Source organism: Crassostrea angulata, unplaced genomic scaffold (genome assembly GCF_025612915.1).
Source record: "Crassostrea angulata isolate pt1a10 unplaced genomic scaffold, ASM2561291v2 HiC_scaffold_279, whole genome shotgun sequence".
NCBI lineage: Eukaryota > Metazoa > Mollusca > Bivalvia > Ostreida > Ostreidae > Magallana > Magallana angulata.
The window spans coordinates 60,956-133,044 of record NW_026441832.1 but is presented as its reverse complement, the minus strand read 5'-3'; the positions used below and the strand labels follow the sequence as shown (position 1 = coordinate 133,044).

Below are 72,089 nucleotides of genomic sequence, written 5' to 3'. Positions count from 1 at the left end.
ACATGGCTAAACAAAAAGCTAGAGCTCATTACGGAGTCAACAGAAACATCTTCTGGACGTGTTCTAGCGTCCAACCTCATGCGCCTTTTGTTTTCGTTTTTTTTTTTTTTTTTTTGATCGCTATTGAATATATAATGGAATCACATTTGAAATAGTTTGATGGCAACAGTTATTGTGAAAACACCGCCTTACCTGTTAACAACCTTATTACAAATAACGATTTAGATAAAGCTTAAAGAGACTACTGCGGCCCTCACAATTGAATTGAAATTAACTATAACAAGGTCGACAACATACAATCTTGGAGTAATAGTGTGTCGAAAATGAAGCCTGATCTAGCTCTTACCTTTGCGCAATTTCATCCTTTATGTGTTGCACATTTTATTCTAATTGGCGAATTTTCATGAAGGTGTATCCTTTATGTTCTACTTTGTATGAGGTTTGTGTGCTTGTGTTATTTCGATAACGAAATAGTGACAACAAAATAAACAGCCTGCAAGTACGTGAATGTTTCTACTTCAGATGCCTGCAAGACAGTGAAAAATCACACTTGATAACATACTATTCAAAAGTGTTAAAATCGTATCGAATCAACGTTGCCCGACTCTCAGCTAACATTTTGTTCCCATTGTGTTCACAATGTTTGGTACAATGCATACTTTTCACGTCTAATCTCGACCAGTAAAAGGAATTTTAGCGACACAAATGTAACAACAGTTTGCGCTACATTGAAACTGCGCATGTCTCCAGACTTTTCAGTTTACATTCATCTAACTGCAAAATCGATTGATTTATATCAGTGTCCGCTAGAGGGATTCGAACTCCAAGACATGGCTAAACATAAAGCTAGCGCTCATTATGGAGTCAACAGAAACATCTTCTTGACGTGTTTTTTGTGTCCAACTTCATGCAACGTCTGTTTCTATTTTTTTTTTTAGCTTTTTTTTATCGCTATTGAATATATAATGGAATCATATTTGAAATAGTTTGACGGCAACAGTTATCGAGAAAACACCGTCTCTCCTGTGAACAACTTTATTACAAATAACTATCACTCTGGATAAAGCTTAAAGAGACTACTACGACCCTCACACTTGAATTGAAATTTTCTATTATAAGGTCGACAACATACATTCTTGGAGTAAAAGTGTGTCGAAAATGAAGCCTGATCTAGTTCTTACCTTTGCGCAATTTCATCCTTTATGTGTTGCACGTTTTATTGTAATTGGCGAATTTTCATGAAGGTGTATCCTTTATGTTCTACTTTGTATGAGGTTTGTGTGCGTGTGTTATTTCGATAACGAAATAGTGACAACAAAATAAACAGCCTGCAAGTCCGTGAATGTTTCTACTTCAGATGCCTGCAAGACAGTGAAAAATCACACTTAATAACATACTATTCATAAGTGTTAAAATCGTATCGAATCAACGTTGCCCGACTCTCAGCTAACATTTTGTTCCCATAGTGTTCACAATTTGTGGTACATGTACATACTTTTCACGTCTAATCTCGACCAGTAAAAGAGATTTTTAGCGACACAAATATAACAACAGTTTGTGCTACATTGAAACTGCGCATGGCTCCAGACTTTTCAGTTTACATTCATCTAACTGCAAAATCGATTGATTTATATCAGTGTCCGCTAGAGGGATTCGAACTCCAAGACATGGCTAAACATAAAGTTAGCGCTCGGTATGGAGTCAACAGTAACATCTTCTGGACGTGTTTTTAGTGTCCAACCTCTTCTTCCTTTTGTTTCTGTTTTTATTACCATTAAATATATATGGCAACATTTATCGAGTAAACACCGTCTTACCTGTTAACAACTTTATTTCAAATAACTATCGCTCTAGATAAAGCTTTAAAGTGTTGCACATTTTTATCTAATTGGATAATATTTATAAAGACGTATCCTTTATGTTCTAGTGTGTATGAGGTTTGTGTGCGGGTGGTATTTTGATAAGGAAATAGTGACAACAAAATAAACAGCCTGCAAGTCCGTGAATGTTTCTACTTCAGATGCCTGCAAGACAGTGAAAAATCACACTTCATAACATACTATTCAGAAGTGATAAACTCGTATAGAATCAACGTTGCCCGACTCTTAGCTAACATTTTGTTCCCATTGTGTTCACAGTTTGTGGTACAAGTACATACTTTTCACGTCTAATCTCGACCAGTAAAAGAGATTTTTAGCGTGTATGAGGTTTCGATTGATTTATATCAGTTTCTGCAAGCGGGATACGAACTCAAAGACATGGCTAAACAAAAAGCTAGAGCTCATTACGGAGTCAACAGAAACATCTTCTGGACGTGTTTTAGCGTCCAACCTCATGCGCCTTTTGTTTTCGTTTTTTTTTTTTTTTTGATCGCTATTGAATATATAATGGAATCACATTTGAAATAGTTTGATGGCAACAGTTATTGTGAAAACACCGCCTTACCTGTTAACAACCTTATTACAAATAACGATTTAGATAAAGCTTAAAGAGACTACTGCGGCCCTCACAATTGAATTGAAATTAACTATAACAAGGTCGACAACATACAATCTTGGAGTAATAGTGTGTCGAAAATGAAGCCTGATCTAGCTCTTACCTTTGCGCAATTTCATCCTTTATGTGTTGCACGTTTTATTCTATTTTGCGAATTTTCATGAAGGTGTATCCTTTATGTTCTACTTTGTATGAGGTTTGTGTGCGTGTGTTATTTTGATAACGAAATAGTGACAACAAAATAAACAGCCTGCAAGTCCGTGAATGTTTCTACTTCAGATGCCTGCAAGACAGTGAAAAATCACACTTAATAACATACTATTCATAAGTGTTAAAATCGTGTCGAATCAACGTTGCCCGACTCTCAGCTAACATTTTGTTCCCATAGTGTTCACAATTTGTGGTACATGTACATACTTTTCACGTCTAATCTCGACCAGTAAAAGAGATTTTTAGCGACGCAAATGTAACAACAGTTTGTGCTACATTGAAACTGCGCATGGCTCCAGACTTTTCAGTTTACATTCATCTAACTGCAAAATCGATTGATTTATATCAGTGTCCGCTAGAGGGATTCGAACTCCAAGACATGGCTAAACATAAAGTTAGCGCTCGGTATGGAGTCAACAGTAACATCTTCTGGACGTGTTTTTAGTGTCCAACCTCTTCTTCCTTTTATTTCTGTTTTTATTACCATTAAATATATATGGCAACAGTTATCGAGTAAACACCGTCTTACATGTGAACAACTTTATTTCAAATAACTATCGCTCTAGATAAAGCTTTAAAGTGTTGCACATTTTTATCTAATTGGATAATTTTTATAAAGACGTATCCTTTATGTTCTAGTGTGTATGAGGTTTGTGTGCGGGTGGTATTTTGATAAGGAAATAGTGACAACAAAATAAACAGCCTGCAAGTCCGTGAATGTTTCTACTTCAGATGCCTGCAAGACAGTGAAAAATCACACTTCATAACATACTATTCAGAAGTGATAAACTCGTATAGAATCAACGTTGCCCGACTCTTAGCTAACATTTTGTTCCCATTGTGTTCACAGTTTGTGGTACAAGTACATACTTTTCACGTCTAATCTCGACCAGTAAAAGAGATTTTTAGCGTGTATGAGGTTTCGATTGATTTATATCAGTTTCTGCAAGCGGGATACGAACTCAAAGACATGGCTAAACAAAAAGCTAGAGCTCATTACGGAGTCAACAGAAACATCTTCTGGACGTGTTCTAGCGTCCAACCTCATGCGCCTTTTGTTTTCGTTTTTTTTTTTTTTTTTGATCGCTATTGAATATATAATGGAATCACATTTGAAATAGTTTGATGGCAACAGTTATTGTGAAAACACCGCCTTACCTGTTAACAACCTTATTACAAATAACGATTTAGATAAAGCTTAAAGAGACTACTGCGGCCCTCACAATTGAATTGAAATTAACTATAACAAGGTCGACAACATACAATCTTGGAGTAATAGTGTGTCGAAAATGAAGCCTGATCTAGCTCTTACCTTTGCGCAATTTCATCCTTTATGTGTTGCACATTTTATTCTAATTGGCGAATTTTCATGAAGGTGTATCCTTTATGTTCTACTTTGTATGAGGTTCGTGTGCTTGTGTTATTTCGATAACAAAATAGTGACAACAAAATAAACAGCCTGCAAGTACGTGAATGTTTCTACTTCAGATGCCTGCAAGACAGTGAAAAATCACACTTGATAACATACTATTCAAAAGTGTTAAAATCGTATCGAATCAACGTTGCCCGACTCTCAGCTAACATTTTGTTCCCATTGTGTTCACAATGTTTGGTACAATGCATACTTTTCACGTCTAATCTCGACCAGTAAAAGGAATTTTAGCGACACAAATGTAACAACAGTTTGCGCTACATTGAAACTGCGCATGTCTCCAGACTTTTCAGTTTACATTCATCTAACTGCAAAATCGATTGATTTATATCAGTGTCCGCTAGAGGGATTCGAACTCCAAGACATGGCTAAACATAAAGCTAGCGCTCATTATGGAGTCAACAGAAACATCTTCTTGACGTGTTTTTTGTGTCCAACTTCATGCAACGTCTGTTTCAATTTTTTTTTTTTAGCTTTTTTTTATCGCTATTGAATATATAATGGAATCATATTTGAAATAGTTTGACGGCAACAGTTATCGAGAAAACACCGTTTCTCCTGTGAACAACTTTATTACAAATAACTATCACTCTGGATAAAGCTTAAAGAGACTACTACGGCCCTCACACTTGAATTGAAATTTTCTATAATAAGGTCGACAACATACATTCTTGGAGTAAAAGTGTGTCGAAAATGAAGCCTGATCTAGTTCTTACCTTTGCGCAATTTCATCCTTTATGTGTTGCACGTTTTATTGTAATTGGCGAATTTTCATGAAGGTGTATCCTTTATGTTCTACTTTGTATGAGGTTTGTGTGATTGTGTTATTTCGATAACGAAATAGTGATAACCAAATAAACAGCCTACAAGTCCGTGAATGTTTCTACTTCAGATGCCTGAGAAAACAGTGAAAAATCACACTTGATAACATATTATTCAAAAGTGTTAAAATCGTATCGAATCAACGTTGCCCGACTCTCAGCTAACATTTTGTTCCCATTGTGTTCACAATGTTTGGTACAAGTACATACTTTTCACGTCTAATCTCGACCAGTAAAAGAGATTTTTAGCGTGTATGGGGTTTCGATTGATTTATATCAGTGTCCGCAAGAGGGATACAAACTCGAAGACATGGCTAAACAAAAAGCTAGTGCTCGTTACTGAGTCAACAGAAACTTCTTCTGGACGTGTTTTAGTGTCCAACCTCATGCGCCTTTTTTTTTTTTTTTATCGCTATTGAATATATAATGGAATCATATTTGAAATAGTTTGATGGCAACAGTTATTGTGAAAACACTGTCTTACCTGTTAACAACCTTATTACAAATAACGATCTAGATAAAGCTTAAAGAGACTACTGGGGCCCTCACACTTGAATTGAAATTTTCTATAATAAGGTCGACAATATACAATCTTGGAGTAATAGTGTGTCGAAAATGAAGCCTGATCTAGTTCTTACCTTTGCGCAATTTCATCCTTTATGTGTTGCACATTTTATTCTAATTGGCGAATTTTCATGAAGGTGTATCCTTTATGTTCTACTGTGTATGAGGTTTGTGTGCTTGTGTTATTTCGATAACAAAATAGTGACAACCAAATAAACAGCCTGCAAGTCCGTGAATGTTTCTACTTCAGATGCCTGCAAAACAGTGAAAAATCACACTTGATAAAATACTATTCAAAAAAGTTAAAATCGTATCGAATCAACGTTGCCCGACTCACAGCTAACATTTTGTTCCCATTGTGTTCACAATTTTTGGTACAATACATACTTTTCACGTCTAATCTCGACCAGTAAAAGAAAGTTTTAGCGACACAAATTAAACAACAGTTTGGGCTACATTAAAACTGCTTATGGCTTCAGACTTTTCAGTTTTCATTCATCGAACGGCAAAATCGATTGATTTATATCAGTGTCTGTTAGAAGGATTCGAACTCCAAGACATGGCTAAAAATTAAGGTAGCACTCGTTATGGAGTCAACAGTAACATCTTCTGGGCGTGTTTTTAGTGTCCAACCTCTTGCACTTTTTGATTTTTTATCGTTATTGAATATATAACGGAATCATATTTGAAATATTTTGATGGCAACAGTTATCGAGTAAACACCGTCTTACATGTGAACAACTTTATTTCAAATAACTATCGCTCTAGATAAAGCTTTAAAGTGTTGCAAATTTTTATCTAATTGGATAATTTTTATAAAGGTGTATCCTTTATGATCTACTGTGCATGAGGTTTGTGTGCGTGTGTTATTTTGATAACGAAATAGTGACAACAAAATAAACAGCCTGCAAGTCCGTGAATGTTTCTACTTTAGATGCCTGCAAGACAGTGAAAAATCACACTTGATAACATACTATTCAAAAGTGTTAAAATCGTATCGAATCAACGTTGCCCGACTCTCAGCTAACATTTTGTTCCCATTGTGTTCACAATGTTTGGTACAATACATACTTTTCACGTCTAATCTCGACCAGTAAAAGGAATTTTAGCGACACAAATGTAACAACAGTTTGCGCTACATTGAAACTGCGCATGGCTCCAGACTTTTCAGTTTACATTCATCTAACTGCAAAATCGATTGATTTATATCAGTGTCCGCTAGAGGGATTCGAACTCCAAGACATGGCTAAACATAAAGCTAGCGCTCATTATGGAGTCAACAGAAACATCTTCTTGACGTGTTTTTGGCGTCCAACCTCTTCTTCCTTTTGTTTTCATAGCTATTGAATATATAACGGATTCATTTTTGAAATACTTTGATGGTAAACACCATCAAACATGTACCTGTTAACAACCTTATTTCAAATAACTATCACTCTGGGTAAAGCTTAAGGTGACTCCACTTGCCCTCACACTTAAATTGAAATTAACTATAATAATGTCGACGAATACATTCTTGGAATAATAGATTGTCGAAAATGAAGCCTGATCTATGTCTTACCTTTCCAAAATTTCATGCTTTAAGTGTTGCACTTTTAATTCTAATTGTAGAATTTTCATAAAGGTGTATCCTTTATGTTGTACTGTGTATGAGGTTTGTGTGCTTGTGGTATTTTGATAACAAAATAGTCACAAGAAAGTAAACAGCCTCAAAGTCCGTGAATGTTTCTACTTCAGATGCTTGCAAGACAATGAAAAATCACACTTGATAACATACTATTCAAAAGTGTTAAAATTGTATCGAATCAACGTTGCCCGACTCTCAGCTAACATTTCGTTCCGATTGTGTTAACAGTTTTTAGTACGAGTATACAAGTATAAAAGCCTATTTTCAAACAGAAAAGCTCTTAGCGACACAGTTGAAACAACAATTTGCGACACAATGAAACTGCGCACAGCTTCAAACTATTTAGTTTTCATTTATCTAACTGCAATATCGATTGATTTATATCAGTGTCCGCAACAGGGATCCGAGTCCAACACATGGTAAAGCATATAGCTAGCGCTGGTTATTCAGTGAACAGCTATATCTATGGAACGTGTTTTTAGTGTCCAACTTCTTGCGGCTTTTGCTTTTGTTTTTTATCGCTATTGAATATATAACGGAATCATATTCAAAATAATTCGATCAAATTTGAAATATTTTGATGACAACAGTTATTGAGTAAACACCATCTTACCTGTAAACAAGTTAACTATCACCTGAGAACAGGCTTTCACTAACTATCTTTGACCTCAAGGTTAAATTGAAATTAACTATAAGGTCGGCGAATGTCTGTGTGCTTGTGGTATCATAAGTTCCACTGTAGGTAGCTAACACAGTTTCATATAAAATCCAGGGGGTGGGGGTGGGGGGGTTTCTGGGAAAAAGCAATACTGCTATTTTTATGCGGTATACATGATATTTAATTTGTTTTTCAATTGCATGCTATAGAGGTTTTTCTTTCGAATACCTGTAGAAAAGTATGTAGAAAAATAAAGGGAGAACCCACTCCAAAAACATCCAAATTTAACGAGTGCAGAATTTCATGAATTTTTAGCAGATAATATAGCTCTTTAAAAAGCTGGTAAATGTACACTGAAAATACTATAAACGATGCCTACAGACTTGCTCTTGAAAATGCACAGACAACTAAAATGGCCGATTTATTTCAATTCTGCTGTTAGGGGAGCCTAAAATGAGTGAGTGTACTGCATTTAGAGGCATCCTTTTGACTACTTTCCTCATGCTTTGAGTGCCAAATAAATTCTAGCATTAACTTACATGTTGAAAAAAATTCATAATTTTATCTTTCTATTGATATATACTAGTAGATATATATGTAACATGTTTTACAATCAAATTTTATACGGGTCAGTTTTGCTTGTGTCTCATCTTAAAACGTCCTTATATCGTTACATATAAAACATATAAAACTGTGTATTTGCACTCTTATAAAGAAGTGCAAGGGACAGGCGATTTTGCTTCGTTGTAAGGGTAATTCGTTATATCTCTTGAGTTTACAACATGTTATAAAGTAATGAGGAATGAAAATCAGTTCATGGTAAGTGTCAATTCAGTATAAGCGTGTTCGCTATAACCATGTTTTACTGTATTTTGATAACAAAATAGTCACAACAATTGATAAAATTGAGTAAATAATCATAATTAACAATACAAGGGAGTATATTCTGGTCTAATGATGATGCATGTCCTCTGCTAGTAGTAAACAAACAAAATGGATGAGATTTCAAGCAAGGATACAATTTTGAGCAACACTTGGAAAATAAGGGTCCACCTGAAAATGATAGAGAGATTCTTGAATCTCATTTTGTAGATGAAATGACTGTAGAGGAGGTTACACAGGTAGGTCTGCAAGATGCACGTGTATCTGTCTTCCAGAAAAGCTGATAGATGCAGCAATCTTTTGCAAGAGAAAGGGATGAGAGTTTCTGTGCTCCAAAACTTAAAATGTTTGGATTAGTTTCTGATGAAGAATAAAGGGGAGAAAACATGTTCTACTACAAAGTGGAAAGTGGAGACTTTAATTTGGACTTCATTTTAACAGTTTTGAAAATTATGAAAATGTAAACTAAAAAAGCATCATTTTTTAATGTCTGAAAAAATCAACTCAACATAAATGATAGACCCCAATCAGGAATTGCACCTGAATCCCTCATACGTAAGTATGAGTGCTTTACTGATTAAGCTATTGAGGTATTCAAACAGAATATCACTATTGATTGTTGAGTTTTCATCCCCCTGAAACCTTTTTCCTAAACCACTGATTTTTTTTTTACACAATGGTCCCTGGAAACCTATGAGGAAATGCTAGACTTTGATAACATTAATTCTGAGGAACTTGTTCTAAAGCTTGGCAAATTCTATACTGAGGCAACCCCAAATCTTGACCAAAAACGTTTTAAAACACGAAGCGAATGGGCCAAATCGCTCACCTGAGCAAGAATAGACATAACTAGACAACATTGAGATGGCAACCATCTCAAAGGGCCCTGCTTAAATAATGGACTACAGGTGAAAAACATTTCAGAGAAGTTTACTTTGACCTTGTCCTACAACTTAGAAATTTTCCAGCTGGCATAAAACTTTTAATTTAATCTCATTACGCCTTACAAACATACATTTTTTTTTAACCTGAGCAAGATCAAGCTAATGGGAAATAATCTACGGTCTTAAACTGATTATAAAAAGATTCGTTATGACCTTCACATTGACTTTGTTCAAATTATTAAGTCGTTGCACACCATTAACCCAAAAGTCCTGTTAATGTGAAGAAGAAGGCAAATATGGCCAAGTGGAGAGTGTTATTAAAGTATGAGCCAGATCGGACCAAGGGAGAAAAGATATGCTCCAGGCAATGATTTTTCATATCATTCTGCTATGACCTTCATATTTGACCTTAAAATTTGGTTCTTGGCCAGTTGCACACCCTTTACTCAGAAGCTCTGTTGATGTGCAGTATGAGCCAAATAAGGTTAAGTGAATGACCTTGAACCTTGACCTGCAAACTGAACTTAAAGAACTGTTTATACAGTTTATGAATTATAAACATGATAAACCTACATTAAACTTTGAACCCTTTGTGAGGCCCAAGAATTGTCTGAAGGGCCAGAGTCTAAACAATTCTAAAAGAACCAAAAATATGTCAACATGCTTGAATAAAGTAAAACTGAATATAATAACATCTAAGTTTTTGTAAATAATTTAAATTGTTTTCCTTTGTAAAATTGGACCCCCCCCCCCCCATTGTGGCCCCTTCCTTCCCCTTGGGATCATGATTTGAACAAACTTAAAGGTTCCCTACCTGAGGATGCTTCAACACAAGTTTCAGCTTTTCTGGCTGATCTGTTTCATAGAAGAAGGTTACTGAAAAGATTTTTAAAGATTATTCTCTATATATTCTTATGTAAAAATTTGATTCTCCACTATGGCCCCACCCTATCCCTGGGGATCATGATTTTAATAAACTTGAATCTACTGTAACTGAGGATGCTTTTACACCAGCTTCAGCTTTTCTGGCTGATTGGTTTCTGAGAAGATATTTAAAGATTTTTCTTTATATATTCCTATGTAAAAGTTTGACCCCCCCCCCCCCCCCCATTGTTTTCTTTTGTAAAATTGGACCCCCCCCCCCCCCCATTGTGGTCCCACCCTACCCCTGGGGATAATGATTTAAACAAATTTGAATCAACCCCACCTGAGAATGCTTTCACACAAGTAACAGCTTTTCTGGCTACTCAGTTTCAGAAAAGAGGATTTTAAAACATTTACTCTATATATTACTATGTAAAAGTTCGACCGACCCCCCCCCCCCCCCCCCCAAAATTGTGGCTGCACCCTACCCCTGGGGATCATGATTTGAACAAACTTGAATCTACACTACCTACACAGTAGTTGAAATCAGATTGGGAATAAGTGTGTAAAAGGTTATCACCACAGTGTCATCTTAATTTAGCAATGACGTCATGAAAATTGTCTTATTTTGATGAATTGATGTTTTGTAGCAAAATATCATAATGGGTGTTTTCAGATGGTTTTTCGACTGGGAAACATTGAGTGCAGGCTTGCTCAAGTACCACTTTTTAGTATGATGTGTATAGTTATAGGAAGAAAGACATTCGTTAAAATCGTACTTGAGCAGACCTGCGCTCTATACTTCCGAGTGCAAAAAATAAAGAAAAAAAAAAGATAACATTTTCATTTTTTTGCAAAAATGCTGAAATTTGGTCATTTACATGTAGGTGACGTCATAGATAATATCTATATATATATTTGCATATTATGCAACGAATGAGTAACAATGACAAAAATCAAGATAAAAGTGATAGACATCCTCTGTACACTGATTTATGGAGATTTGATTTTTTGCAACACTATTTAAACAAGAATAGAATTCCAGGGTCCCCCGCCGGTCAAGCAGTATACTAGTATACTGTATATTGGAATATTTCAAACATTCAGGGCTGTTCCAGAATTAAATGTGTGGGGAGGTTGGAAGGAACATTTTTTTACCCCCACCACCCATTTTTTTTTCTATTTTTCCTGTCGCAAATATATCCAAAATACTACAATCTAAAAGAACTTGACCAAAGTATTAGCGGTATAAACATTTGGTATAAATTTAATAAAAATCCGTCAAAAATTTATAGGCATGAGAGCGCTTATAAGGTCACAAAGTCCCATACCTCCAACAAAAAGTATCGACCAATGCTAATTTTCGAACTTGACCAAGATAATAGTGGTATAAACATTTGGTATAAATTTAATGAAAATCCGTCAAAATTTGTAGGTATGAGAGCGCTTACAAGGTCAATTTTTTTTATAAAACGGAGTCGTTATTGTGGTCAAAGTCCCATAACTCCAACAAAAAGTATCGACCAATGCTGATTTTCGAACTTGACCAAGGTAATAGTAGTATAAACATTTGGTATAAATTTAATGAAAATCCGTCAAAATTTGTAGGTATGAGAGCGCTTACAAGGTCAAATTTTGGATAAAACAGAGACATTATTGTGATCAAAGTCCTATAACTTCAACAAAAAGTATCGACCAATGCTGATTTTCGAACTTGACCAAAGTATTAGTGGTATAAACATTTGGTATAAATTTAATGAAAATTGGTCAAAATTTGTAGGCATGACAGCGCTTACAAAAAAGTGTGACGGACGGACGCCCGGCATTTCTATGTCCCCGCACCGCGTTGCGGCGGGGGACAAAAATTGTTAAAATTGGGGGCAGATATTAAACCATACCAAATATAGTCCTTTTAAATTTCTTTGTACAAAAAATTATTTTTGTTGCATTTTTCCTAGCTACACCTTTGTCCATATCTGAGCCTTTTTTACAGAAGGAAAAAAAGGAGTATCAGGATAAAATTTCGAACAGAAAAATATAATCAGTTTATAACTTTGTACTCAATATTACTAATCACTTCGACAGCAGGCTTACATTTCTTTCAAATAAAATAAATGAATACTTGCTTTGATATCAGGTGGGATGAGTGTTCTGATGAAGTAAGTTAGGCCAGCATCTTTCTACGTTTAGGTTTACGAACAACAAAATAATAAAATTCCGTAGGAGGAGGAAATAAAATTCACTTATGACCAGAATTTTTTTTTTTTAGGTTTACAAACTACAAAATTGTAAAGTTCTGTGGGAGGAAAAAACATGTTTTTGACATCATCTTTATTGTAATAATATGAATGGCAACTTCATGATAGTGGTGTGTAACTGCATGAAATGTAGCATGGAGTGTAGCATGTAAAAAGTACCATATGTAATCTGTGAAATGTATCACTGAAATAGTGCAATAGAATATATATGACAAACATCTTTGATATCACAAGTAGCAATGTTCGTTTGTCATTTTATAGGGATCGAGTCATTACCATTATTTACCATTACCATTATAAGAAACTTTAGTTACAGTTTTTATCTAGGTACAAAAGTATTTCAATTTAATCTTCGTTTATACCAATGAAACAAAATTTCATATAAAATGGTTGAAATAAGGAATGCTATATATAAATGTATACTGTCAGAAAACCAAGGACATCATCATTAGACAATGTTGCTTTAGGATGTGTTAGCTTTCTTTAAATGAATTAGAATTTTATTCTATTCTGCGTTTTGGATGCTCGAGTGACTGGTTCCTTTCAACTTGCAACACATCAACATGTATTAATTACGTGTCGGTCTGACAAAACAGTTTGATCTTTTTAAGTTGTTGATCTCGGCATTTTCCACCCACGCAAACAAATTTCAAACTAAACCAGGCCATAAACATGAACCTCAGTTCAATGTAAACATGTTCTCGCACCATATTAGACAGGAAGTTGTTGCCTTTGATAGGACACAGACCACAATTATTTTTCCCTCTTATTCCTTTTTAAAACAAAAATTCATATAAAAAATTCCACCACCTAAAATCTATTTAAATTTGGCATAATAATAGACAATCATTAGTCCAACAACATTTCCAAAGTACAGGAAAATCAATCAAGAGGGGGCTGAGATATGGCCCCTACAGTAACCTCTACCCTGCAATATCCACTTTCACTTTGGAATATTTGTAAACATTGGCCTCTTTACACCCTTCCTTTTGCGCCTTAAAAGATCGATTTTCCCAATTATTTTTAGCTAGTATTTTTTTTTCAAACCTTCTTCTTTCCATCCATGCCCTAAAAGGCACAAAATTCGCCCATTTAGCACCCCTGGGAATTTTTGTAAAAAAAACATACATTTTTAGAATAGAACTACTTGTGTGGTCAATGAGCACGGGCAAAAAGTAGTGGTATGTGACCTAATAATTTCACATACCTTTATTGATTTTGATGAAACTTGATAGGTTGGCACCTGTGGGTATTTCCAATGTCTCCCAGAAGTTTTGGTGAAATCCTTCTCCTTACACCAGAGTAATGGGCTCCTGGAAAAAGGTACAAGAACAGCTGAAATTGCATGCCAACACTAGCATCTCACACAAAATTCACTTCACTAAAATAATCATAATGACCTTACTTTATAATCAATTTCCTTCAAACTTTAATATGTCATATTTCAACTCTTTGCCCACACACATCTAACATTTTTTCTCATCAAAATTAATATTATGCAATTTTATTATTGTTTTTGAAATAATACGCCAAATAAGGCTATAAATCCCCAGAAAAGCCCCTGGCCAAAATAAAATATTTAGACACAGATATTTCAGTAGAAAAAAATATGTTAAATTTTGAAATTTCTACATTTAATATACTATAGAAATCAGACATGCTAGTAAATAAACAGCCAGTAATCCCTTTGTTGTAAGCATATAATCAAACATGGCCACTGCAATCAACTTGATGAAGTGGCACTTACAGGTCAAAATGGATTAGCTCTGTGTACAGTAGAGATGACATGGATAGGTATAACATGCCATTTGAAGTACTGTCAAACATAGAAGACTATAAATATGATGGAAATAAAGAATCCATCACACCATCTTTGATACAGCAAGCAGGAAGTACTTACAGAAGTTGTCAAAATGTTTCAGAGGAACCAAAGGCCATGAAACAAAGGGAGGAAACTCCATCAAAGTAAGCTGCCCAGCAGCAGGTTTTTTTATCAAGGTAATACTAACAGATCCAAGGCTTCAGCAGAGGACCAACAGACAACTCGTAAACGCTCCTTTGTCCAGCTATCTGTTGGGGACCATGCCCTTGTAACACGACCAAGTTTAGACTGCCAATACTACATAACTCCTGACTGAGATGGGGAGAGTGGATCCTCGTGTATTCTTCGGCCACAGTCAGAAAGCTGCAGATACCTACAAAATACCAACAGCAATGAATATGAAGGGGGACAATGTGTACTGGCACTGTACCAGTTATCGGCTAAAATTTAACGTTTTCTTTTCGTAATTCCTTATTTCTAGATATTTTTGGATAAAACTTGACATACTTTAAAAAGTGAACTCCTTATTTATCAATCTGTTAGTTTATATCATTATTTAGAACCCAAAACATCTTGTTTTGTGCTTTTAACCACGCCTCGAATTTGCCGAGTTTTTACGATTTACTGTACCAGTTATCGGCTTCGTGATAATAACATAGTATAAATCCGTGTTCATGTTGATTTTATACTCTGCTAAATGTAGTTTGAATTATGCCCCTTGTGAGGTCAGACTAAAGTATTCAGGGTCATGATACATTATAAACAAAACTCATAAAATAATTCGTTTATTATCATACTGCAAAACACCAAATCGTATACTATTCAATACATAATTGTGCAATCAGGCGTTCAATTGCACTACGAATCTCTGGGAAATTCGTGAATTCCTTTTCTTTATACATGTTAAATGTATTGATTTTATATGTCAAATCAAAGAAGGGATATAATAACGTATCACAAAGAGGTAATATTCTATTTTTAACTTATGAAGTCCCTTCCCCCACTGCCGAAAGTGCAAAAATGTAAAATCAGCGGTAAACAATGATCGTTCAAGCTCATGTATAAAGCATATTCAAGAAAGTTTTCAAGCAAACTTACTTTTCTTTATTCGAAAAAGACGACTGAATTAAAAAATCTTGGATTGTTGCATGCTATAAACCCGAACTCTCATTTTAGCAGATAACTGGTCTTAGCCGATAACTGGTACAGTACCAGTAGTGAGTGAAGAAAAATTGATTGATATGATGACCAGCACAGCCCATCTTCATCAGACTACTTCAAGCACCTGCCCAATGCCAAATTTTGCTGTACTCGAGGCAAGAAAGTTAGGCATCTCCTGGAAGTACAAGATAAAATGCGCAAATTGTCTGTTTACCTTTCCGACATTCAACGTGTATCATGAGATTCATCAAGAGGGACCAGGCCATAATCCATCAGCAACCAACATCACTCTCACATATGCCATTCAAGACACTGCCATCAGGGCCGAGAAGATGATTGAACTCCTCACCTGTCTGGACATACCTGCTCCCAGCAAATTATTCATGGAGACACTCCTGTGCAAAACAAGCAGAAAAATGACAGAACTGAACAAACTGGACATGAATGACAAGATACAAAAAGTCAAAGAGGTTAATGTTACTCGAGGACACCCTGAAAATATCATCAACATTTCAACAGATGCAAGGTACAACAGCAGCGTCATGTTTAGTCGGAAGACCCTAGGCCAGAATGCCAGTCAAGCATTTTCTCTGGCAGTAGAAACAAATACAGATAGAAAGTACATATTTGCCTGTGCTGTACAGAACAAACTCTGCTGGACTGGTGCATGGCTGCGTGGCAAAGGAATGGAAGTGGACTGTCCTGGCGGTCATGCTGAATGTACTGCAAACCTGTCTCCGGCTGCTCTGTTCTCGGAATACGAGATGGCGAAGGATATCGGCATTCAGCTAGGCCTGCAAGATGTTCTAGTTCGGTACGTTACCGAAGACAACGTTGCCCAAGGTGCTAAAGGAGTGGACGATGCCATGCGGGCTCTTCATCCCTTGTGGAAGGTAGAGCGCCTAGCAGACGCTGTCCATCTTGGGCAATCACAGTTCCATGCCAGCAACCGAGCAGTATACAGCGATGAAATGTTCCATTCTAAGACAAAAGAAGAAAAGAAAGAGTTACAAATGGTGTTTGGCAATGATTTAAAATCCAGATGTTCCATGATAGTGAAAAAGATATTCACCAAGTATGACAGAGACCTGGAGAAAATGAGCAGTTTCTTACCCAAAGTCCTGGAGGCAACTGTTGCATGTTATGACGGACACTGTTTTATGTGTGCCGTCTATTCCTTGGTCTGTGACAGGGGAGTGGTCTCCAACTGGTGAAACTATAGCCGCAACTTGGCCATCTATAGTATCACCGCCCTGCAAATAAATGACAACGACCTAAGAATTGTGGCAGAAGTTCTGAAAATGAAGTTGAGCCTGGAAGCTATCTCAGCCATGAAACTTCTGACTGACACCAATGCCAAGGAGTCCTACCATAGATCTGCAACTGCTAACATGCCCAAGAATGTGAAATTCTCAAGAACAATGGAAGGCCGTCTGCAATCCATGATTCACAGGAGGAATAACTTACCAGGAACCTCAAACAGACTCAAGTGTGAATCTGCCGGTGTCCAATACTCAGACTACGGCAAGCGACGACTAGCCAGGATTGATCAGCAGTTCCTCTACAGACAAGAATACCATAAAAAGGAAAAGATTAAGACCAGAAGAAACAAACAGCACGGTAGGAAAATGGACGGACACCATCTATATCGTCACGAACATCAAACAAAGTCTGACTACCGGAAGGGACAATTGGATATGAACCTACCTGCAGCACGTGATCATCCCTACCACAGGAGAGGAGCATGCCAATATCATCTGAGGCCTCGCCCAGGATGTGACTGAATGACACTATACCCATTTCATAAATGATACTGACTATTACTAACCTTAAAGCTTGAACTGAATCCATCAGCATGTACCATCAGGCATATACTAAAACCATTACTGTGAGGAGATATGCATGACTCTCCAATGTTTAGCGGTGTAACATTCTAATAAATATGATAAACTTACCTATTCCTTGTTTTCTCAATTCATGTCAATAGTAAGGTCAAGTCTGCAAGGCAGGTAGGGAAAGTGACCCAGGCAGGTACCCCTAGCTCGGCAGGTCTGTCGCTGGTTGTTTATACCATTTGGTTAAAGAGTGATGTGCTCCGAAACAACACACAGTGTGTTGTGGCACAAGTGTGATGCAACAATGGATGCAACCAACTCATGATAACCATGATGTACGGTACCCACAACGTTATTCTTTACAATCCAATCCTATCATATCGTGTATCAACCCTATTGTAATGTGCTTGTATACTGTTCTATCATGCATTAATCCTATCCTATCATGCGTTAATCCTATCAGGATTATCGTTTAATTTTAACAGTTTTTCCGTTTATCCTATCGTGTTAATCGTTTTATGCCTTTTTATAAGCAAGTACTGACATTTATTTCAGAGTTACGAGTCAATCAATGTGCCGTATACAGACATTTATCAAACAAAAAATGTAAATTCCTATCCAGCATTCTATCCTGATACTAAATTCTCAATTCTTTAGATCAAATTAACCAGTAGTACATGTAAATCATATCTGTAAGCAGTGGAAGTGAAAAATGATTGTAAACTATCCAAGTTCTAAGGAACATGGTAACATGTTTACCTGTATATCGAATATATTAAATCATACGCGGACTGTATACATTAACTTGTATGTAATATAATTCGTTTTGCATGCATCATTATTTATAGGAACAACAGTAATTATTATATAATTAATATTTACTTAAAACAAAAGTATTATTTTAATTGAACCCACTATATTTTCCATGTGATATTTGATCTCGGGCTAAAATGTTCCCGGCGATCGGCTTGGGTGTGCGGTAATAAAAACAATGTCAACAAATCGTACGCGGAATGTGCATCTGTGTTAATATTTTTTAACGTGTGTGCAATATAATTTATTTTAATGATTTTTTTATTTAGAAATAAATGTATTTATGATAGATTTTATATTTATTTAGAGCAAAAGTTGTATTTTCATTGAGTCCGTGTTATTTGCTCTCAGGCTGAAATGTTCGCGGCGATCTGCTGGGTTATTGAAAACAATGTTAACAATAAAAATAATTGATCATTTCAGCTCATAATATTTGTTAAGAAAATTTAACTGGTCATTTTAATACATTATAATATTGATGCAGCGATTACAACAACTGGGCATTTGCTAATAACAAGAATTGCATGTATATCTTGATTTGTACGTGTTCTTTCTCAAATTCTGCCATATTCAGGTTTATCGTGAAGATCGTTTAACGCGGTTATACATTTATCATGAAAATCGTTTATCCTTTCCTATCGTGTATCAATCTTATCATATCGTGCGTGTATACTGAGTGTTCTATCGTGCGTGAATCCTATCCTATCATGCATGAATCCTATCCTATCGTTTATCTTGTAAAAATTAACATTGCAGGTACTGTAGCATGACATTGATTCTATGTACATGCACGGTAACCCACTTGTTCTGTACTGGATGCTTGTAGCATACAACACCATATTTGTTGTTGCTGCTTCTAGCACCAGTCCAGATGTACGTGACACTTACCATTCAAACCAGGAGCAGAGCCCGAGCGCACTTTTTTTCTGTATTTTGCATGAAATTCGTCCATAGCCACGAAATATAAGTTGCAGATGACAGAAATAGTGCCAACGCATGATTACATAGAAATACGACTTACCTCATTTGCATATGCGGGTCATACTAATCACCCAACAAAAAAAAATAAATCCACCCCCCACCCCCAATTTTTCCTCTATTTTGATGAAATGAAAGTTTCATAATTGAACAAAAAGCCCAATTTCTCCATAAATTACCTTAAACAATTGATATTTATTAAAAAATGGGAGATAGAACCCCAAATAAGCAATTTCACTTTTGACCTGATAGGACACAGACCACAATTATTTTTCCCTCTTATTCCTTTTTAAAACAAAAATTCATATAAAAAATTCCACCAGCTCAAATCTTTTCAAATTTGGCATAATAACAGACAAACATTAGTCCAACAACATTTCTGAAGTACAGGAAAATCAATCAAGAGGGGGCTGAGATATGGCCCCTACAGTAACCTCTACCCTGCAATATCCACTTTCACTTCGGAATATTTGTAAACATTGGCCTCTTTACACCCTTCCTTTTGCGCCTTTAAAGATCAACTTTCCCAATTATTTTTAGCAAGTATTTTTTTTCAAACCTTCTTGTTTCCATCCATGCCCTAAAGGCACCAAATTCGCCCATTTAGCACCCCTGGGAATTTTTGTAAAAAAAACATACATTTTTAGAATAGAACTACTTGTGTGGTCAATGAGCACGTGGTAAAAATAGTGGTATGTAACCTAATAATATAGAACCAGATGAAATCTTGATCCCGAACCAAAAATTAGCTATCTGGGAAAAAAAAGATTACCTCTTTCATAATTCAATTTTTTTTTTACTAAAAACAAAAAAAACCGAGCGGCTGGTTTGTAAACCTAAAAATAAATATGCTGTCCTTATTATCATTTTTAAATTGCGGTTACCAAGCATTTATATATACTGTCTATTGGATTAGATTCTATGACAAATGCAACATGTATCATATCATTCAATTGAATTACTACCTGGTTCATTTTCAGATAGATCTGATATTTCACAATTGTCTGTGTCCAAAGACGCTAGATCTACATGTACATTCAAATATCATTAACATACAATCCTTAAAGCGCCTTTCACAATTGGCGCATGTGCAGAAGCGACTGAATATTCGTTCGACTGATAAAATTAGATATGAATCAAAAACTGTTGCCGAAATAATCGCATTTGAAAACATAGGTAATCACAGATTACAAAGCTCACCGAGACGAGACATCACCTTTATGAGACTTCACCTTTATGAGACCACCTTTATCATATAAAATGAAAATCATACTTTATGATCTTGGATATTCATGGATTCTGTTTTGACACAATATCGTATATCATCTGTTAAAAAATTGTATAATAATCATGTGTTCATCTGTTAATCAATACAATAATATAAAATTAAATATTGCATCCTATCATATTTACAACATATATCATATAATACAATAAAATACCATCATAAACAATAATGAGATATGATAATGTAACGTATGGTATGACATTGTATTGTGTTTTAAGTTATTGTATCTGATCACATAATACAATATCATAATATATAAAACAATATAGTATTACATAACAATATCATATTAAATAATACATCATAACATTAAAACATATGATATTATTTTGTATAATATAGTATGATATTGTATGATACTGTATCATTTTTGAAACATAATATGAAATTGTATCATATGATACAATATAATTTAATACAACATTATATAAATAGTGCCTGTTTGGGAGGGTAACAGTTGAAATTGACACCTCGAGAAAACCATTGTCAACCGACGCAAAGCGGAGGTTGACAATGGTTTTCGAGGGGTGTCAATTTCAACTGTTATCCTCCCAAACAGGCACTATTTATTTTGTTATACTGAATGTCTTAATTTTTAAGAAAATTTTACTGCTTTTATATAGGAATAACGTGAATTCTACAGCGAACCGTACGCGCATAATTTTCGCGCATGTAACATTTTTTAATGTTACCCGTTGCTAAGTGCGTTGCTAACGCTGAGGGTAATAGAAAATATTATTAACTGCGTCTTAACCATATAATATGATATTAGTTTCTGTAATATAGAATTATATCACATGAAATTGTATAATATGATACTGTAAAATTTTATATTGTTATACTTTCATGTTAAATACTTATTAAATCTGATTGGTTTGCTTTGCGTCGGTTGACAATGGTTTTCTCGAGGTGTCAATTTCAACTGTTACCCTCCCAAACAGGCACTATTTATATAATATCGTATGATACAATATTATAGAATATACAATATTGTATCATAGGATACAACATTATATATTGCAATAACTTATGTAATAGTATGTGATAAAATAATAAATTAATAATACAATATAATATTATACAATATTGTATCCTAATATACAATACTATACATAACAATATCATGTTACAATATCATAACATAAAATATAAAAAAAATTGATTCAATATCATGTTGAATCATATCACTTTTTATAATATTACATATGATATTATATTGTAATATATTAAACAATATTGTTTTATACCATACAATACTATATCATAGGAATCATGTTATATCATTTAACAATAAACACGTCTATCTATCGAGCAGGTTTGAGTGAGGTGGGAGATTTCTTTAGCATTCTTGATAATGGAGATCAGGCTCTGCATCTGAAGCAACCTCTGCGTTTCATTTATAATATAGTTAAATCAACTATGCAAGCTATCACCTATAAAACATGTGACCTGTTCCAAAAAAACTAAACCTCATCCAGCATCCAAAACCTTTGGCTCAGATTCAGCATTCAAGTCTGTCAGGTGCATCAGTATACATAAGACGCATCTCCATGCAAGTTTGGTGAAGTTCAGACCAGTAATAACTAAGATATTTTCATCAGAGGGCACTAGCAATTAAAACCTTAACCTGCTCCAGCATCCGCAACCTAATATGGCTAAGATTCAAAATCCATGCCTGTCAGGTGCATCTGTATCATAAGACACACCATCCATTCAAGTTTGGTGAAGTTAGGACCTGTATTAACTAAGATATATTTTTTAGCATCCTTGATAATGGAGATCAAGCTCTGTATCTGAAGCTTCCTCTGTGATTCATTCATATTACAGTTTAATCAACTATGCAAGTTTGAAATAGTACTATTATCTATTACACGTGACCTGTTCCAAAAAACTTAACCATATCCAGCGTCTGAGACCTATGGCTCAGACTCAGCATTCAAGCCCGTCAGGTGCATCAGTATAATAAAACACACCATCCATGGAAGTCTGGTGTAGTTAGGACAAGTAATAACTAAGATATGATCATCAGAGGGCACCTGTTTCAAAAACTTTAACCAGCTCTAAAAACCTTAACCTCCCCAGCATCCGAAACCTATGGGTCAGATTCAGCATTCAAGCCTGTCTGGTGCATCAGTATCATAAGATGCACCATCCATGGAAGTCTGGTGAAGTTAGGACAATTAGTTACTAAGATATAATCATCAGAGGGCACCTGCAACAAAAACTTTAACCAGCTCTAAAAACCTTAACCTCCTTCAGCATCTGTAACCTATAGCTCAGATTCAGCACCCAAGCCTGTCTGGTGCATCAGTATCATAAGACACACCATCAATGCAAGTTTGGTGAAGTACAGACTAGCAGTAACTTAGATATTGCTATCAAAGGGCACCTGCAACAAAAACTTTGGACGCCGACGCCCAAGGGTATAGCATAAGCTCCCCCTGACATCGTCTCAGTGAGCTAAAAAGTATTTGTATGAAATTCGCACAATCTAAGCAAGCGAAAGAAAAATGAGAGTAACAGAGGAAATAAAACAATTTTTAGAAATCAACGTATTTTGTATAATCATACCTTGTTCATTATTGCATTAATGTTCAGGGAATATGAAGACTTATTCCCCAAGAAAAACAAATTTCCTGCGGCAGTGCCCTGGAAAAAATATGATTTTTCTTGGACAAATAAATCTTCATATTTCACTCACCATCATGCAATAAATGTAAACTATAGTCTTTCCCAAGTTATTGATTCCATCACCTTTTGATGATTTTTAAGAAAAATACTTATACCTGTGAAAAAAATACAGTTGAAATCGATAAAAGGGAATATATCCAAAATATCTTCATTGAACAATTATCATTTTTCACTCATAAAAGTTCACAGGAATGAAAACAAATTTCTTACGGAGATTTATAATGGGAAAAGTTTACATCTTTTCTCCATTCGGAAGTACTCGGGATAACTCGCGCAATTTTTCAACATTATCATGCCGGCTTCTTAATGGCTGAAACAATGCAAAATTCTAATAGACTTTCAAATTTTGGATGTGTATTGAAACCTAAAGCGGTAGAGGGGGCGTTTCAAAACAGATAATTTGGACATTTTTCATATTAGTGGATGAAAGTAGTTTGAGCACAAAGGTATTTATGATTATCCAAATATCAAGCAAAAAGTGCTGGAAGCAAAAACTCTGGACAGAGTATAGCTGTTGAATTGTGGTCTGAAACAGAGATGCTTATACAGGGTATAAATACTAGTGGCAAAGCATGGCATATTACTGATAAGTCGAGCAATGATAGTAAAACGTTGCAAGATAACATGAGACATGCTAAGCAACAGACTCATGGTCACACAATACGCGCATTAACAACTGCGATTCATCTTACGATGGTTACCAAGTGATTACCAAGTTTGGTTGAAATCGGCCCAGTGATTATGGAGAAAAAGATGAAAATGTGAAAAGTTTTCAATGACGACGCCAACAGACAAATTTTAAGCAGAAAATCTCACTTGAGCTTTCAGCTCAGGTGAGCTAAAAACTAATATTTTTAGAACGAAATGAGAATTGTTACATACCTGAATTCAGCCATTCACATAATGCCTACCCATTCATTTCTTATTACAATGTTTCTCTTCAAGTCTTGGTGTCTGGAATCAATAAAATAGTCTGTTTACTACTTGTTTCTGAGTATTAGTATCATGTAAATGATAATGAGTCAAAAATTATATTGATTTCCTTATAAGGGTAGATTCTACCCGGGTTTTAAGAAAACCTCCTAAAATTGATGAAATACTAGTAAATTAATTAAAATATACATGCTTTGTACTGACAAATTTGTAAAAAATGTTCATGTCATAAACATTTATTCATTATTGATTCTGATAAGCCAAACAAGATATCTGTGAGCCAATGCTCAAAAATCTGTTTACAATACTTAAAAAATTTGCTCCACACACAACATCATATTCTTAGAAAATGTCTACAAGTGTACAGTTCAATATAAATCATGGCAAAGAAAGGACCAAATGGCTAATTCGACATCTACAAAAAAGGAAACATTCCTCACAACAAGGGCCAGAAGAGTACAGGGACCACCAGTCCAGTCAAGTGTCTATGTCTTATCAGTAGGCTGAGTAAAGAAGAGTTCAGGACATTGTACAGAAGCAGAAGGATGGAATATTTCATACAGTTAGCGATGCTGATCACAGAAACAGTCAATTAAATGAAGATTTTGCGACCCGGGTCAAGTGAAGTGAAGTCGGGAGACTCGTACATGGATGCAGAGTCACCGAACCCCAATGCCAAACTTTACAAAGTACTCCATCATGAAACAAGAGAAAAGCTGTCAATGTGACAGCAAACCAGGTTTTCTTTTGTGTGAACATTACATGTATCTATAATCCATTTGTCAACCCTGAATTGATGAACATTACCTATCCAGGGAAATGGGGTGCCCTATATGCATAATTTTGTTTCAACAGCTCATACTGTTTTCATAAATTGTCAGAAATCAAAATCCTAGCAAAATGCACACCTCTGATATATATGTCCAATTGATCTGACTAAGTTCAACAGCTGGTATTTTTTCATAAATAATCAAAAATCAAAACACTCAAAATATGCACACCTCTAATATATGTCCAATTGATCTGCAAAAGAACAAATTCCTATCTTGAAAACTATAGGAGGAGTTAACTGTACAATAGGGGTACCCTACATGCAATGTTTTGCCGAAAAATGACCAAGTTTAACAGCTTGTATTTTTTTCATAAATTATCATAAATCAAAATCCTAGCAATATGCACACCTCTGATATATGTCCAAATAATCTGCAAAAGAACAATTTCCTATCTTGAAAACTGTAGGAGGAATTTTCTGTACAATAAGGGTAACATTTTGGCAACTGCCCGCCTGTCATTATCACCATATCAATAACCAGATTTTTCCTTTAGAAAACCCAGTTAAAAACTGCAAGCTATGGAACAATCCTTTTAAAGAGCACTCACAGAAATTCCTGAACTGTGACGAATCAATGGACTGGAACCAGCATGGGGAGGAAAAGCAATGTCTGGCATGGATCCTTTCCATTTGATGTAAGAAGTGCCATTACACCAGTCACCATGAAAAGCTTTACGAGGAAGTCAGTCAATCAGGAAAGGGACGGAGAGCCGCACAGCTTAATGTTGCCATGGCTGTTGGCCACTTGGCTACCAGCCTTACAACAAAGGATATGCATGGTATACTTCTAGGCACAAACATTGACCCAGCATCAGCCACCAACATTCATCAGACCTGCAACACAGTAGGCCAAATCATCACTGATTTGAACAAAAACAGCATAAAGAAAATAAATCAGGACATTTAAGAGCTTAATGAGATATGTGGATTTGCCAATACACCTATAAGAGCGGATGAAGATGCCTCGTTTTACAATGCCACCTTCAGTGCGATCGGGAAACTGCCACACAAGTGACATACACTTTAAGGTCAGACAACATGTTCCTCGAGAATCTTTTTTGTATCTCCTCGTTATAAAGAGTTCCAATAAAAAATATTAATTTTATAATTACTTTAAAAATGATCACAATTTACTTAGATGTGGTTATATGTCTAGATGGTCGAGTGGTTAGAACCGTGGCAGCTCACTGTCAGAAGCGTTTATAGGTTATAGAGGTCGTGAGTTCAAAGCCCCGCCCCGGCAGAGATGTAGTTCTAATATAGTGAATATCGCTGTGGTGTAGATGAATTTATTTTTATATCAGCAATTCAAGTGTATTTTCAAGAAGATTATATAGGAAATTGCATACTCTAGTATTTTGAAGAAATGCTTGGGAAGGTACCCTAATTTTTTGCAAGAAGGCTTGTCAAAGTAGTAGTAAACCATTAACAATTTCCTGGAAAAAGTTATCTAAAATTGAGGAACGTGTCGTCTGACCTTAAGTGAAAATGTTACCAAGAAGAATGGTGTGGCTGTGTTTTGTGGCAATAAACTATGCAAGAAAGGCACCTATTTTAGAACCAAGGAAAAGGAAGTTACATGCCTAGGACATGAAGACTGCATTGCAACCATTCCTCCTGAGAACACCATAGAAGATGAAAAGAGATGGGCTGCGGAATGCATCGTTGAGCTGCAAAGTGATGACCGTCCACTTGTCATTTCCCATTTCACCAGTGATGGAGATAGTGCTGCTGCTTCTGGTGCATCTGAAAAGCAAGGGCATATGATTGAAAAACTCAAAGACCTGCGCCACTTCTTTGACTCTCAAAGAAAACAGACTGCTAAGTCTCCATTCAGGAGTGACATGTTTCCTGGAAGAACAAAAGCTATGAGAGAATCCATGCAGAGAAGTTTTGTTCTGGACCTAAAGCTTAGATGCAGGACGGAGTACGAAAACTCTAAAATCACTACTCCGGAGACTTACCTTTGAAGAAACAGGCCATGTCAACTGCTGTCAGTTCCATCATCAGCTGCTACCAAAGACAGTGCGGAAATTCCTGCCAACTTTATTCCTTTTCCTGTCGCGGACTGAAAAACAACAAGTGGTACCCTTCAGTGTTGCCTCATGACTTTGAATTGAGCATGACAGAAGAAGACAGATGCTTGTTAAATATCACACTTGCACACAAAAATCAGAATCTCTAAACAGGGCATACGTATAATTAAAATCAAATCCAAAATGTATTCCTAGTAGTAGAAATTTTGAAAGTAGAATGCATAAAGTTGTGCACTCACTCAACCAGGGTCATGGACATTCAACATTGGAACTTTGTGAATCTGTAGGGGCACCTGTTGTCAAAAGAAGTAGAGTGGTCCATCATCTAAAACAACAGAAAATTGGGCAAAATTACTTTAAATGAAACAAAACTATAATTAAAATATAAATTCTACAGATCTAAAAGATATCAGCTCTACAATAAAAAGTCTAAAGACACTTAACGTAAATCCCCAACAGATCCAAAATTAAACAGGAAGTAGCAAAGTGTGGAAAGGGGGGGAAGATCATCATGGGTAGGTGGGTAGGGGGTGTATGTACAAGGGTTTTTCGGAAATTATTGAGACAGCTGGAATATTTCCCCTTCTAAATGATGAATTTTGGTGAAAATTGGCATAAACATTGAAGAACCCTCAACAAGTAATATTAAAAGAATATTTAATAGTTTGTTTAGTTAAACAAGTCAGTGGTCGGGGTATCCGGCGCAGTATGAACTTGGAGATTAAAAAAACCTGAACATCTTCTTTCTAAGTTTCCGCAGACTTACAGCTAATGATAAAAGAAGTCAAATTAAATAAGTTCATTTTGCTATTTTCTGCAACTATTTTTTGATCGTTTCACTTAATATGTTTGGGTTGAAATACAGATATACAGTGGGGCCTCAGATATCCGGATGCCAGATAACCGGACGCTTCAGTTTACGGACGATTTTATTTGGGAACAGATTTTTTATATGTTATTTTGTCTCATTTATCCAGAATTCCGCGTTCCGGATCTGGACGGTCTGTTTTTACCACAAAACATCGTTTTACTACTAATCTTGCTTCATTTAACTGGACAGTAAAATTTGATGATACCATACTCAGTACAAAAGATTTCCCCTGTCAATTAAGTTTCACACCTTTTTTACGTGCAAGACCCTCATGAGTAGCTTGTATAAACACACTGACTTCCCAAATCACTTTCAAAATTTGGAAAATTGCGAACAACAGTGTATCTTACACATATCACACTTGGACACAAATAATTTAGCTAGATTCGGTTATCATTAATGTCCGGTTAATATTTCATGACAAAATAATAAAATAAAGCAGAGTTCTTTATATCTATAAAAACGTTCATATCAACAGACAACTCTAGCATGTGTTGCTATATGGTATGAAAGGCAAAAAAAACTAGTATCAACACTGGGAGCCATTGTACATACAAATACATTATCATTCAAGACAACAATAGACACATTTCAGATATCCGGACGCTTCACTTATCTGGACGATTGGACTTGAGAACGAAAGTGTCCGGATAACTGAGGCTCCGTTGTATTACAAATAATTTAGAGAACAATAGAAATTTAACAACGACTTTACCTTAAATTTTGACGTCAAAACGACGCAGCGAATATACATCAAACTCGTGGAAATCTCAGAAGAAGACCTTTTAAGGCCACGTAATTGCTCAGACAAAAACTAAACAATGACAAGAGATGAAGAGCTTCAGTTCAACATAATATTTTCACTGATTGCCTGTCTAGAATTAAGAAAAAGGAACTATATATTATCAAAACAACTTTGGTTGGATTTTTCTATAGCGTCACAATCATTTCTGTCAGCAATGTCATGCATGAATAATTATAGACGCCGCCGTTGTGAAAACTTTATGATTGGTCAATTCCTTTTCTAAGGCGGAGTTATCAGTACATGCTTATGCAATGCCATAGCTGAAGGATTTCTCAGAACAGTTCATTTTCCCCCAATATGGAGTCATTATCGACTATCCCCTATGTTTAAATTCTGTGCAAAACTCTCTCTCTCTGTAAACGGGCCTTAAACCATAGCCTCAAGCTACAGTCCAGAGTACGGCGTTATTTTTTATAATATTTAAAAATTGCATGTGCTAAGCGTTCATTTCATGTAAATACCATTAATGTATAATGCACATGTATTACCTACTAACTTGCCAGTCGAATTGAAGTGATAGATCGATTCCTACACTTTTCGATCGGCAATCGACAGTCAATAAAAGAATTGAACGATGGTGTGACAGAACGAGAAGGAAGTGGAGAGTGCAAGGGGGTTTGTATATGTGCGTCTTCATTAGGCAAGTGTCCGATTCGTTTCTCTTCTGTTGCCCTATCACTTTCGGTGTAAATATATATACTAAAATATCCCCAAACAATTTACTACAGATTTCTTTATTTTACCTGTCTTTGAACCACCGGTCACCAGCTCCATACATGTACACTGGTTTGTTTACTTACATAAAAAATAAAGCTCTTGATCCGCTTTCCAAGTTAAAGGTTGTTTAATCATTAATGGGAGAAAGTTTGGGCCAAGTAAAGTTACAATTATCAACAGTTGTAAACTAAATGATTTAAATGGATTATTTGCACAAAATGTGGTATGGTATGATGTAAATCTTTTTTTAAAAAGCGTATTTTTTATGCTCAGTAAATTGCCGTAAAGTTTTTTGTACATGTAAGTATTGTATGCACTATAGCTTTATATTTACTAACCCAAAATTTTTACACAGAGCTACAGCTATATATGTATGTACCGTATGTATGTTTTATCACAAGTGTACACATACAAAAAATAGCCCAATTTCGACAGTCACGAGTACCCATGTAAATTTTTCATTCTCTGATATGTTGTTGTTCTGTCCGTGCATAATTTAGTCTGAGTTAACCAGCAACCAATCAGCGGTAAGCTGAATCCACCAATTAAAAAAATTGTTTATGTATGATGTAGTTGATAGAATTAAACATGACGCATCGGAAAAGTCCAACCAAATCGGTTATAGTAATGACAAGTACTTTTTACACACTAACTGTTGTGATCAGTTCTAATATACTTCCAAACTGACTACAGTAGACATTCCCAGTAAATTGACTTTCGGGTAGAAATAACTCAAATTTTTTTCCACAAAAAATCAAGAATTAGAGAAAATGTATATTAATGTAAATGACAACATTTTAAAATAAAAACAAAAGATGAGAAATAAAGAATTCTTATTTCTGTTTGTTTGTAATGCTTTTAAACACAAGAGCAATGAGAAGCGTTAAAATGATGTTGCCAAGAGTTTGCGATTGCGCCAAGTCACAGGACTAGGGCATGTTGATCCACTTACCAGGAATGATCTAATTATGCCATGAACAAGAAACTTTTCACATTGATATACCAGGGATGCGTTTTACAAAAGAACTTACAACTTATGACCAACTAAATAAATGATAATTAATCACGAACTAATCAATATTTTATTCTAATGGCTGTAAAATATGATTAAAATCAAAATAGTTGTAAATAAATGGTTTTATATAAAAAATTTTCATTAAATTGAATCCATGAAACTGAAAATATTTACGACTTTGTCATTAGTTGTTTTGTAAAATGCATTCCTGATTAACGTTTTGATGAAGTTTCAAGGATTTTTTGTTTTCCCCAAAAGAATAAGAGAAAATGTCTCAATAATTTCTAAACAAACCTCGTAGTTAACATGTATGAAATGTTCGTTATACCTATCATGTGAATTTTGTATTACATTTAATGATTGCTATGTTTTAATAATGTGCACTGAATGTATGGTAATGTGTGAATGATGAGTGTGTGTAAAATGTGACATGTCCTTTCATGAGGTACTCTCACATGTAAATGCTATATTTTTTATTGTTCATCTTATTAAAATGATTTCAAACAATTATCTTGATTTTCTTACCTGTCTGATGTACACAACAAAGAAGACTGAGACAATTGGTAGAAATACGGGTATACAGGTGTCAAATTTCACTGTTGTTGACAAGACAGCATCCCACATTGTTTATCCGCCATTGTTGAACTTTATCAAGGGAGACTTCTCCTGAAATTAGAAACATAGGTAATCACAGATTACAAAGCTCACCGCGACGAGACATCACCCTTATGAGACATCACCTTTATGAGACCACCTTTATCATATTAAATGAAAATCATACTTTATGATCTTGGATATTCATGGATTCTGTTTTGACACAAAATCATATATCATCTGTTAAAAAATTATATGATAATCATATGTTCATATGTTAGTCAATATAAGAATATAAAATTAAATATTGCATCCTATCATACAATATATATCATATAATACTATACAAATATAGCCCTTTCATGAGGTAGATCCATAGATATATCGACTTCACAGAAAAGCATATCGACCGAGCACGAAGTGCGAGGTCGATATGCTTTTCTGTGAATGCGATATATCTATGGATCGACCGAGCGAAAGGGCTACATTCGTTATATTATTTTCGAAGTCTTTTTTTACATATCTCCATCCTTCGTTCTAGCGTCCATGTAAAATTTAGCTAGCTTTTCGCACTCGAAATTTACGAAGTCTCGGCTCTCGCCTTTCGATTCGAGATATTCCCGAAAAAGCTTAACAGCTGTTGAAGTTACCCTGTATTAGTGTTCCCGGCATAAACATTTTCCATTATAACTTTCATTTCCGCGTCATTAATTTTCGCAAAACGACCTTTCACTTTAACGTCTGCAACTTCCATCTTTGTTGTTTGTTAACGCGGAGAGAATTTTGATTGGTTGGGGTGAATCACGCCAGCCAATCAAATTCATTTTAACATTAGAGCAAAATTTCCCTTATCTATATTTAGAAAGTACAGGTCAATCCGAGTTTTTAAAGCTTATTTTTAGAATGTACAGGTCAATCCGCATTTTTATACTTCGAGACGTGATATCAAAATAACCAATGATAAAATTCGTTATAATGCATGAATATAATATAATAAAATACTGTAATAAACAAAGATGATATTGTAAGTATGAAATGACGTTGTATTGTGTTAAACCTTATTGTATTTGATCACATAATACAACATCATTATATAAAATACAATATTGGACTATAAGATACAATATCATATTACATAATACATCATAACATTGAAACATATGGTATTATATTGTATAATATAGTATGATATTGTATTGTATGATATTGTATAATATTTGATACATAATATGATATTGTATCATATGAAACAATATAATTTGATACAACATTGTATCTTGTTATACTTTTATGTTAAATACTGAAATCTGATTGGCTAAGACGCAGTTCATAATCCGTTCTATTACCCTCAGCGTTAGCAACGCACTAAGCAATGGGCAACATTAAAAAATGTTACATGCGCGAATATTTTGCGCGTACAGTTCGCTGTAGAATTCACGTTATTCCTATATAAAAGCAGTAAAATTTTCTTAAAAATTTAGACAGTCAGTTCGCGTTGGTTGACAATGGTTTTCTCGGGGTGTCAATTTCAACTGTTACCCTCCCAAACAGGCACTATTTATATAATATCAAATTATACAATCATGTGATAATTTAAAAGTAAAATATTATATAATACAATATTATATTATACATATTGTATCATATGATACAATACTATACAGAACAATATCATGATACAATATCATATCATAAAATATCAAAAAAATTGATACAATATTTTATCGTATCATATAACTATTTACAATATAACATATGATATTATATTGTATCATATTAAACAATAGTGTTTTATATCATACAATACTTTATCATAGGAATAATGTTATATCATTTAACAACCACATCTATCTATCAAGCAGGTTTAAGTGAGGTAGGAGATTTCTGTAGCATCCTTGATAATGGAGACCAGGCTCTGCATCTGAAGCAACCTTTGCGTTTCATTTATAATATAGTTAAATCAACTTTGTAAGCTATCACCTATAAAACATGTGACCTTTTTCAAAAAACTAAACCTCATACAGCATCCATAACCTATGGCTCAGATTCAGCATTCAAGCCTGTCAGGTGCATCAGTATCATAAGACGCATCACCCATGCAAGTTTAGTGAAGTTAGGATCAGTAATAACTAAGATATCATCATCAGAGGGCACCACCAATTAAAACCTTAACCACCTCCAGCATCCGCAACCTATGGCTCAGATTCAGCATCCATGCCTATCTTGTGCATCTGTATCATAAGACACACCATCCATTCAAGTTTGGTGAAGTTAGGACCTGTATTAACTAAGATATATTTTTTAGCATCCTTGATAATGGAGATCAAGCTCTGCATCTGAAGCTACCTTTGCGATTCAAATATATTACAGTTTAATCAACTATGCAAGTTTGAAATAGTACAATTATCTATGTAACATGTGACCTGTTAAAAAAAACTTAACCTTATCTAGCATCCGAAACCTATGGCTTAGACTCAGCATTCAAGCCTGTCAGGTGCATCAATATCATAAACGCACCATCTGGTGAAGTTAGGACAAGTAATAACTAAGATATCATCATCAGAGGGCATCTGTTTCAAAAACTTTAACCAGTTCTTTAAACCTTAACCTCCTCCAGCATCCGAAACCTATGGCTCAGATTCAGCATTCAAGCTGTTCAGGTGCATCAGTATAATAAGACACACCATCCACACATGTTTGATGAAGTTTGGACCAGGAGTAGCTAAGATATAATCATTAGAGGGCACCTGCTCAAAAAACTTAAACCAGCTCCAAAAACCTTAACCTCCTCCAGCATCCGAAACCTATGGCTCAGATTCAACATTCAAGCCTGTCAGGTGCATCTGTATCATAAGGCGCAACAACCATACAAGTTTGGTGAAGTAGGGACGAGTAGTAAATAAGATATTATCATCAGAGGGCACCTGCAACAAAAACTTTAACCAGCACTTAAAACCTTAACCACCTCCAGCATCCGAAACATATAGCTCAGATTCAGCATTCAAGCCTGTCTGGTGCATCAGTATCATAAGACACACCGTCCATGCAAGTTTGGTGAAGTACTGACCAGCAGTAACTTAGATATTGCTATCAAAGGGCACCTGCAACAAATACTTTAACCTGCTCCAAATACCTTAACCTCCTTCAGCATCTGAAATTTAGGACCCAGATTCAGCATCCAAGTCTTTCAAGTCCACAAGTAGGTCCAGATGCATCATCCATGCACGTTTGGTGAATATAGGACAAGTATTAGCTTAGATACAGGACCTGCAACAAAAGCTTTAACCAGGTCCGGACGCCAACGCCGAGGGTATAGCATAAGCTCCCCCCGACTTCGTCTCGGTGAGGTAAAAAATGCAGTTTAAATAAAAGTTACATGTTTTTTTCATCAATCATATTGAAACAAAAATGTTTTAAGGTCTCACACAAGGAATTAATTTCACTTTATGTTACTATATAGCTTTAATTAAGTTAATTGATTAACTATACTATCAGCATATAATTCATGAAAGAGAAATTATAGTTAAATGCTTCAAGAAAAATTTTAGATAAAAAAAAAATACCTTATGTGGCTTCTAAGAGAGATAATTGATAGTAAACATACCTACCCTCAAGTACACATGGGTTCCACATGTTGACAAACAGGTTCAGCACCATTCAGGAAGTAGCATCATGTGCATCTAAAAAATAGTTCCATTGAAATTGGTGTAACAACTCCACCAAAGTAATAATTCTCCTAGCCACCGAGTCCAAAATCAAAATTCAACATTTCCTTAACATATATGTCACAGGTGGTGAAAAGTCTAGTCTCAACCGGGACTCGAACCCAGGGCCTCTGGCGTACCCTGCCAGTGGTCTAACCACTGAGCTATTGAGACCCGATATATTGACTGACAGTCACACACCTGTGAACCAGGTGACATATACATATTACAGTCAAACTTGTATTAAGCAGTCACCTGCGGGAGGCACCCAAAGTGACCTCTTAACAGAGGTAACCTTTGAATAGAGACTTGTGAATTTGCCAACATCAAATTCCTTTTTAGAACAATTATTCAATTTTATTTTAATCATATACTTGATATTTAGCATAATGTATCAAAATGATAGATAAAGTAATTGATTTGATGATTTTATAGTATCTATTATATTTACAAATAAGTAGAAATACATTACAATGCATTGTGCATGCAATTTTTATATTTCTTTAAATTATTGATACTAATACTCTGTACTATTTTCATGGGTACCGTATATATAGAAAACAAAACTTTTCATACAAATCAACAATTACGTTTTTCACCGACCGTATCTGAACTCAAAATCATATTACTAAATCAAGCAATTTTCTCTTGCATCGCCGCGGACATTTTTGACACCTGTACTTCATTCATGTTTATAAAACAAACATATTGTTATACTTGTTTAAACAATTCACTTGATTCCCATTCGTATCTGATCTGCCAATTATGTATTATAAATACATCGATTAATTTGGTTTCTCTCGCCTCAAGCGTATAATAATTGCTTACATTTATTACCCGACATTCAGAAGCCATGTTTAAAATCCCCAGGTGTAAATCATGTGACCGGCCAAAATGGCCGCCTAATGCATGTGGACTGTACAGTTTCAGATCAAAATACGATGACCGCTGACCACGTTAGACAGGTGACCGCTCTTTTGAGGGCAATTATATAGGATTTTTCATCAGGAGGAAATAAAATGACCGCATACGAAAGGTGACTGCTTAATAGGGGTGACCGCTACGGCAGTTTTGACTGTACATTTAAAAAAGTCTTGCTGGTTACTTCAAGATTCTAAGACAATAGCAATAAAATTGCTACAGTTTTAAAAATTTTGTAAACATTTTGTCCTCTAAACAGAAGCAGATTAACGTACAATTGAATAAAACCAGGACAAAACTCACTTTTTTTCCAAATTTTGTGTAAGCGATTTCTCAATAAACTACTTGACTCAGATTTATTCATATATTTCAATCTCAAAACCACTTGATACTGGTATAAAGAGACTATAAAATACATTAACATTTAAGATTTTCTAATTCAATAACAAAAACATACATGAAAATACATGTATAAAGAAAAGTAGCCTCGTGTTTTAATAAATGTGAAGTACAGCAACTACTGGGGGAGCATATTTGTTATTTTCTAATAAATGAACATGATTTTTTTTAAAAGCAGTTCTTAAAAAGATATATATTGTGGTGGTTCTGGCGATAGCGGGTAGAAATTGCCTGGCTACCGCCTGAACTTGCTGACACGACGATGATGTAATTACCCTTTGCCTGTCTTCCAAGAGACAAGACGTGCTTAATTGCTCTGTGTATTGTACCATTCGTTTACTTTTCTCTATGTGTTAGTAATCACCAAATAAAGATCATATTACATACCCATAGTGTCTTCTCTCTGTGGCATCACCAGCGACCTAAAGTAACGGTTAGGGAGATACGCTATATTGGTGCTGCTAGCTGAGGATATTTTGCCTCGCAGGCACATGGAGACGCCATTTTGGATTTTTATAAAATTATATATATGTTCGAAAATATAACTTTTAAGGTTAGCTTTTTTTGTTTTCTTGCGTGTGCTGCTGTGAATTTGATCCATCGTGTGGTGGATTACGCGCTACATGTCAGTTGTGAGTATATATAGTTGGGAGAAAATGGTCTGAGGGACCAGGAATGAAATTCAAATTTGGACGAGCCAGTTCTGGGAATCCACAGCCTGGTAGAGTTAGTTTTACTATAGGTGTTTGTGGTACACCTATGTTGGGAGAGTGCCCGGTATAATGTCACTTGGAGTGGGGAGGAGGAGATTTCACTGACTCAGGGAGCTTTAAGGGACCAGCCGAATGATGCACCATGGTTTGAGCAATTCTATGCCCTGATCCGGGAGAGAAAAGGTCAGGACGTTGGGGTTCTGCAGGAAGATATAAGCACACTTGAGTCTAGTGTAACCTTCCAGCTAAGCTCCATTGACAGAAATATGGGTACTATTATTTTTATTATTTATTACCCAAATGTTAGCAGGCATGTTGGGTGTGATAAGCCTCAGCCTGTTGTTACTCAGCCGCCAGAAGTCGGGGTAACTGGTAATCAGCCAGCGGTGGTCGGGAGCCAGTGCGGAACCTTGGTCTCCCTGGGGATTGACCGGTGTCTCAAAATAGTTTCCATTCCTCATCAGTCGGTTTAAATGCCTCAAGGACAGTCTCAGCTGTAATCGCTTATATACAGAGGTACCACCTAGTACTATTTGCTCAGACTCTATTTGGTCCGGCAGAAGTACAGTTTATCTCAAAGCAACGGGCCGAGGCTTGGGAATTCCATCATTCAATGTCAGCAGCATTGAGACTGTCGTGCTGTCACCGAAACTGCTAAGGTCCATTGTCAGCAGCATTGACACCTTGCTAGTCCCTATAGCCTTCGGGTCTGCACCTAGTGCAGAAGGCAGCCAGGATTCCGGCTGTCATCATTATGGTGTATTTGTGAGTCAAGCTGCAGCATCTGTTGGAGGACAGTCATCAATCTTTAGTGGAGGTGGAATGCCTATGTCTCAGAAGCTGATGTCGACCACTGCATATAGGTCACAGCTGCCAAGTTTGATTCCTCCTGGCAGCAGAAGCAGTGTTAGATTATCCCTGCTGAAGTCAAGGTTGCAGGCCTCTCACACTCATTTTTGGTACGAAGGTACCAAAAAGGTACAAAGGTAAGGGAGGCTACCTCCACTGTTGACTGTTATGCAGCAGTTGGGGGAGAGGACAACTACAGTACCGATCAGACCCAACCTAACACCAGAGTAAACCCCAACTAAACCCCGGGTTTACTTTCTGGGTTTACTTGGAGTTTACTCTGGGTTTACTTTTTGAAAAATTGGGTCCACTCGGGGTTTACTTTGGGTTTACATGGGGTTTACTTTGGGTTTACTTTGAAATTGCTTTTAAGGTCATCTGTATGCACTGAAGTGTGAAGCAGACTAGTATTTTATCTTACCATCCTACTTCCTGTTATTCCTACCCTTTGTATATTCCGAATACACAGTTAGCTTCTGCTTTCAGGAGTATACTTCTAATAAATGCACCAGCGGAGGTGAGGGATAGAGCGGTAAGCTTGGTAAAGAAGTATGCTGATATATGTTTGCAGTGAGTTATCTAGATTTTGGGAATTTTACCAAGATTGAGCATTGCATAGACACTGGAGATGCTCGACCCATTAAACAGTGGATGCGCCGTATGCACGGTGTTTTCAAGGGGAAGGAGGAAGGTCATTTAGAAAAAGGCTCAAAGCCAACGTTAATCAACCATCATTCTCTGATTGGGCGTCTGCACCGGTACTGGTCAGAAAGAAGGATAGGAGTGTTCGGTGGTGTGTCGACTACTGGGCATTGAATAAGGTCAATGTCAAGGACACAAACGCATTGCCTCTTATCGAGGAGTGTATGGACACACTAGGCGGTAACCGCTGGTTCTCCAAGCTGGATGCCAATGCTGCATACTGGTAGATCAAGATACACACAGATGACAAAAAGAAAACTGAGTTTATCACCAAACATGGCCTGTTTGATTTTACCAGGATGGGGTTCGGTCTTCGTAAGGCCCCTGCAACCTTCGCTAGGGCAATAAATTTGATATTGCACAGACTGAACTGGACAATAACACTTGCATTTCTAGATGATGTCTTAGTGCTTGGGGCTTGAGCAGAAGCTGACTTGGACAATTTGAGACAGGTGTTTGAGCATGTGGTGATTTTTCCTACTATTATAAGTGTGGGGGTGAATTCATCGGGCATCGCATGAATTCGCCCATGTGCAGAGAGATATAAAGATAAATCAACTGCGAACATTCGAGATCGATGTAATTGTTCAAGAAGTATATATAAAGATATTTAACGCCTACCTGGTAAGTTGTTGATCATTCCTATCGGTTTCCCCGATTATCTCGCCATCTTAGCAGTGGGAAACACGATAAACAGCGCTGCGAGCAGGGTCAATTTTGATGTAAGTGGGCAAGATTGAAAATTCAATGCCATGCCGAGACAACATGGTAGGCGCCATTTTGAAAAATATATTTTGTATGTCATAGTTTTGTACTTGCAGCAAGCCGCCAAGTGTTCATTTGTTGAAATATTGGTTTGTTTTATTTATGATTTATTGATTTAGTGTACTTTGAATGAATTAATGGCTCAGAAGATGCAAACAGCAGGTGTTGGTAGGGGGGCCCGGAAAATTCTGAATGGCCGCTACATTCAGTCTGAGGGAAATGACCAGGATGGCATGTTAAGTACCTCAGGGAATAGCGTCAGGGATGGGCTTTTATCTACAGGTAGGGTACATCAAACGACGGGTGGATCCAAGAGTCATGGGGAGAAGTAAACGGAGGATGATCTCGAGAAGAGGCAGTTTACAAGGTATGGTAGATGGTTTGGATATAGACTTCGAATGTCTGAAGAGTGAAGTCGATTCTATCAGGACAGGTATTGGGTCGCTCGAGACGTCCAGTATGACGGAACAAGTATGGCGCAGCAATGTTAAGGCGTCCCTATGCTAAAATACGGCTGAAAAATGATATTATTTTAATCATCGCAAAAATACTTTGACTGGAAGTATTTCTTAAAATCTATGTTACATTTATTGCCACCGATGTTAAACTTTATATTTGATGCATTTTTGTGACGTCATATGTACTCTGTAAGCACGTGACGGGCGATTCCTAATATTGCAAATGATCTATATAAATCACATCGGCGCAGGTGATTAACGACATCAAATTATACATATTTTTAAGAAAAATCTTTTCTTAAGTCATATATACTTTTAAGTTCTTGCTTGGGAAAGAAATAGATATTTCGTTTATGGAAGATATTGTTGAAACTTTCCACAAAATCAACAAAATAATGCACATTTTTACTATTCAAAAGAGATTTAGAAAATATTGGGGTAAATCCGTAGGTTTCCCAAGCACGATCCACATTGGTACTTATATTCTCTACCAATTTTACGTAAAATATTCTAAAATTGTGTTGATCTTTCACCTGCGCCAAGCTGGTTTTTCATGCATTAAAATTTCTTCATTCAGTTGTTTACACGTAGCAAGGAGTCTCCAAATATAAATAGTCTTTTACTTAAAACGAAGCTTTAAAACTGCCGATTATTTGATACTGGTTTTCAATATGAAAAACTTCTGTACGTCTAGCATTAATGGCAGCATCTATGTAAAGGAAACATGCGGTATTATACTGGTTTGATATAATTCACTTTTAAGGTTAAGATACATATTCCCTGAGAACTATCGACAGGAATGCAGATAGTGACGTCAAACTTAATTATGACGTCATATCGTATGAAGTACAGACAAGTGACTTTCTACATATCGCTGTAAAATCCATCGGGAAGCCTTAACATGCCCGCGGGGGTGTTAGTTCACAGATTAGGGAAATGTTTCAAATGTCAGGTTTGTCGAGTGGAAATAAATCTCCGGAAATTCAAGGTAATGCTGCCAGCTTCGGGCCAAGTCAGTCACAAATTTCCAGTAGCCAGGGGGGTCCTTGGGTTCCTGGAGAGGCTGTACAAACAACTTCAGCAGATGGGGGGAATGCTACATTCTCTGGGGGTCCAAGGGTTGTGTTGAGCTCGGTAAGTTCTGTTTCCGCAGGGGGGCAGGCAATTCCTAGCTTTCCCCGTGTCATTGCAGAAGTCCCTAAGGCAGATGTAAGCTTCATGCCATGGCCAATGCCTGGTGACAGAAGCATTAACGCAAGACTCACAGGTATAGTACCCAACCAGTCTAGGGAAATGTCATCAGGAGTCATAACCCAGGGTAGTGTAGCTAATGTCAGTAGCAGTCAAAGCCCTGGGGTTGGGGGTCAAGTTGGGGGAGCCCCTATGCAAATGCCAATGACCCAGTCCTGTCCAACACAAACTTGGCATTTATGTCAAATTATCAGGGAACTCCGTCTGGACAACCAAAAACAGGTATACCTGAGGGTAGGCAGCCAGTCATGTCAAATGTTTGGCAGTCAGGGAGGACCCCTAGTCCTATATTGTCTAGCATTCATAGGTCTCAGTTACCCAGTCTTATACCGCCAGGTAGTAGAAGTGGAATAAGTCGGAGTATTCCCACTGAGGTAAAGGGTGTCAAGTATAATGGGGATGTAGAGTGGGGTCCATTCTACTCAAAGTTTTCAACCATTGCAGAATATAATGGCTGGTGTGATGCATATTGTTTGTTTGCACTTAGTTTGACACTAGAGGGGGTGGCTTTGAAGTATTTTGACATTTTGCGCCGCAGGGGTACTACACTTACTTTTCAAGAGGTAATACTTCGCATGGAGGAGAGGTTTGGTCAGCTTCCCAGTTAGAGTTGAATTCAATTACTCAGAAACCTGAAGAGCCAATAGACCAGTGGGGTGATAGAGTAATGGACTTTTGGGAGTGGGACCTTGCCTGAAATTTTTCAGGAACAGTTGATAATGAGATTTGCTTTAGGATACTTAGACTGTGAGGCGGATCAGCAATTAATTGACTGACCGCCAGATACCCTAGAGGAGGCTATTAAGAGGGTTAAGACATTCCAGTTTAGTCGTTGTGCAATTGCTCATCACCAAAGGGCTGTAAGGTCAGTCCCAAATGAAGTTAGGTACCGAAGGTCAGTATCACCTGTAGAAAATCGTTCACCTGAGTATGTGTCAAGGGGGCATCTAGTAGATAGGTCTGGCGATGCTGTAGATAAACAAAACGCAGGCCAACACCACAGCCCAGTGCCATCTCTATGTTACTAGTTTGAATCGTCAGGGGAATAGAAGGCCAAAAATTTGTTATGGTTGTAAGCAGCCAGGTCACATGAAGCGAAACTGTCTGCAACGATCACATAACAATTATGCAGGTCCCCCAATCCCAACTATCAAAAATACAGAGCACAATGAGCCAAATGTTTCTGTTTCACCACAGACCATAAGGGGTTGGGTTACATTTGCAGAAAATCCATCAGTTAGTGCTGCACATGTTTTACCTAATGTTCAGTCTGGTAATCGGGGTGAAGGTTCAGGGGCATGGCATGTGTTGGTTGGAATTGCGGGTATGGAGGTGAATGTTATAGTTGACACAGCCGCAGATATTACAATACATGTAGTATCACAAAAGGTTTGTCTCTATGCAACCCAAGCCGCACATTGTTGAGGAGTCAAATATAAGACTTGCGGGTGAGGTGACTGGTATGTGTGCTAAATTTTTGGGTAAAGTTGAGATTACAGTTGGTGGATATAGGTTTGTTCATCCAATTTATGTTGGTCCATTGCAGGATAAAATGTTGTTTGGAATTGATTTCCTTAAGTCACATGGTGCACAAATTTCCTGTGAGACAGGAGCTCTGAGAGTCAAAGGGGTACCAGGCATGATTGAAATGTCTAGTGGTGTGGATAAGTTGGTGCTAATTGCTGTATCATCTCGGCGGGTGCAGATTCCATCGCATACTGCTCAAGTGATAGAATATGTTTGGCTAATGAGATGTCAGATTTTATCATTGAACCAGCCAATGTCTTTCCATTGGGTATTGTTGCTTCCAGGACTTACAATAATTCTGGGAATAAGGGCAAGTTGTGTGTCATAAATATGACTGACCGCGGTCATTTTGTTAAAACAGGAAGTGTTGTTGGTATAGTGACAGCAGCTTGTGCAGTCAAAAACAGCGAGGCGTCAGTGCGTCGGGTGTCAACAGAAGGGCAAAAGGATTGTGAGCATGTCAGCTCGCTTATCAGAGATCTGAAGGAAAACGCTCTGACCGCCAGGAAGCAGTCAGTCTTGTAACTAAGTTTGCAGATATTTTCGCAGTCAGTGATTTAGATTTGGGCAATTTTGTAGAGATTGAGCATTGTATTGACACTGGCGATGCGCACCCCATAAAGCAGCGGATGCGCAGCACACCTGCAGTTTTTAAGGAGAGGAGTAATCCAGTCCTCTACCTAAGACTGGGCCGCTGCTCCAGTGCTTGTTCGTAAAAAGGACGGAAGCGTGAGATGGTGCGTTGACTATCGTGCACTGAACAAGGTCACAATCAAAGACAGTTTTCCTTTGCCACTAATAGAGGAATGTATGAATACCCTATCAAGAAACAAATGGTTTTCAAAGCTTGATGATAATGCAGCTTACTGGAAAATGAAGATACACCCAGATGATATGAAGAAAACTGCCTTCATCACGAAGTTTGAACATTTTGAAATATCGCAGATGAGATTTGGTTTATGTAATGCCCCTGCAACATTTGCCAGAGCTATCAATTTAGTGCTGCACCGCCTTAACTGGAAAATTGTTCTTGCATTCGTAGATGATGTGCTAGTGTTGGGCAAAACTGAACAAGAGCATTTAGACAATTTGCGCCAAGTTTTTGAGGGTTTCCGCAGTTTTGGGTTAGAGTTCAAACCTCGCAAATGTGAGCTTTTTTGCCCTTAAGTAGAATTTTTGGGGCGCACAGTAAGCAAAGATGGTGTAGAGATGGGGAGATCAGTATTTAGAGGCAGTACGGGAATGGCCCATGCCAAAAGATGTCAAAGCAGTTGAGAGGTTTCTCGCAAACTATCACATTATAATATAACGTTCTGCATTTCTCTAAAATTGTATTATACACACATGTTCCAAGTTTTAAAAATAATTTTTAAAAAAATTAACCTTTAAAAAATCCTATCAATATACCCTAGTTTTTGTTTTGGGGACTGTACATTAAGCAAGGAAAAAAATTCCCAATTTCTATCAAAACGTTGCATTTTTCCCAATCCATTGGCCCTGGCCCCAGTACCAAAAATGGGTGTGAGAGGCCTGGGAGACGACAAGTCGGTGAGTAAGCTTGGAAAGGCAATGCTCAGCAAGAATCCGGAGGAGGGTTCTGATCATGCAGCTGGGGAAGGGATATCTCTGTCTTCATATTCTGTAGAAGACATGGTTAAGCTGCAGAGTGCAGATAAGGTATTGACTTTCCTTCACGCATACTTAGAGTCTGGGGTTTTGCCAAGTGAGAGTGAGTTGATGACCTCTAGTCCTGAAGAGAAATGTTATTTTTGTTTCATGTTAGATGATAGGGGGGTAGTTTGGTATAAATCTGCTGAGGATAAAGATGCCCTGCAACTTCTTGTGCCTAAAACTATGCGCAAAGAAGTGATGTATTAGTGCCATGACATTCTTTCATCAGGACACCAAGGTATTCAGCGTTCTAAAGTGAATTTTAAGTCGAGTTTTTATTGTTGGCGGATGGTCGCTGACATGAAGAACTATGTTCTCACATGTGATGTCTGTTATAAAAAAGTGGGGTCCATTACCAAATTGTTCTGCTTTGAAGAGTTATCAAGCAGGTAGTCCAATGGAAAAATTCATCTTGATTTCCTACGACCATTACCTCACACAGAGAACGGAAATGAATACATACTCATGATGGTGGAAAGCTTTACAAAGTGGGTGGAGTGTGTCCCACTACCATCACAGACAGCGGAAGTGACTGCAAGAGCTGCCATCAATGAATTTTTATCAAGGTTTGGGTACCCGTATGAAGTGTTTACAGATCAGGGAAGGAACTTTGAGAGCGAGCTATTCCGAAAAATGTGCGAGATCTTGTGGATCCATAAAACGCGGACTACACCGTACAGACAATCAGGGAATGGCCAAGTTGAGCGTTACAACCGCACCCTTATGGTGTTACATTGATGGCTGTCCTAAGAGCTGGTATCAGTACTTGGGCCAATCAGCAGGTGCTTTGAGGTCTGCTATCAATAGGCACACTGGGTACACAGCAAACAAATTGATGTTAGGGAGAGAAGTCAAAGTGCCCGCAACTATCCTGTATCGACCAATGATTTTCAAAATGGGAAGGAAGGAGAAGTAGATAAATATGTGTGTGATTTGCAAGAATATTTGCAAAAGTCACATGAGACTGCCAGGGATAAGTTAAAAGCCACACAAAAAAATGAAGCAGGATTTTGATATAAGAGCCAAAGAACACCAATTTAAATTAGGTGAAGCTGTGTACTGGCACCAGAACGCAGGAAAGAAGGTAGAGTCAATGTGGATAGGCCCAGGTGTCATAGTTGAAGCAAAGTCCGACACAGTTTTTGCTGTGAAGTCATGTCGGGAGGTCAAGATCATGCATCATGAAAAACTTAAGGTAGCTCGTGGGTTTACTGCTTGTGAGAAAACATATCCTGAAAATTTGTCCACGTGATCTATAGGTTTTAGAGTTTTATTTCTAAAATTTATTTGAAATTCGTCTGCGCGGTAACAATGTTATTGTGTTTTAAACACACTGTCGCTGATAAAATTAAGCAACACCATTTCAATGAAATATATACTGTAAAACGAGAAAATTTGGCGCATACTGTGGAATCATTAATTTTCGTGGGGGTCAATTTTCGTGGATTGCTAGAATTTTACAGACTCGTGGGGACGTAATTTCGTGTATTCTCTTATATCTACAAAAGGAAACATGACTTTATTACTTCAATTTATTAATTCGTGAAGAATGTAAATTCGTGGATAAGAGGTACCCACGAATTCCACGAAAATTGAGCCACCACGAAATCTAATGATTCCACAGTACGTATTTTAGCGCAAACGCAAGTGCCAGTACAATAGGGCAATCATATTTTAGCGCATGCATCTTTTCTTTAAAAAAGAATACAAAAAATGTTGTAGTTTGATAAACGATCACGCCCAAAATTTAGTTCTGTGTTCACTCAAGCACGTGAACACAACAACTTTAATTTCTATCTCGCATGCAAGGTAAACTGTCTTTGAGAACAATACACTTACTTTTGTGTAAATCGTCAGTAGATAGATATGAAAACTTCATTTATTGGCGATGATGTGTAATTTTTGTTGGTAAACAAATTTGAGTTATCGGACTTTGAATTTAACGTGTCGACTTGGATAACACTAGAAGAGTCCCGAAACTAAAAGTGAAATCGAATGCTACATTTACCATGAGTTTTGATCACCATGAGAGAATCTTTTTCACAGTAATTTTACATTAAAAAACCCACAAAAAATAGGTATTGTCTTGTTATCTTTATATCCACTAATCAGAGATCAAAGAAATTATGATCAATCATGTATTGTCAGCATTAACGATCGCCACGCTTAATCACATTTTCACCTTGAGGGGCTAAATGGAAGTGGCATGGGGAGAAGCTTAATTTTGAAGGTGCTAATGAGAGATGTTAAAAAGCAATTAAAACTAAATTAATTAATCCATGTTTAGGCACTTATAGCCGATAACCCATACCGTTTACCTGTGTAATTGTTTAAACAAACAGAACCGAGAGCATCTGATATTTAAATGAACACTTCTATATAGCCTTAAAAATGGACTGACGTTATTGTTTTGCAACTTGAAGAAATTTAATTCATATGGAAAACCTTTGGCGCACTATTAATTTTAGCGCTCAGAGGCAGTTGCGCCAAAGGTGCTAAAATTTGTAGTGCGCCATATTTTCTCGTTTTACAGTGTAGTAAAATGCACATCTTTGTCGAGAAATGCATTTCAAAACTATGCTCCAAATATCAAAACGATTTAGACGAAATTAGATGTACTTAGTAAAATACCAGAGGAGATATTTTTTAATCAATTGATAAAAAATAATCAATATGTGTTCTCGGCCAATTTTTTGCAAAACAACTTCAAAGATTTAAAAGATTTCACAAAACCTTATATTTTCATTATGACGCTAGCCCAACATCATCATTTTCTTACGTCTGAGAACCCAAAAATGATAATGCGTTTATTGACAAGACTAGCTGATTAACACAAATTTGAACATGTAAATACTAATTACATATTATTATCGACTGCACAAATGCAATGTGCAGTCGATAACATATAATGTAATGTGAAGAGGAGAAAAATGGCTAATTCTCTTTTCATGGAGTTCCAACGCATAAACATATCTTATAGAACAAAATGTGACAAAGTAAGTCACCTTTTTATTAATAAAATTTTAGCACTTGATTATTATAAATGTTTGTAGAAACTACATTTAAGCCTTTTGACATATTTCCTTTTATGTTTCTAACAATCATTTGTCATTTTAAAAAAAATGTATAAGTTTGCTATGACGGTCAACTCTTTACGTCGAATCCTATTGTGACGTCAGCAAACCCGCGAGCTACTTTAAGAAATGTGATGCACGAAAACTGTCAAAGTGGTTGGTAGATTACATGAGATCACGATGATGAGGTAAGTGCTGGCGGATCAAGCAATACAGATAGTGCTTCCGCCAAAGACCCTGAGAAGAGACTTAGGAAACAGCCTGATGGACCATTCAGGGGTACAAGGTCTCATTCAAAGGGTATTACTAAGCATGATGAAACTATTGTTGCAAAACCGCCAAAGAAAAAGGTACGGAAGTCATAATGTGTGTAAAAACAAAATCCAAAAGGGTTAATGGTGCAATGTGATTCCTGCAGAGACTGGTTTCATCTGGAATGTGTGGGTATGACTGCTGAAATTGCAGAAAGCATACCTCTTGCCCTGAGTGTTCTCTTATAGATGGGCAGTAGGAAAAATGTATAAAAGTTTTTGGTAGTTTTATTAGCATTTATTAAACACCCAGAGCTTTTAAGGTATATAACTGGTTTCAAAGTGTCCTCAGATATAATTTACTTGCTAATATATTTTAATTTTAGATTCAGCGATGGAGGAGCAATTCCAATTGTATGTGTTTGATGAGGAGGATGGTATGTTCGAGGAGGAGAATGCTGGTGGGCTGCAGGAGCCGCTTGGACAAGAGGCCAGTATGACTGTTATTGATCTGAGCCAAAGCAGTGGCTCAGATCAGGAAGTTAACATGCGTCCTTGTCAGGAAAGAACACACACAAAGGAAAGGGGAGTAAGAAAGTGCGCTGTACACAGTTGCAGGGAGACATTTTCAGGAGCTACACCGATGCTTTACAACATTAGGAGGGACCATGCTGGAGGGGCACAGAATCCTGAGGAGTTTGTGTCTTTCCTAGCGGATATATCTGCTGAGGTTTTTCAAACACACCAGAGAGAGCCTGTATTACAGTCCCTGAAGAGGTTAAGGGCGTGGGCTGAGAGACAACTTGGGAGAGTTGACTAGACGTTCTCCAGGCCTGTGCAGGAGGTGGTGAACAGGGTCTCACACTTTTTGGGACTTGACAGCCAAAGTAGTGGGCTGATTACCGGGATAAGTCAATATCTCTGTGTTGAAAGGGGATTCAGCAGCCTGAAGAGGTGGGTCACCGTGTGCCAGTGAAAGCGGAGCTACCCACTAGTGATCCCCCTGCTAGTGATCCCCATGAGTTGCCTGGTAGTGGACTGTCATTGGCACCCTGGATGGATGCCAGCTCCATTTACAGGAGCAATGAATGCCACAGCCCTAGACAGCCGACCCTCCTAAGTGTCAGTCACCATTTCCAGAGGGTGCTTGGTTTATGGTATGAAGGAGGCCCGCATCCCAATGAGGTTAGAGAGTGGGTTGGTGATTGTGAAGGGGATCCACCCAAAGGAGGTGATAGAGCAACAAGGCTGATGTCGCGGCCACCATGAGTTTGTGCAATAGCAAGGGCTGGGCTGTTGGGGAGATAGGCTTGGACTACTCTGACAAAGAACATCACCCCCAGCAAAAGTTCATCCTTGCAGGATTTTCTGCAGAGTTGATCCATCCTCCAATATGGTGTTGCATCTGAAGGGTGCAGACAAGGACAGCTGCAGTTGAGTTCCCACCCAAGACTGCATAACCCTTTTAGATCGGTTGGGCGTGTCTATCCAGGCACCCATCTACCTGCACTGCTTTGTAGGGGGCCCAGCGCAGATCAAACTCTGGGTAGATACCGGGAGCCCGGTGTACTTTGGAGTGAGCGAAAGTGTCCATAGCATGTTGGATACCCAACAAGAAGGTGTTAGAGCTATTCCACAGGATCGAATACTAGTGAAGACCAACAGTCCATACCTGCCATGTGGGGTTGGCTGACCAATGACGCCGAAACATATTGGAAAGGTCTACCAATTGGTTGCGACCGTAAGTGGAAAATCCGTGGAACACCTTGAAGAGGCGGTTGCAAAGAACTTCCGCACCTTCTTCGCTAAGCAGTTGGGCCACCGATACTGATTGTCTGTCCTTTTATATGCAGTGTATTCTCCCAGGATATTTTTACATTCTTTTAAGTTTGTTTCCAGCGAAGGGATCCCTATGGAAGAGAGAGCATGGACCGTCAGAAGAGACGAGAGGGCCTTGAATCATCGTGCTCCTATTCCGGACACCCATTGCCTGTGATTGATTGACAGTGACTTTTTATTTGGTCATGATTTATGAACTGTTAATATCTGTTTTTATAAGTAATGGTAAATCACAATGTTTTAGTTAATTACATTAGCACTGTCAATCATAGGGGTTTAAATTGTATTAATGTATATGTCATTACTTTTGTAATATCTGGGGTCAGGTTTTTGAAATCAGGGGGAGTGTGGTGATTTTGCCCACTATTATAAGTGCCGGGGCAAATTCATCAGGCACCGGATAAATTCGCCCATGCGCAGAGAGAAATAGAGAGAAATCCTGAAAATATTCCAGATAGATGTAATTGTTCAAAATATTGGATGTCTACCTGGTAAGTTGTTGATCATTCCTATCGGTTTCCCCGATTATCTCGCCATCAAAGTGGTGGGAAACACCATAAGCGTTTCCGAGAATATGGTCTGAAATTTAAGCCTCAGAAGTAAGAGCTATTCAAAACTAAGATTGACTTTTTTGGCAGAACCATCAGTGAGAGTGGAATAGAGATGGGAGACCAGTATATAGAGTCAGTATGGGACTGGCCCTCCAGGCCTTGAAAAGTTTTTAGGTTTTGCTAATTACCATCACAGTTTTATACCCCATTTCTCTTGCATTGCTGCCCGCTGTATGCAGTCACTAGGAAATGTGGTTTCCGTTGGAAGACAGAACAACAAAGTGCTTTTGAGAGTTTTAGAGCATTGATGACAGAACCCCCTGTGTTGACTATACCTAATAATCATGGTCAATGTATCAGACACTGATGCTTCGGACTACACAGTTGTAGGAGAGCTGAGTCAAATTCAGAACGGGAAAGAAAGAACTATAGACTATGGCAGTGCAGTGCTATCATCCGAGCAGCGCAGATATTGTACGACGCAGAAAGAGCTGTTGGCAGTTATCAAGTTAACTCGCCAGCAGCAACAGTTCTACTGGTGGCAAATGGTAAAGGACATAAAGCTGTATGTAAAGACATGTGCTCTCTGTGCGAAAAACAAGAGAGCTTCATTGCCAAATAGATCAGATATGAATCGTTATCAAGCTGGAAGCCCGATATAAAGAGTACATTTAGACTTTCTTGGACTTTCCCTCGCATGGAGCAGAGCGATGAGTATATTCTCATGATGGTAGACAACTTTACTAAGTAGGTTGAGGGTGTGCCAATTCCTTCACAAACCTTGGAAGTAACTGCGAGGGCAGCTATCAACGACTTTTTCTCAAGGTTCGGGGATCCCTTCCAGATCTTTACTGATCAAGGCCGTAACTTTAAGAGTGAGCTCTTTTGTAAGGTTTGTGAGATGCTGGGATTCCACAAGTCTAGAACAACTTCCTATAGGCCTTCTGGCGTAATAATTAAGTAGAGTGCTATAATTGCACTTTGATGGACGCAGTTTGCTGTTATAAAGACAGTCAACCTAAAACTTGGGATAAGTATCTTGGTCCACTCGCAGTGGCATTGCAGTCAGCCATAAACCGTCACACAGGGTATACACCAAATAGACTTATGCTGGAAAGAGAGGTGAATGTACCAGCAACCTTGATGTACGGGCACCCTCTGAAGTCTTTTCAAAATGGGGAGGAGGGTGAGATAAACATGTATGTGCAGAAGTTAGAGCAGACCGTGCAAAAAGCACACGATGCCACCAAGCAGAAGTTGAAGTCTGCGCATAAATTTATGAAAACCGCACAAGACATCAGACTGTGTACATGTCCATTCAGGGTTGGCGATTTTGTATATTGGCGCCGCAATGCAGGGAAGAAAGTGGAGTCTAGCAGGGAAGAAAGTGGAGTCTATCTGGAAGGCTCCAGGTATAATTGTAAAGGCCAAGTCAGATACTGTGTTCATAGTAAAGTAATGCAGAGAAGTTCGGACCATGCATCATGATAAATTGAGAAATGCGATGCTACAGAAATACCTCAGTGGCTCTATAACTATCAGAAGCAGGTCATTGATGAAGAGTCAAGCAGTGAGTCAGAGCATAACACACATGTACCAGTGCCGAAAAGTGTCAAGACATTGAAGTCTGTTTTGAAAAAGGCAGAATACACTGCAGTCTCACAGACTACTTCAAGTCAAACTATTGACTGAGGGCCTTACATTGGGACAAGGAGTAGAGCTAGAAATCACCAAGCAGTTACCAGTGAGTCTGTGAAGTTGCAAGATAGCAAGGGCACTAACAAGTTTAAGTATCAGAAAAGGAAAACTTACTGTTTGTGTAATCAGGGTAATCCCAAAGTTTGATGTTATTGTGTGAAGAGGGCAAGGACTGGTCTCATTCCAGGTTTGTTTGAATTTCTGATGACAAGGCCAGGACAAAGCTTAAATATTTGTTTGCCCTGAGTTTTTACCTGGTCCGTGAGATAGTAGGTTTCTCAAGTTGAGTGTTATGTTTTATGATGTGGAAAGGTACTCCACGGTGATGCAGGGTACTGTGTACTGTTTTGTTTGTCTTAGCATTGGTAGAGTGTACCAGATGCTTGTATGTACCTTGGGCTGCATTTGCAGATGAGTGTTTAGATATCCAGTGTACCAAGATGTACAAGGAGTCCATGTACCCATTAGCTGGTTAAAAATGTTAAGGAACATGGATCTTACTTGTTGCTACTCTGGTACATTGTAGTCCCTACCTTACTTGCAGTGCCGGAGTCTTGGACACTATGTCAAAAATTTGCAAAGTGCCTTCATCTTGGAAAAATGTCTGGTGTCTAGATACGGAGTGATGTATGTCATACAGAGTGGTGGATGTCATTGTTAAAAATTGTACCTCATAGTTAATGTCATCGTTGAATCTCTTGGTGGATGTCATCGTTGGACTTCGTTGTAGATGTCATCTTTGGACTTCGTGCTAAGGGAATACTATGTGGACTACCTGATGTGTTGGGGAAAATGGTGGAACTAGACAAGTCGGAGGGGCCAGGAAAAGCAGGAGGTTGGACCAAGACAAATTAGATGCTAGAATCTGACTGTGAAGTTTGTGGACTGTGATGTTGACTGTGAAATCTGTGTTAGTATTTTTTAAAGACCAAAAAAAAACATGTAAAATGTTTTATTTTGTATGTTTTAGGTCCTAAGCTATTAGGATTTAGATATTGTATGTTTATTATAGTTTGCCCTATTGTTCGGGCTGGGATGCCCTCTTTTAAAATGGGGAGGAGTGTGGTGGTCCTGGTGATAGTTGGTACAAATTGCCTGGTTACCGCCTGAACTTGCTTACACGCAAGATGACATATACATTGCCCTTCCTTTGCCTGTCTTGGAAGACACAAGACATGCTTTATTGCTCTGTGAATTGTACTATTCGTTTACTATTCTATATGTGGCGGTAATTGCTAATAAAGATCATATTACATACCCATAGTGTTTTCTTTCTGCGGCATCACCAGTGACCTGAAGAAATGGTAAGGGATAAACACTATAATATCATCAAAATGCCTTCAGCATTTATACCAAAATCTGCTGTTCACTTCTTAAAATCAAAGTTTTACAGCTCAGAGTTTGATTTTTTAAAATTTTATTTATGCATTTTGTGTTACAAATTTAAATTTTTGCTTGTTGTCAGGAAAATAAGAAGACTGTATTTTTTTCACTTCATTGAGACATGTTGATTTACAATTTTTTAAATCAAGCTAACCCACCGACATAGATTTAAAAAAAAAATTCTTTCAAAAATAATAAATAAAAAAAGATTAAAATAAAATTTTGAAAAGGTAACCAAATCTATAAAATGTGGAATTAATATATTTCATTTCAAAGATAAAATATTTGCAATATCTTAATATAAGCAAATTTCGGTGTAACATGTTACTGACATCTTGTGTATTTACGGGTATTAGTGATGCAGAAGATCTGTTTACAAAGTCTAAATGATTTCTGATAATCTGGTTCTGCAGAGAAGGTCAAAATTGTACAGATGGACGCTAGACAAAAGTTCTCAGAAAAGCTCACAAAAGCTTTCAGTTAAGGTGAACTAAAAAGAGCTAAATTATAGCATCATGCATTGAGAGAGAACTCACAGAATTTCCCAGACTGTGACAGTTTACTGGACTGGAACCAGCATGGGAAGGAAAAGTGAATCCTGGCATGGATCCATTCCATTTGATGTAAGATGAGCCACTACAACAGACACCGCAAAAGGTTGTATGAGGAAGTGAACAGATCCTAAGGGGACAGGACATAGAGCCACACATGTAGCTATAGCTGTTGGTCACTTTCATATACTACCTAGGAAGTTTATTTTTGCAAATGTAACATTGCAAAGAGTTCAGTAACAAGAGGCCCATGGGCCACATTGCTTACCTGAGTAACGACAGCCATTAAAAATCAGTTTAAATTATGGAGTCAAACAAACTTTCTGAACAAGGTAGTAAAATAGACTTGAATCAGCACTACCTAAGGGTTATCCACACAAGATTCAGCTTGTCTGGTTGATTAGTTTTTGAGAAAAAGATTTTTTTAAAAGTTCAAACACAACACCCCCCCCCAGCAATCCTACCCCACCTTTCCTACCAAGGATTATGATTTGAACAAACTTGAATCTTCCTACCTAAGGATGTTCCCTCACAAGTTACAAATTGTCTTGCCAGTTGGTTTTCGAAAAGATTTTTAAAGACTTTTCTCTATATAGATTCATATGTAAAAATTCAATCCCCCATTGTGATTCCTGACTCCACCCTTCCTGCAGAGATCATGATATGAACAACCTGAAAAAACACTTCCTAGGGATGCTTCCACACAAATTACAGCTTTTTTGGCCAATTGTTTATCTTTTATAATTTCTTTTTCAAAAACCCACAAATTTTTAATGATCTATTTTTGATGATTTTAAATCTTTGATGATTCTAAATGATCTCCCCTTTAAAAGGGACCTGGCTCTTCATTTGAACAAAATTTAAAATTTGATGCTTTAAGCCAAGTTTGGTTGAAATAGGCTCAGTGGTTCTAAGATTAGATAAAAATTAAAAGTGAAATATTTAAGCAACAACACCAACAGTGACAATGACAACGATGGACAAATTTTGATCTGAAAAGCTCGGCTCAGGTGAGGTAAGAATCACTTAAACTCTGACCCCAATCAGATAATAGACAATCGCAAGCAAGAATTTCCTCAGTCATGAATATGCACAATACTTTTAAATTTTGGTCATAAAATCAAATTAAAAAAGTCACATATTTGCAACTTTATTAGGGAAAAGAGTATCAATTCATTTCCCATATAACTCAATGTAACTAAACACCCCTGGCTAGTTAAGTATTTTACTTAAAGATGTATGTCTTTGGCCACATCTGAAAGTTCACTATCAAAAAACAAGAGGCCCATGGGGCCACATCGCTCACCTGAGCAACAATGGCGTTCAAAAGATATTGTTTCGTATGGTCCCTCGGATGTGAAGAAGAAAATTGTACCTCAATGTGCTCAATTCCTCAAATTAAAAACATTCAAAAATTTTATTTGTCTTCTCCATTATAATTAAATGACTGTTATTTACTTCGAGTACAAACCAGGATAATTTTCCGCTGTAATATTTTCTTAGGAATAGCGATAATTACTTTATCCCCGCAACAGAAATGTGTCAGAACTATGGAAACTGTTTTAAAGATGTCGTTTTTATTAACCCGTGTCTGAAAAACTATCAAAATTGATGTAGATTTCACATTATTTATTGTATAAAGAGGGGGCCCCAGAGAGTAGGTTTATACAGAATATCATTCTTTATTTTGTTTGTACAAGTATTTAACATACTCTAATTCGACATATAGAATTTCCAATGTTCAACCAAAATTTCAGCGTCAATCGTAGAATTATAAGCAAGATGCATAGCTCACAGTTCGCCTAGGTTTGAGTCATATTTTTTCCACATGAGTTTATTACATTCAGCTTAAGATTTTTAACTTGGTATTTCCTATCCAGCATTTAAAATGGAAAAAAAGAATGGCCTAAGATTTTCAATTCTTTTATTCACTCAAGACCGGTTCAATGGTATTTGAGGTTCAAAATCAGTTTATACAAATGTACACAAACACAGTCAAGGATCACATGTACAGTAGGAGTAATAAAGACGAAATCAGCAATCGTCAATTCCAAATACGCATTATTTTGCAGCAATATTTACAGCAAATACAAATATACTGGTCCATCAAATATCCTGAAATTTTAATGAGATTGGCAGATTAATAACTGCCAATCTTTTGTTTTGCCCAGGCCAAGTCTTGTCTACCCATTTACCGGATGCCGAGCCCGATTGAAACACGCCTTTCCTTTATTATTATTTTCGCAATAACCCAGATTTGAAACAGAATTAGACCTTAATTTTTGCAATTTATATTTTCCTTCCCATAAGGATAATTTATGCTAAGCTACGTTGAATTGGAATCAGTAGTTCTTGAAAAGAAGATTTTCAAAATTGCACCCCCCTTTTTCTACAGTTTCAAGGTTTTCACCGCTTTGAATACAGATCGGACTTTTATTCCTGCAATCTATATTCGCCATCCCATAAAGATGCTTTGTGCTAAATTTGGTTGAAATTGGATAAGCGGTTTTAGAGAAGAAGTTCAAAATGTAAAAAGTTTAAAGAAGGACGGACAGACGGACAGATGGACAGACGGACGACGGACAAAAGGTGATCAGAAAAGCTCACTTGAGCTTTCAGCTCAGGTGAGCTAATTACTAGCAATATATAGGGTCACATGGCATTCATATGTCAAAATTGAGCTTGTTTACAACTTATCAAATTTAAACAGTGATAAATTTACTTTAAAATAAAAATTATTTCATTTATATATTTAGCACATCACCTAGCCCTATCTGTTTCTGCTCAGCTAAATCTTGTACAGTGGAGCCTCAGTTATCCGGACGCTTTCGTTCCCAAGTCCAATCGTCCGGATAGGTGAAGCGTCCGGATATCTGAAATGTGTCTATCGTTGTCATGAATGATAATGTATTTGTATACAATGGCTCCCAGTGTTGATACTAGGTTTTTTGCCTTTCATACCATATAGCAACATATGCTAGAGTTGTCTGTTGATATGAACGTTTTTAGATATAAAGAACTTTATTTTATTATTTTGTCATGAAATATTAACCGGACAATAATGATAACCATATCTAGCTAAATTCTTTGTGTCTCAGTGTGGTATGTGTGTGATACACTGTTGTTCGCAATTTTCCAATTTTTGAAAGTGATTTGGGATGTCAGTGTGTTTATACAAGCTACTCATGAGGGTCTTGCACGTAAAAAAGGTGTGAAACTTAATTGACAGGGGAAATCTTTTGTACTGAGTATGGTATCATGAAATTTTACTGTCCGGTTAAATGAAGCAAGATTAGTAGTAAAACGATGTTTTGTGGTAAAAACAGACCGTCCAGATCCGGAACACAGAATTCCGGATAAATGAGAGAAAATAACGTATAAAAAAATCTGTTCCCAAATAAAATCGTCCGTAAACTGAAGCGTCCGGTTATCTGGCGTCCGGATATCTGAGGCCCCACTGTATTAACAATTCTAAGGTGTCAACATCCAAGTGCATTAGTACCCTCATTCTAATACTAATCATTTTACTCACCTCAGAATTTGTCAAATTTGACTTTTTCATTAACCTTATAAATACCTTATACATCATTGTGTATGAAACACAAGTCCGGGATTTTGATTTATATCTACGCTGTGCTCATCCGAGTATGAGACTCTCTCTCTCTCTCTCAGCAAGTACTGAAATGAATGTGGAATTACAGTGAGATCAAATGAATTGACTGCTTCTTATTAACTTTAACAAATCAAATACATGGACAATTTGAATAAATGTGTCTGTTATTATGTACTTAAGGTCAGACGACACGTTCCTCGAGAATCTTTTTTGTATCTCCTCGTAATAAAGAGTTCCAACAAAAATTTTTAATTTTATAATTACTTAAAAAATGATCAAAATATACTTGTATTTGGTTAGATGCCTAGATGGTCGAGTGGTTAGAACCGTGGCCGCTCTCTGCCAGAAGCGTAGAGGTTCTAGAGGTCGTGAGTTCAAAGCCCCGCCCCGCCCGAGATACAGTTCTATTTTAGAGAATTTAGCTGTGGTGTAGATGTATTTATTTTCATATCAGCAATTCAAGTGTATTTTCAAGAAGATTATATAGGAAATTGCATATTCTGGTATTTCGCAGAAATGCCTGGTAAGGTACCCTAATTTTTTGCAAGAAAGCTTGTCAAAGTAGTTGTAAACCATTAACAAATTCCTGGAAAAAGTTATCTAAAATTGAGGAACGTGTCGTCTGACCTTAAGGATGAAAAAAATTGAATAAGATTTTTCAATAAGAATGGATTCCATTCAGAATTTAAAACAAGAGGCCCATGGGCCACATCGCTCACCTGAGGAACAATAGGTATGATAAAATCAGCTTAATGGAGTCATAATACAAACTATCTGGACAATGTACAACAATACATGTAGATCCTGTAAAAATATAATCTATTTTCCCCCTGCATATTCTTATGTATATAATCATTAGTCCCTTTTCTAACAGGATGATTTTATAGTCATATCACATGTTGAGTATTGCAGTTCTCAAAAACATCCTTAACAATTGTTTATATATGGGATATAAACCTACATCAAACTCTGAACCTTCTTGTGAGCCGAAGAATTGTCCTGGGGCCAAAGTCTTAACATTTATATAGAATCATCTGGCTGATAAGTGTCTGAGAAGAAGATTTATAAAGATTTACTCTACATATTCCTATGTAAAACGTTGCCCCCCCCCCATTGTGGCCCAACCCTACTCCCGGGGGTGTCATTATTTTCCCAACTTTGAAACTACACTACTTGAGGATACTTCCACACAAGTTTCAGCTTTCCTGGCTGATTAGTTTCTGAGAAGAAGATTTTTATAGATTTACTTTACATATTCCTATGTTAAAATTTGACCCCCCATTAAGGCCCCACCCTACACCCGGTAATCATGATTTTCACAACTTTGAATCTACACTACCTGAGGATGTTTCACACAAGTTTCAGCTTTCCTGGCTGATTAGTTTCTGAAAAGAAGATTTTTAAAGATTTACTCTATATATTACTTTGTGAATTTTCGACCTCCAATTGTGGCCCCACCCTACACCCAGGGGTCATGATTTTCCCAACTTTGAATCTACATTACCTGATGATGCTTCCACATAAGTTTCAGCTTTCCTTGCTGATTAGTTTCTGAGAAGAATAGTTTTAAAGATTTACTCTATATATTCCTATGTAAAACTTTGACCCCCCCCCCCCCCCCATGTGGCCCAACCCTACCCCAGGGGATCATGACTTTCACAACTTTGAATCTACACTACCTAAGGATGTTTCCACACAAGTTTTAGCTTTCCCAGCTGATCAGTTTCTGAGAAGAATATTTTAAAAGATTTACTCTATATATCCCTTTGTTAAACTATGACCCCCCCATTGTGGCCCCACCCTACCCCTGGGGTCATGATTTTCCCAACTTTGAATCTACACTACCTGAGGATGCTTCCACACAAGTTTCAGCTTTCCTGGCTTAATGGTTCTTTAGAAGATTTTTGAAAATGTCTCAAAATTCTCATTAATTTCTGATTATCTCCCCTTTTAACTGGTATTACAGTAGTTTTGTAAAAGAAAGGTTCCACAATTTTGACATTTTATTACAGTTTAGTCATTGCAGTAATAAACAGAGCTGATAAACTGTAAAATTATTAGAAGGTAAAGAGAAGAACTAGGTACGGTCTCCTTAAGAATTGGCACGTTTTTTTTATGGGAAAAAATATATTGCGATTCCGATATGTTGTCCGCATATAATATAAAGAGGAGGTCATAATAACTTGTAATACCATGTTAGAATTGGCCCATTTATGCGCATGCGTAGGAAATGATCCATCAAAGTAATGGCGATATGCCATTTTATGGCCTTTTTACTGGTCAATCTGATGTAAATGAGTTAAATTGATCACCTCGACCTCGTCGCCCGGGATGATTTTCTGTACAAGAAGAATTAATTGCAACGTGTACATGTACTTATCCTGAAAGTTTCGTCCTGGGCGACATTGTCAGAAGGGTTCAAATATCAATTTTAGTTTTAGATAGTCGCTAATCGTAATGCAATTTGGAGTAACCACTTCTCGTATTTCGTCTATTGAAGCAAAAATGAGATCAAATTTCGGTCAAATTTCGGTCAATAATCATCCATTTTTTTTTGTGTAAGAGCATTTTTATCTGTTAATTAACACAATAATAAAAACACAATCCAGATAAAACCGAGCCATTCCGACGGAGGGGATGCCATTTTGGTTGTTATGGATGCTGTAAACAATGTTAATCACAAAAATGTTGAATGTCTTTTATGAACGGGGGAGGGGGGGTGTACTAGAATATAGAGCTGATGGGCATTATTAAACTTAAATATTTAAGCATACGATTCATTTTACTGATAAAAAAAAAAAATGATTATAAACGAATAATTGAATATATCAATATATATAAGTATTCAGGGTCTTCAGCATACCCTAGGTACATGTATAAGTTCTGCATACCAGCCCATTTTTTTTAAGTAACTTAAAGATATGGATTTTCAGCATGGGTTTAACTTAAAAATGACCCCCCTCCCCTCCAAAAAAAAAAATTCAGCTTTTTTAAATTTTACTTATTCTTTGTGAAAATAAAAGTCAGGGCAGAATTCAAACTCATGACCTGCAGGTTGGTAGATGGAAGCCATGTTGTGATGTACTTAAGCTGTCATAAAAATCATTCACAGGGTGTTGAGGATCCTTAGTTAAATCATATCTAATATCTCTTCATGTATATTTGAAAACAAGTGAAAAGCTGTCAATGTGACAGCAAACCGGGTTTTCTTTTATGTAAACTGTATCCATAATCCATGTCAACCCTTATCCAGTGAAATGGAGTACCCTACATGTATATGCAACATTTTGCCAAAAAATGACTAAGTTCAAAAGCTAGTATTTTTTTCATAAATTATCCAAAATCAAAATCCTAGCAATATGCACACCTCTGATATATGTACAATTGATCTGCAAAAGAACAACTTCCTATCTTGAGAACTATAGGAGGAGTTATCCGTACAATGAGGGTACCCTATATGCAATATTTTGCCAAAAAATGACTAAGTTCAAAAGCTGGTATTTTTTCGATAAATTATCAGAAATCAAAATCCTAGCAATATGCACACCTCTGATATATGTACAATTGATCTGCAAAAGAACAACTTCCTATCTTGAGAACTGTAGGAGGAGTTATCCGTACAATGAAGGTACCCTATATGCAACATTTTGCCAAAAAATGACTAAGTTCAAAAGCTATTATTTTTTCGATAAATTATCGGAAATCAAAATCCTAGCAATATGCACACCTCTGATATATGTACAATTGATCTGCAAAAGAACAACTTCCTATCTTGAGAACTGTAGGAGGAGTTATCCGTACAATGAGGGTACCCTATATGCAATATTTTGCCAAAAAATGACTAAGTTCAAAAGCTGGTATTTTTTCGATAAATTATCGGAAATCAAAATCCTAGCAATATGCACACCTCTGATATATGTACAATTGATCTGCAAAAGAACAACTTCCTATCTTGAGAACTGTAGGAGGAGTTATCCGTACAATGAGGGTACCCTACATGCAATATTTTGCCAAAAAATGACTAAGTTCAAAAGCTATTATTTTTTCGATAAATTATCGGAAATCAAAATCCTAGCAATATGCACACCTCTGATATATGTACAATTGATCTGCAAAAGAACAACTTCCTATCTTGAGAACTGTAGGAGGAGTTATCCGTACAATGAGGGTACCCTATATGCAATATTTTGCCAAAAAATGACTAAGTTCAAAAGCTGGTATTTTTTCGATAAATTATCAGAAATCAAAATCCTAGCAATATGCACACCTCTGATATATGTACAATTGATCTGCAAAAGAACAACTTCCTATCTTGAAAACTGTAGGAGGGGTTATCCGTACAATGAGGGTACCCTTTTGGCAGCCGCCCGCCCGCCCGCCATCCGCCCGCCCGCCCGCCCGCCATTTTCACCATTTTAATAACCGGATTTTTCCGTTGGAAAACCCGGTTAAAAAATCAGAAATCAAATGTGTGTGATTAATACTAAGCTTATTAATATCACCTTTTGTTTTTTAAGGATGGATGAGAAACAATCTAGATGTGTGCTTTGAAATAGAAAGGCCCCTCCTGATGAAAGACGCCCAGCTAGTACATTTCTGTTAATATTATGCAAACATTTTTCCTTAAATGTTAAGTTCAAACAGATGTTCTCTGTAACAAGTGTCGTCATAAGTGTCGGAAAGTCAAAGATTCAGTGACAAGGGAATCTATGTTCCCGAGAATAGCTCCCCAAGAGGAAACAGAGGATCCAACATTTGCGTCACCCAAGCAGAAGCGTCCAAAACATGCATTCCCAAGTCCCCCATCTGTACCCTTGCCTTTTCCATCATCACCACAGAGCCATGGTTACTGCTTTGTTTGCAAGACACCAGGACCAAAGCTTGTGACTGTTTCCCATCATGTTCGGCTGTTAGTGTTTATAAGGAGAGAAATCATCATTCCATCTGGAGCAAGATGCTGTGTGCAACATCGGGAAAATGGTTGATGCCGCTATGCAGCAGATCAGGACCAATGAAAGCACAACGCTCAACAAAACATTCATCCTCAGTCTCATAAAGGTATCAACAATTTGCATGAAATCAAGATACATAATAATGTAAAACTAAAGTAATGATTAATGTTGATGAAGAGGAGAATTGTGATAGTGTTGATGACAACAATGATGATGTAGCATGTAAACGATGATAATAATTTCATTTTTTAGGACTTGCGAGAGAAGGCATTCCAACAGTCAAGGCTTGACTTTGATGATGAAAGCTGTATGAATGACGATGAGTATAGAGTGCTGACAGGATTTTCTCGACAGGAATTTCACGACATTGTATTGTCAGTTACCAGCATCAACTCAACTAGAAATCGGAGCAAGAGGACATGTATTGCCATCCTCCTGATGAAACTTAGATCAGCTCTTTCTAACAAATTGCTTGCTGTTTTGTTTCATAGGACTAAATTTCAAGTAAGAATTTTATAATTGATCAATATGAAAATAAAAAAATTTTAACATATTTTTACTTATGTTTTTTTTTATTATCTGATAAAGGAGATTTTCATTAATTAAATATGATGTATTCCAGGTTCGCCGAGCTATAGTTTCTGCATGAACATCACTTATGAGAGACTTTGTGCCACACAATCTTGGATTTAACCACATAACACGTGAGGAGGTGATCCAGAACCACACCCGACAACTGGCCAGAAATCTCATGACTAAAGACGTTACATCAAATCCAGCAATTTTGGTGTTCGATTGAACATATGTGTACATACAGAAAAGTTCAAATTTTGCTTTTGCTCATAGATCATATAGCATTCACAAACATAGGCCTCTTGTGAAACCCATGATTGTGGTGACAGCGACTGGGTACATTGTGTCAGTTCTTGGCCCCTATCTAGCAGACAGTAAGAACAATGACGCCAGCATACTGAGGCACATGATTTACCATAATGCTGAGGAACTCAGGAACTGGCTTCAAGAGGAGGATGTGTTTGTAGTGGACCGTGAGAGATGCCCAAGATGTTCTGGAAGATGTTGGGATAAAGTTAGAGATGCCAGCATTTATGAAACTGGGATAGAAGCTGCTCTCAACTCTTGATTCTAACTTATCAAGAGTAGTGACAAAGGTAACTTGTAATACCGTAATGTCGCATGTATAACACACACTTTTTTTCAGCCAAAATTTGATCAAAAGTTGGGGTGCATGTTGTACATAGGACTAAAATTTTACCCCATTTTTCAAGCCGTGATTCTTGATACCACAGGAGTAGTGACTGCCGATATAGTGTGTAATGCAAGTTGTATGGATGTATACTAAATTTACTGCATCAGAAATACCTTATTCTTAGTTTTATTTCCATGTATTAAAATATTTATACTCTCTCAACACTATTTCTAGCATCAAAAATATTGAAATATCGCCAGTGCATTCGCCATTACGTAAACAGTCACCTGTTGACTCGGCGCGTGGTCAATGTTTGTTAAACAATTTCCGGTGTCAGAAGCATGCACCTGTCTTGTGTCGAACTTCACAGGGTGTTTTCAACTGCATGAAGATTAGCGATTATTCTGATTTTGTTAAACTTGATTACTTCGTGTCCAGTTATGCAGTTAAACGTTATTGCTTTACATAGACACTGTTAAAAATACATCGATCATATGTACGACTTGATAACGACGATATACGACATATATACGTTTCTTCAGAATGATTATTTAACAACAATCAATGAGACAGTTTGACTATAATTAATCAATTAAATCATTTCTTTTGATGTTGTTTTGGTTTATATCTGCAAACATTATTACTTTTAAGCACTAAGCTCAGTTGCTGGTATTCTCTACGTAATATGATGATCTTCAACTTCTCCACTCTCTTTACGAAGAGTCTAATGGTATTTGATACCGCCCATGTAAATCATGCCATCCTTTTTAAGTAAAATATAGTAACTTTGACTATAATGTCGCTTGGACCATGTTCCGATCACGAAATTACAATAATTGCTATGCTATGTCACGATCACAAAATTAAAGAGATTGCGCATGGATTATAAAATTATCATGAAACAATGACAGTTTGGGGGGAAATGGCGGCCGTTGATTTTGCCATTTTTTGGGTGCGTGTTATACATAGGACCTGGTGTTTTTTCGCCAATTTTTCGTCAATTTTGGGGGGTGCATATTATACATGAGTGCTTATTATACACGATACATTACGGTAGTACTTATTATTTTTTAGAAATAATATACCTATGTAATTATACTATTGAGTTAATTTCAAAATATTTATTAATCTTCATGAACACAGGTAATTCAAACTGAATTGTGAATGTACATCTGATTGTTGAATATTTGAAGATTATTTTATACATGTATTTCTCACTCTTCAGGTGCGATGGGTAGTTGAAGCATGTAATGGACGCCTGAAACAGTGGCAGTATTTGTCCAAGACCTTGCCAAACTCCCAGATTCCATTCATTGGTGACTATGTTATAATAGTTGCAGCGCTCTGTAACAAGTATAGGCCTCCAATTAGTAGATCATCAGAAGAGGATGAACAAGCTGCTGCCAAAATGCTCCATCTTTCACAGAGAGCAAATACACTACAGGTACTTTTTATGTTTGTTAAATATATATATATATATATTTACATTTGCCAGTGTCTTTGCCTGGGATAACTCTACGCATCGATTTTATACTATATAACCCACAACTTCAAATGACACCAAATTGAGGCGCTAGCCAGGTTTGCTTATTTATATTTAAATATTTGATCGTATAATGGTTTAAAATTATATAAATATAAGTAACAAGATATCTGTGAGCCAATGCTCACTAGTGACACCCCCGCTCTGATGTGAATATGCAAAATAAGCAAAGTCAACATTTAACAGAAAGCTGGCATCCGATTGGTACAGAAATATATCCCACAATATGGAATGCCTAAACAAATAGTGTGTTATAAAAATAAAAAAATAAACAAAGTCATTATTTAACAGGAAGTTGACGTCCGATTGATACATAGAGGATATCTATATTGTGTGATTTTATATTTGCTTTATCCAACGAGTTGAAATTGTGTATATATTCGTGAGGCTTGCCGAGCGAATATAACCATTTCAACGAGTTGGATAAAGCAAATATAAAATCACACAATCATAGATATTCTATTTATCTCATACAATTTAATTTATATCATGAAGCTTTTGAGACAGTCCCCTATATATGACCCAAATTGAATTTTCAAAGATTAAAAGCGATGATGCAATGTCGTGTTATCAATTATTGTTACCTTGCGCAATACAATTTAGTACGTCATATCTGAGATAAATTCTAACTCTTTTAATGTAAAGTTTCACTGAAATAAGCCTTGAAATAATTTTTTAGCTCTGAATAATTTTTCTTAGAGCTTATTCACTTGATTAAATGGAAATACTGATCCGTCAGAAGACTTGAATATTGTTGACATACACGAAGTTGCGAATGCTCGTTAGTTTGAATTGACTCGAACGAGGAACCTTTGTTGAGGCTTTATAAAACAAACACTAGCCTTATTATTAGAAATTGACAAAAGTGAATAAGTCCTTTGAAACATTATTTCGGTAAGTTCTTGATAAACACAACCAGAGCGCTCTGTTTTTATCGCGTCTTTAGGATGGACACTTTGATAGATAACGTGATTTGCAGTTTTATAAACTTCCCAAAGCAAATTGAAAGTTGGAAGGGGGCTAAACTTATCAAAAATCTTGAAAAGCACAGAAAAAAGGGTCTTGTAGTAAAGATTATCTGTAACTTTGCAAAAAAAGTGGGGGGTAACCCCCCCCCGCACAATATCCCCCCGTTTCCGACGCCTATGCTACGCAATTATCAGATTATGTGTTTTCCTTCATATTTTTAAGTTAAATCTTTCACAAAATCCATTTTAAATCAATTTTTGTTATATATATGCTGTAGTTATGTTGAAAGTACTAGCAACTCTCCGAAAATAGGTCACTGAAGCGTTGAAGCGAGGGGTAGTGTCAAAAATAGTTCGGACTGGAAGTATTTGATATAGCATCACCCGTGTGATATAGCAAAGGTTTATCACACGGGTAATATACACCACACGTATGAGATAAAAAAAATATATCCCACAATATGGCATGCCAAAACAAATAGTGTGTTAAAATTTCAAGCATCTGCGATAAATAGTTGCTGAGAAATCTCTGACGGAAATTTGTTTGAAAATTTTGGCTAAAAATAAACAAAGTCTTCATTTAACAGGAAGTTGACACCCGATTGGTACAAAAATACATCCCACAATAAAGCATGCCTATACAAATACTGTGTAAAAATTTAAAGCACTTGCAATAAACAGTTGCTGAGAAATCTTTGACAAAAATTTGTTTGAAAATTTTGGTTAAAAAATAAGCTAAGTTGTCATTTAACAGGAAGTTGACGTCCGATTGATACAAAAATATATTCCACAAAATGGCATGCCAAAACATATCGTGTGTTAAAATTCTAAGCATCTGCGATAAATAGTTACTGAGAAATTTTGACGGAAATTTGTTTGAAAATTTTGGCTAAAAATAAACGAAGTACTCATTAAACAGGAAGTTGACGTCTGATTGGTACAAAAATACATCCCATGATTAAGCATGCCTATACAAATACTGTGTAAAAATTTCAAGCATCTGCGATAAACAGTTGCTGAGAAATCTTTGACAAAAATTTGTTTGAAAATTTTGGATAAAAAATAAGCAAAGTCGTCATTTAACAGGAAGTTGACGTCCGATTAGTACAAAAATATATCCCACGATATGGCATGCCTTAACAAACACTGTGTAAAAATTTCAAGCATCTGCGATAAATAGTTGCTGAGATAAATGCGACAGAAATTTTTGTTACGGATGGACAGACAGACAGACGGACGGACGGACAGACAGACGGACGGACACACAAGGGTAAAACAGTATACCCCCGCTCCTTCGGAGCGGGGGTATAATAAGGGATCATTCTTTGAATATTATGAGGTGATAATTTGGTCAGGGCATGATCAAATCTATCATAAAGCCCTTCGGGCCTAATTGGATTTGATCATGCCCAGACCGAAATTATCACCTCATAATACTCAAAGAATGATTCCTTAATATTCCTTGAATAATTTCGTCCATGTAATGACATGCTTAAATCTAGATGTAGGACAAATTCTGACTTTTGTCATATATATAATTAGGTTTTTTTTTACAGGAACGTGTTGAAGGTGAGGGACTGGATAGAAGAGGAATGCGTTGGTCAAAAGTGGATGTGGAGAATGTAGCTCCAGATTTTCCATGCTATGATGAAAGTGAACTGCGCCAACTTACGCTCGGGGTATATCAGCTGCGCATGGCCCTCTCCTATGCTCAGGAACACACTGACGCAGAAGGTGGATTTGAAATCCTCATCAATGACAAGATTCCTGGATTGTTATGCGCCAAATTTTAAAGCAGACATATATCCGAAAAACAGTACAGATGCTGGGTCAGTTTCTGTGATGGAGTGGTTGATGGATGGTTTTGCAAATGTAAAGCTGGCACCAGAGTTGTTGGGATGTGTGGCCATGTTACCAATGTTATCTAGTATCTCTCTTTTGGACGATATCAGAATTCACTAAAGGGGGTTCGAAACTGGACTGCATCACTGGAAGACGCCTCTAACATCCCTGCCATCATTCATGAATCGGACAGTGATGAAGATGAGAATTGTGTTGAAGAGTGAGAGAAGAAAGAGGAAAGTAAGAAAGAAGTTGTTTTGTGTACGAGAGCAGAGAGAGAGAGAGAGAAAGAGAGAGAGAGAGAGAGAGAGAGAGAGAGAATACATGGTTGGAATTGGTTTGCCTTTGATTTGAACTTTTGTTACCAGGGTAGTTGTCATTATTTGTGAATTTAAGTGCTACATGTATAATGTATTTGTTATTTAATTTCCTTGTTCAATAAACTTGTTTTCTTCATTTTAGTGTCTTTCTTTGATTTTTTTAATTTTGATAGAAAATAAAATCTCATCATTTTTTAATATTAGTATTTATAACAATGAAAAAAATCTTGAAAGAAAAAAATCAAGCGCAAAAAGGTCATATGCAATAAACGTATTAAGCCTAGTTAGTGGTTTTATGTTTTAGTTCAAATATACTTTTTTATAATCAAATATCCATACCATAAAATATGAAATAAGATATTATTTTTACTGTAAATGACTTTAAATTCTAGCTTAATGTGCTTTGTCAGGCAAAAATCTGCATTCCTGCGATATGACAAAGGCAACTTAACATGCAATTTTCAAGGGTTCTTTGTAATTCATGGAATTCAAATCTATATTCTATAAAGTAGAGATGTCCATTAAACATCTGATGCATTTTCATCAAATTTCATAACTGTTTTGGATTTCAACCAAAACATTACCTAGTTCTTCCTTGACAAAGTCACAAACCTAAAAAGGTAATTATTCTGGTTTGAGACCACAAATATGCCTCACAGTAAAATGACAAAGAATAATATTGTAATAATTTTACCTGCATCATAAAGAAAAATGCCTATCATGATGGATCAGATGGTTAGGGACTCTCTGTCAGCATAATAAAGGGACAAAATGACCTCATTGCCCTGGTGCCTCCACCTCCCAAGACAAAGGCAGCAAACAAATGAAAATCCTCCTAAGTGCACAAATGAGAGAAATTCAGTGTTACAACTCATGCATTATCGATACATCAATTTGGTATAGTACACAAATGCATTTTCAATTAAGGCAGTAACGTTAGCATTCGGCTTCATAGCTCCGGGCCTACGGCCCTAATTTTGTTCAGCAATGAGGGACCTCTTGAATAAAAGCTCATCAAATTGTTTCTCTCCCATTAAAATCTCATGATTTAAAGTCAGATTCGTTTTCCATCAAAATGGGTCTATATTGCAAAACTCCTATAATAAAATTAAACGTAATAATTTTTACAGTTTTGGAAAGGGTGTATATCAAACAATTCCAATTCTTTCCTTCAAATAACTTTGAATCTACACTTCCACACAAGTTTCAGCTTTCCTAGCTAATTAGCTTCCGAGAAGAAGATTTTTAAAGACATACTCTATATATTCCTATGTTAAAATTCAACCCCCCAATAAGGCCCTACCCTACCCCCAAGGGGTCATGATTTTCACATCTTTGAATCTGCATTACCTGAAGATGCTTCCACACAAGTTTCAGCTTTCCTGAGTACTTAGTTTCTGAGAAGAAGATTTTTAAAGATTTAAAGGTTAACTCTATTATATTCGTATGTAAAATTGGAACCCCCCACCCCCCCCCCCCCCCCCATTGTGGCCCTACTCTTGCCCCCAGGGATCATGATTTTCACAAGTTTGAATCAACACTACCTGAGGATGCTTCCAAACAAGTTTCAGCTTTCCTGCCTTATTAGTTTCTGGGAAGAAGATTTTTAAAGATTTACTCTATATATTCCTATGTAAAATTCAACCCCCATTGTGGCCCCACCCTACCCCTAGGGGTCAAAATTTTCACAACTTCAAATCTACATTACCAGAGAATGCTTCCACATAAGTTTCAACTCTCCTAGCCAATTAGTTTCTGAGAAGATTTTTAAAGATTTACTCTATATATTCCTCTGTAAAACATAGGTAATCATAGATTACTAAGCTCACCGAGACGGAGCATCACCCTTATGAGACATCACCTTCATAAGACCACCTTTATCATTTTATATGAAAATCATACTTTATGATCTTGGATATTCATGGATTCTGTTTTGACAAAATATCGTATATCATCTGATAAATTTTTTTATGATAATCATATGTTCATATGTTAATCAATACAATGATATAAAATTAAATATTGCATCATGTCATATTTCTAATATAATATATATCATATAATAAATAAAATACCGTAATAAACAATAATGAGATTTGATATTGTAACGTATGATATGACATTGTATTGTGTTATACCTTATTGTATTTGATCACATAATACAATATCATAAAATATAATACAATATAGTATCATATTACAATATCATATTACATAATACATCATTACACTGAAACATGATATTATATTGTATAATATAGAATGATATTGTATTGAATGACACTGAAACATATTTAATACATTATATGATATTATATCATATAATACAATATAATTTGATTCCAACATTGTATCTTATCAAATGATACAATATTATGTGATATGGTAAAATATTATAAAATACATTATTATATTATACGTATTGCATCATATGACACAATAAAATATATTACAATATCATATAATACAATTTCATGTGATATGATAATATATCATATAAACCAATATCATATCATACAATATCGTATAATACAATATAATATAATATTACAATATCATATAATACAATTTCATGTGATATAATTCTATATTACTGAAACCAATATCATATTATACAATATTGTATGATACAATATTATAGAATATACAATATTGTATCATAGGATACAATATAATATTTTGCAATATCTTATGTAATTGTATCATGTGATAAAAATAATTATAAATTAAAAATACAATATAATATTATACAATATTGTATCATAATATACAATACTATACATAACAATATCATGATACATAATCATATCATAAAATATCAAAAAAATTGATACAATATCATATCGTATCGTATAACTTTTTACAATATAACATATGATATCATATTGTATCATATCAAACAATATTGTTTCATATCATACAATACTTTATCATAGGAATCATGTTATATCATTTATCAACAAACACATCTATCTATCGAGGTGGTTTGATTGAGGTAGGAGATTTCTTTAGCATCCTTGATAACGGAGATCAGGCTCTGCTTCTGAAGCAACCTCTGCATTTAATTTATAATAAAGTTAAATCAACTATGCAAGCTATCATCTATAAAACATGTGACCTGTTCCAAAAAACTAAACCTCATCCAGCATCCGAAACCTATGGCTCAGATTCAGCATTCAAGCCCATCAGGTGCATTTGTATCATAAGACGCATCATCCATGCAATTTTGGTGAAGTTTGGACCAGTAATAACTAAGATATCATCATCAGAGGGCACTAGCAATTAAAACCTTAACTTCCTCCAGCATCCGCAACCTATGGCTCAGATTCAGCATCCATGCCTGTCAGGTGCATCTGTATCATAAGACACACCATCCATTCAAGTTTGGTGAAGTTACGACCAGTAATAACTAAGATTTATTTTTTAGCATCCTTGATAATGGAGATCAAGCTCTGCATCTGAAGCTACCTCTGCGATTCATTCATATTACAGTTAAATCAACTATGCAAGTTTGAAATAGTACTATCATCTATTAAACATGTGACCTGTTCCTAAAAACTTAAATTTATCCAGCATCCGAAACCAGACTATGCATTCAAGCCTGTCAAGTGCATCAGTATCATAAGACACACCATCCATGGAAGTCTGGTGAAGTAAGGACAAGTAATAACTAAGTTATCATCATCAGAGGGCACCTGTTTCAAAAACTTTATCTAACCAGCTCTTAAAACCTTAACCTCCTCCAGCATCCGAAACCTATTGCTCAGATTCAGCATTCAAGCTTGTCAGGTGCATCAGTATCATAAGACGCATCATCCATACAAGTTTGGTGAAGTTAGGACCAGTAGTAACTAAGATATAATCATCAGAGGGCACCTGCAACAAAAACTTAACCAGCTCTAAAAACCTTAACCTCTTCCAGCATCCGAAACCTTTTGCTCAGATTCAGCATTCAAGCTTGTCAGGTGCATCAGCATCATAAGACACACCATCCATGGAAGTCTGGTGAAGTAAGGACAAGTAATAACTAAGTTATCATCATCAGAGGGCACCTGTTTCAAAAACTTTATCTTACCAGCTCTTAAAACCTTAACCTCCTCCAGCATCCGAAACCTATTGCTCAGATTCAGCATTCAAACTTGTCAGGTGCATCAGTATCATAAGACGCACCATCCATACAAGTTTGGTGAAGTTAGGACCAGTAGTAACTAAGATATAATCATCAGAGGGCACCTGCAACAAAAACTTAA

General features: G+C 36.5%; 1 long non-coding RNA gene and 1 pseudogene across 2 annotated transcripts; one reads left to right on the top strand and one right to left on the bottom strand.

The window, feature by feature from the left end:
* Positions 1-24,075: 24,075 nt before the first annotated feature.
* LOC128170016 (uncharacterized) lies at positions 24,076-69,137 on the bottom strand. 2 transcript variants are annotated; one of them, XR_008241646.1, is made up of 10 exons: positions 68,534-69,137; positions 56,972-57,072; positions 53,380-53,479; positions 52,719-52,753; positions 34,696-34,767; positions 31,019-31,159; positions 27,325-28,770; positions 27,014-27,117; positions 25,598-26,795; positions 24,076-24,238 (listed from the first exon to the last, which is right to left on the bottom strand). It is a non-coding gene; the product is annotated as an uncharacterized LOC128170016 (long non-coding RNA). The 2 variants fall into 2 exon arrangements; XR_008241647.1 differs by having other exon boundaries at positions 27,325-27,378.
* LOC128170015 (uncharacterized metal-dependent hydrolase YcfH-like) lies at positions 48,532-49,567 on the top strand (annotated as a pseudogene).
* Positions 69,138-72,089: the final 2,952 nt, after the last annotated feature.